Source organism: Salmo trutta, chromosome 8, assembly GCF_901001165.1.
Source record: "Salmo trutta chromosome 8, fSalTru1.1, whole genome shotgun sequence".
Taxonomy (NCBI): Eukaryota; Metazoa; Chordata; class Actinopteri; order Salmoniformes; family Salmonidae; genus Salmo; species Salmo trutta.
This window is the reverse complement of record NC_042964.1, coordinates 40,980,733-41,041,680: the sequence shown is the minus strand read 5'-3', so window position 1 is coordinate 41,041,680 and position 60,948 is coordinate 40,980,733. Positions and strand designations below refer to the sequence as shown.

The window sequence follows — 60,948 nt, the reverse complement described above, 5'->3', positions numbered from 1 at the left end:
TACCTGAGACTCCCTGTCTCTGCCAGTCTGTCCCTGCATATCTGTCCCCAACTCTGCTGTCTGTGTGCCATCTGTTGCCTGCTCTGCCTAATGACATCATTGTGAAACCTTTCCATTAGAATTTCATTTCTTTCTTATGAACATTTGATCAACTAGTCTTTGAGATGTTAGGCTACTAGGGTTCTTACTATGCATTTTGGTGTATTGAAAAATACTCTGATGTCCGTCTTTTATTTTTCTGCCATTTTTCTACCTGGCTGGCTGGCTGGCTACACACACAGTGTGTAGGTTATTTACAGTAGGAGATGGGCTTCTATCATCTTCAATCATTCTATTTGGGCTTCGATCTAAAAGGTAGCTAGCAAATGTGAAACGGATTAAAATGACAAGAGTTGACAGCTGTATGAGTTCACCATTTACACAACATATGCTGCAACCTTTTGTAATTTTAATAGTTTGTTTCATATTGGCTGGCTTCCAACAATAGCTGAATTTGCAAAGCTAGCGAGCACCAATTCAGTTTCAGTGGTGTTTGCTATAATCTTTGCTACCCGGGTTAAATAAAGGTGAAATAAAATAAATAAATAAAAGTTCCCTTGCGACAATTTAGCTTTTGTAACGAGACCATTAAATATATTTAAGACAATGGTAGAAGAGAGTGTAGTTCTGTTCAGTTTGGATTTCAGTTTATCGCTAACCTTATCACAGGGACTTTGAAGCACTAACTTACATCATCTGCATGCTGATCTTCGAATAAATTGACGATAGCAAAGATTCCATCTTTGACGACGCCACATAAATGGAATAGGTACAAGCTAGCTTAATAGTTAATATTTGCACGCTAGCGCTGCATATTCAGCTAGTGTGTGTGCGCGATTGACTGGATTAACCTCACGTCAGTTACGTGCATTGAGTGCCTTTCAGACAGTAGATACGACCTCTCTGTTACCTAGCAACCTAAGGAACTGGCAGTGGATCAAACCATTGTGAGGCAAAGGGTGGGGGGGTTGCAATCTTTTGAAACTTAAAAACGCGCTATTAAGTGTCTATAATCAGCACAATTGCTTTCATTGTGTATTATTAATATTATTTAAATTACATAGTTATATTTCAGTGATATATTGGGGGGGACAAATCATATTTTTCCCAGGATGGGGGGGGTCGTGTCCCCCCCGTCCCCCCCGGGATTTCCGCCCCTGGGTATCTGTTGTTTTTATACATGTCTTACTACTCGAAAGTCGTCTTAATTCTTGCTCCAAAAATTCTCGTGACTTATTTTTCAAATTGACATGTTTTGTTTCTACGTGTCTGTGCAGGAGTGAAGGTTTCATCGAGTTGTGAGATAGCACTTTTGCACATATAACACACTGTGGCTGAGGAAAGGCACTACTCGCAATATAAGTGAACCCCAAATCAATATAGTTCCCATCATATTTGCGCCTCTTCGATGGTCCGACGTCCTTGTCTGTTGTTCGTTGCTTTCCCGGGTAAAGGGGCAGTAGCTCTTCGGCTGCATCAGATTCACAACTGTCAGTGTCCCTGCTAGCTGGGCTAACAACAAATGTAGAATTACTGATGCTACAGTAGCATTGGATGTTCTCGTGGAGGCAGAACAACTTGTGTCGTTGACAGGTGCAGGTGTAGTACTGCTGGTAGTACTTTTTTTTAAAACCATTTATACATTTTTGAGCAAACGGAATGAGCAGCATCTACGTTCGGCTACACACGGACCGTTAGTGGAATTTCTGCGAGACAGTAATGGTTAACGTGATTGGATGTTCATTATTTGACTAGACTACCTGTATTTGACATTGTGTTGTTATTTCGCTGAACACTAGATGGTTTAATTTTATTTTTGTATGGCCCTGTATAACTGTCTGAACACAGGACCACAGTGTAAAATCTGACAGTAGTAATCTCCTGCATCTTCAGCCTGGACTCCACTGATGGTCAGAGTGAAGTCACTATGAGTTCCACTACCACTGAATCTAGATGGAGTCCCAGACTGAAGTGTTTTAGCGTAGTAAATCAGGAGTTTAGGAGCTCCTCCAGGTTTCTGTTGATACCAGGCTAGACGGGCATCAGAGTAACCTGATTGATACACATTATTGCTGGTTTGACAGTTCAGAGAGACTGCCTGTCCTGGGAGAACAGCTTTCAATGCAGGAGTCTGAGTCACAGTGACCTGTCCTCTGGATTCTGAAACATATAATAAAAACATGTATATGAATGAAATATTACATATAGTAATCAATTGTTCTGAGTAAAATATTAACATGAATATACTTTATACATTTGAGTATACGTAATAATTGTTCAACAATAAATTCTGAAATTATATCCTTGATAGCAGAAAGCAAGTGTCCAGATTGAGATGGTGATAAAAGTTATGGTTGTTGTGGGTTCTGTTGTCATGAAGGACAGCTCTCAGTCATGAAGTGTTAAACTCACAGGGATATAAACACTCCCAGATCACTGAAACATGTTCTGCCAGTGCAAAGTGTCTAATACTGTATGTAAATTTTCTTCCTGGACTGTCAGACTTTATTAGTAAATGTTGTGTGATGTAGAAACATGATACCTATGTAATTACGGATATGGTTTCTGATACAAGCGCTGAATGGGGACTGATATATTGACTATAGACATCTACAAATGGTGTATATTGTTATTACTGTGCTATTAGAACAGAAGGTATCTGCTTTCTGTCACCCTCCAGTGGTCAGGTTTAGTAACTGCAGTCTGTGTGGACCGTGATGCTGCTGACTGACTGATCTAAAAGGGGAGATCTCCAGAGCTCTGACGTCTCCAGTCTCCTGCTTCACCTGCTGCTTTCTGGAACTACCACAGTGGTGTGAGGGAGAATATATGGGTAATGTTTGGGGGCTTTATTGCATGTGTTTGAATCATGTTGATTAAATACTAGCTTTGGATCATTGCACATCATCTCTATTCAGATTGGTTGATGATTTTCTTGAGTTACTCAACAGAGTCAACATGTAGTTAATGGTCAGGAGAAACATTTAGTGATCAGTTATGATGTAAGGTCTTCTAGAAACAGCTCTAGTTTGACTCTATTGTTGTTCAGCTCTACTTCACACTGTGTCATTGTACTGGATCATCTCCTCCCCTCAGCACCTGCAGTAGGTCCCAGCTGTAGCAGTACAGTCACTGTGCAGTCTGACTGAGGGAGGTTTTTGAATGGCTCTGTATCACTGTGTGAACACATGTTTGCTATTGGGATAGTGGAAACTCTGACAGTAGTAATCTCCTGCATCTTCAGCCTGGACTCCACTGATGGTCAGAGTGAAGTCACTATGAGTTCCACTACCACTGAATCTAGATGGAGTCCCAGACTGAAGTGTTGTAGCATAGTAAATAAGGAGTTTAGGAGCTCCTCCAGGTTTCTGTTGGTACCAGGCTAGACGGGGAGAAGAGGTCCCTGCTTGATACACATCACTGCTGGTTTTACAGTTCAGAGGGACTGTCTGTCCTGTGAGAACAGCTTTCACTGCAGGAGTCTGAGTCACAGTGACCTGTCCTCTGGATTCTGAAAAGAGACATTTAAGATCTGAGATAACATTTGGTCATGTTGTCTAAATCTCTGAAGTCTCATTTTCTCAGTTTGAGACAGAATTAAGATTAAACATTTCAATAATAAACTGATTTTAGACCAACGTATTTTAAATCTTACCGTGAATTAAAGACATCAATATCCACACAAAGCTCATGATAAAAGTCATCGTTGAAGTTCAGTTGTTATGAAGGACAGCTCTCAGTTATGAAGTGTTAAACTCACAGGGCTTTAAACACTCCCAGACCACTGAAGCATTTGCTGCCAATGCAAAGTTTCCTATGTAAATATTCTTCCTGGCAAGGACCCACATTCAACTGTTAACTATGATTCAGATTATTCTGTAATGTTTTAAATAACTTCCACTGTAAATCAGTGATTCAAGATGAACATTTAATTATCTGTGTTCTTATTATAGTCATAGATATAGTCATAACCCAGGACTATCAGTCCCAATTGTATTATACTGGTACTTCATTATCAGTCCCTATTGTATTATACTATTAATTCAGTACTATCAGTTCTTATTGTATTTTATTAGTACTTCAGAATACTATCAGTGCCTATTGTATTATACTAGTACTTCAGTAATATCAGTCCCTTTTATTTTTCATTTAACTAGCCAGAACTGCGTTTTTCAGGGGCAGAACAACAGATTTTTACCTTGTCAGCTCGGGGATTCGATCTTGCAACCTTTCGATTACAAGTCCAACGCTCTAACCACGAGGCTACCTGCCGCCCCCACCTCTGTAACGGCTGTCATAGAGAGGGGACCAAAGCACAGCGTGTTGCTCATGATGAATATTTATTTTAACTCAGAACACTTAAAGAAAAATAATAAAGAGAAAACAAAAGCACACAGTTCTGTCAGGTACATAAACTAAACAGAAGACAACTACCCACAAAACACAGGTGGAAAAAACCCTACTTAAGTAGGATCTCCAATTAGAGACAACGAGGACCAGCTGCCTCTAATTGGAGATCATCCCAAAAACAACAACATAGAAATAGAAAACTAGAACCTAAACATAGATATACAAAACATAGAAAACACAAAACACCCCCTGTCACACCCTGACCTACTCTACCATAGAAAATAACATCTTACTATGGTCAGGACGTGACAACCTCCCTATTGTATATACTAGTACTTCAGTACTATCAGTCCCTATTGTATTGTACTAGTACTTCAGTACTATCAGTCCCTATTGTATTGTATTGTATTAGTACTTCAGTACTATCAGTCCCTATTATATTATTTATTTTATTTCACCTTTACTTAACCAGGTAGGCCAGTTGAGAACAAGTTCTCTTTTACAACTGCGACCTGGCCAAGATAAAGCAAAGCAATGCGACAAAAACAACACAGAGTTACACATAAACAAACGTACAGTCAATTACACAACAGAAAATCTATGTACAGTGTGTGCAAATGTAGAAGAGTAGGGAGGTAAGGCAATAAATAGGCCATAGAGGCGAAATAATTACAATTTAGCATTAACACTGGAGTGATAGAAGTGCAGATGATGATGTGCAAGTAGAGATGCTGGGGTGCAAAAGAGCAAGAGGATAAATAACAATATTGTGATGAGGTAGTTGGGTGTGCTATTTACAGATGCGGTGATCGGTAAGCTGCTCTGACAGCTGATGCTTAAAGTTAGTGAGGGAGATATAAGTCTCCAGCTTCAGTGATTTTTGCAATTCGTTCCAGTCATTGGCAGCAGAGAACTGGAAGGAAAGGCGGCCAAAGAGGAATTGGCTTTGGGGATGACCAGTGAAATATACCTGCTGGAGCGCGTGCTATGGGTGGGTGTTGCTATGGTGACCAGTGAGCTGAGATAAGGCGGGGCTTTACCTAGCAAGGACTTATAGATGACCTGGAGCCAGTGGATTTGGCGACGAACATGTAGTGAGGGCCAGCCAACGAGAGCATACAGGTCGCAGTGGTGTGTAGTATATGTGGCTTTGGTGACAAAACGGATGGCACTGTGATAGACTACATCTAGTTTGCTGAGTAGAGGGTTGGAGGCTATTTTGTAAATGACATCGCTGAAGTCAAGGATTGGTAGGATAGTCAGTTTTAAGAGGGTATGTTTGGCAGCATGAGTGAAGGAGGCTTTGTTGCAAAATAGGAAGCCGATTCTAGATTTAATTTTGGATTGGAGATGCTCATGTGAGTCTGGAAGGAGGGTTTACAGTCTAGCCAGACACCTAGGTACTTGTAGTTGTCCACATATTCTAAGTCAGAACCGTCCAGAGTAGTGATGCTAGTCGGGCGGGCGTGTGCGGGCAACAATCGGTTGAAAAGCATGCGTTTAGTTTTACTAGCATTTAAAAGCAGTTGGAGGCCACGGAAGGAGTGTTGTATGGCATTGAAGCTTGTTTGGAGGTTTGTTAACACAGTGTCCAAGAAGGGCCAGATGTATACAGAATGGTGTCGTCTGCATAGAGGTGGATCAGAGAATCACCAGCAGCAAGAGCGACATCATTGATATGTACAGAGAAAAGAGTCAGCCCGAGATTTGAACCCTGTGGCACCCCCATAGAGACTCCCAGAGGTCCAGACAACAGGCCCTCCGATTAGACATACTGAACTCTATCTGAAATGTAGTTGGTGAACCAGGCGAGGCAGTCATTTGAGAAACCAAGGCTATTGAGTCTGCCGATAAGAATGCGGTGCTTGACAGAGTCGAAAGCCTTGGCCAGGTCGATGAAGACGGCTGCACAGTACTGTCTTTTGTCGATGGCAGTTATGATGTCGTTTAGGACCTTGAGCGTGGCTGAGGTGCACCCATGACCAGCTCGGAAACCAGATTGCATAGTGGAGAAGGTACGGTGGGATTCGAAAGAGTCGGTGATCTGTTTGTTAACTTGGTTTTCGAAGATGTTAGGATGGATATAGGTCTATAACAGTTTTGGTCTAGAGTGTCTCCCCCTTTGAAGAGGGGGATGACCGCGGCAGCTTTCCAATCTATGGGGATCTCAGACGATACGAAAGAGAGGTTGAACAGGCTAGTAATAGGGGCTGCAACAATTTCGGCTGATAATTTTAGAAAGAGAGGGTCAGATTGTCTAGCCCAGCTGATTTGTAGGGATCCAGATTTTGCAGCTCTTTCAGAACATCAGCTGTCTGGATTTGGGTGAAGGATTAGTGGGGGGGGGGCTTGGGAAAGTTGCTGCCGGGGTGCAGAGCTGTTGTCCGGGGTAGGGTTAGCCAGGTGGAAAGCATTGCCAGCCGTAGAAAAATGCTTATTGAAATTATTCTATATCTGTTCTTAGTTCTACATTTTTTGAATGAGGCATGCTTATTTAAGGTGGTGAGTAAAGCACTTTTGAAGAGCAGCCAGGCATCCTCTACTGACGGGATGAGGTCAATATCCTTCCAGGGCCAGGTCAATTATAAAGGCCTGCTCGCTGAAGTGTTTTAGGGAGCGTTTGACAGTACTAGTACTTCAGTACTATCAGTCCCTATTTTACTGTTGGCCATGATTTCCTTCTGGACAGACTGGAATGGTGGGCTGACCTCTCCGGTCCAGTTCTAAATTGATTCAAGACCTACTTAACCGGTCGAGAGTACTTAGAGAACTCAGAGAAAATACATATCACATGTGACATTCCACAAGGTTCGATTTTGGGTCCGGTACTGTTCAGTTTATATAGGTTACCCCTTGGCAGCGTTATCAGAAAGCACAGCATTGATTTTTACTGCTGCACAGACAATACACAACTTTACATTTCTGTGTCACCAGAGGATTTCAGCTCCACGGATAAATTATTAGACTGTATTTAAATCCTGTATGGCTCACAACTTCCTCCATCTAAATCAAGACAAATGGTACTTATTATTGGAGACAAAGCATAGACAGAGAATCTATCCGCACATTTTAATTCACGGGCAATGAAAATAAAACACCGGGTAAAAAAACCTAGGTGTTATTTTAGATTCTGAACAAAATTTCAAATCACACATTAGGACTATGACCAAAATAGCTTTTTACCACCTGAGGAACATTGCGAAAGTGCGGCCGTTTTTCTCTCAGTCTGATACAGAGAGACTCATTCATGCTTTTATTACAAGCAGGCTTGACTACTGTAATACTTTCCTGTCTGGTCGACCGAAGAAAGCCATTTGTCAACTACAAAACATAAGGAATGCTGCAGCACAGGTACTGACCAAGACCAGATGGAGAGCACACATTACACTAGTTTTAAGGTCTCTGCACTGGCTGCCTGTGAGTTTTAGAATTAATTTTAAGATTGGTTTTTAAATCAATCCATGATTGTGCACCCTAATATGTTGGACATGCTTTTAGGTTATGTTCCCAGTAGGTCCATCAGGTTATCTGGCACTGGGCTTTTAACTATCCCAAAGCCTAGGACCAAGAGGCATGGAGAGGCAGCCTTTAGTTAATATGACCCCAGCCTCTGGAATTACCGGCCAGCCAACCTGAGGAGGGCTGAAACTGTGGACATATTTAAAAGAGATCTTAAAACACATTTTTAGCTTTGCTTTTCCTTAGTGTGCTTTTTAGTTGTTCAGTTTGTGTATGTTTGTTGTTTAGTAAATATTTCAGCTTTTGTTTGTTTTATTTTTTTTCTCCTGTAAAGCACATTGTGTTGCACACATGTCTGAAATGTGCTGTTTAAATAAAGCTTGATTTGATTATACTAGTATTTCAGTACTATCAGTCCCTTTTGAATTATACTAGTACTTCAGTACTATTAAAGTGGTACTGGAGTTCTGGGTCGGGACCGGGGGTGGAAGTGAAGCGACACTTGAGTTCCAGGAATGCTGCGTCTGCCTCAGGAGTCCAGTGGAGTGAGGTGGAGGTGGAGGTGGAGGTGAGAGTGGTGAGAGGTGCTGCCAGACGGCTGTAAAACGTCTGTAAAAATGTGCAAACCACAGGAAACGCTGTAGCTGCTTCAGGTTGGAGGGTGCAGGCCACTCTGCGACTGCCATGACCTTGGCGGGGTCCATACGTAACTGTCCCTGTGCAATAATATAACCCAGGAAAGGCACTGAGGCAGCATGGACCTCACATTTTCAGATTTAACATAAAGCTTATTCTCCAGCAGCCGTTGAAGAACTTGGCGAACGTGTTGCTGGTGAGCCTCAGGGTCCTTGGAAAAAATCAGGATGTCATCTAAATAGACAAAAAGAAAACGTCCAACCACATCCCTCAGCACATCATTGACTAGGTTCTGTAAAACAGCAGGGGCGTTAGTGAGACTAAAAGGCATGACCAAATACTCAAAGTGACCAAGTGGTGTGTTGAACGCAGTCTTCCACTCATCGCCCTCTCTGATGCGGACAAAGTGGTAGGCATTCCGGAGGTCGAGTTTGGTGAACACCGTGGCACCATGGATGGGGGCAAAAGCAGAGCTGATGAGTGGCAAGGGGTACTTGTTCTTTACTGTGATATTATTCAGCCCACAGAAGTCTATGCACGGCCTCAGTGACCCATCCTTCTTCTTCACAAAGAAAAACCCAGCACCCACCGGGGAGGAAGAAGGCTTGGTAAGTCCTGCAGCCAGAGAATCCTGGATGTACCTCTCCATAGCTTCATGCTCGGGGCGAAAGAGGTTAAACAACCGGCTACTGGGGAGAGGAGCTCCAGGCTGCAGGTCAATGGCGCAGTTGTACGGCCGATGAGGCGGCAGTGACAGGGCGTGGTGCTTGCTGAACACAGGAGCTAGATCGTGATACTCGGGAGGAACTGATGACAGGTCCGAAGGTTATGTAATGAACTGGGGCACAGACAAGGCAGGGGCAAGGGCAGAATGTAGACAATTAGAGTGGCAAAATTAACTCCAAGTGGTTACATTTCTGGCGGTCCAGTCAATCTGTGGGTTGTGGAGCTTTAACCATTTAATACTAATTTAGATGAATCAACTTCCTTTATATTTTCAGCGTTGTAGCATATAGCTACTCTCATGTTTTCAAACAGAAATAAAAGGGCATCTGATACAACAAGAACTCTGTAATCATTTCTACAACTGAATTATCCTGGTAGCACCAATACCAGTGATAATATTTAGTGATATTTGATAATAAACCTCTAAGATCTGCTCTCAGAACTCACCCTGCTAAACAGTTACTATCCATAACGTACCTAAAGTATTCAGACCCCTTCCCTTTTCCACATTGTTACATTACAGTTTTATTCCAAAACTGATTTAAAAAGAAAAATTCTTGACATGAAAAAGACTTGACATTGAGCTCAGTGCATCCTGTTTCCATTGATCATCATTCAGATGTTTCTACAACTTGATTGGAGTCCACCTGTTGTAAATTCAATTGATTGGACATGATTTGGAAAGGCACACATCTGTCTACATAAGGTCCCACAGTTGACAGTGCATGCTAGAGCAAAAACCAAGCCATAAGCTTAAAGGAAATGTCCGTAGAGCTCTGAGACAGGATTGTGTCGAGGCACAAATATGGGGAAGTGTACTAAAACATTTCTGCAGCATTGAAGATCCCCAAGAACACAGTAGCCTCCATCATCCTTAAAAGGAAGAAGTTTGGAATAACCAAGACTCTTCCTAGAGCTGGCTGCCCGGCCAAACTGAGCAATCGGGGGAGAAGGGCCTTGGTCAGGGAGGTGACCAAGAACCCGATGGTCACTCTGACAGAGCTCCTCTGTGGAGATGGGAGAACCTTACAGGAAGACTACCATCTCTGCAGCACTCCACCAATCAGGCCGTTATGGTAGAGTGGCCAGACGGAAGCCACTCCTCAGTAAAAGGCACATAACAGCCCGCTTGGAATTTGCCAAAAGTCACTTTAAGGACTCTCAGACCATGATAAACAAGATTCTCTGGCCTGATGAAACCAAGATTGAACTCTTTGGCCTGATTGCCAAACGCCACATCTGGAGGAAACCTGGCACCATCCCTACGGTGAAGCATGGTGGTGGCAGCATCATGCTGTGGGGATGTTTTTCAGTGGCAGGGACTGGGAAACTAGTCAGGATCAAGGTAAAGATGAACGGAGCAAAGTACAGAGAGATCCTTGATGAAAACCTACTCCAGAGCGCTCAGGACCTCAGACTGGGGTGAAGGGTCACCTTCCAACAGGACAATGACCCTAAGCACACAACTAAGACAATGCAGGAGTGGTATCGGGACAAGTCTCTGAATGTCCTTGAGTGGCCCAGTCAGAACCTGGACTTGAACCCGATCGAACATCTCTGGACAGACCTGAAAATAGCTGCGCAGCGACGCTCTCATCCCTCCTGACAGAGCTTGAGAGGATCTGCAGAGAAGAATGGGAGAAATTCTCCGAATACAGGTGTGCCAAGCTTGTAGCTCACACCAAAGAAGACTCGAAGCTGTAATCACTGCTAAAGGTGTTTCAACAAAGTAATTAGTAAAGGGTCTGAATACTTATTTAAATGTGATATTTCAGTTTTTTTATTTTATACACTACCGGTCAAAAGTTTTAGAACACCTACTCATTCAATGTTTTTTCTTTATTTGCACTATTTTCTACATTGTAGAATAATAGTGAAGACATCAAAACGATGAAATAACACATATGGAATCACGTAGTAACCAAAAAAGTATTTTATATTTGATATTCTTCAAATAGCCACCCTTTGCCTTGATGACAGCTTTGCACACTCTTGGCATTCTCTCAATCAGCTTCATGAGGTAGTCACTACCTTAAATGCATTTCAATTTACAGGTGTTCCTTCTTAAAAGTTAATTTGTGGAATTAATTTGTGGGAAAATGATTTAATCCATTAAGAATAAGGCTGTAACGTAACAAAATGTGGAAAAACTCAAGGGGTCTGAATACTTTCTGAATGCACTGTATTTACATGTTTAAATCCTAATATGATTTTATTATATTAGATGTTTTAGCAATGGCTTTAAATAATGTGAAGTCTACCCTTCTCCATTAAATTTCCCCTGGTCTTCTCTACCTCTAACCCCATGGGAACAAACATCTGGTGACAGTGCTGCTCTATTCTGGGACAAGCAGAACCACCCAGCCCTGTCTACGCAAATCTCAGTTTCACTCCTACAACTACCAGTCTAGCAGTTGACCATTTTTACTGCCTGAAGTACCCTGGACTGGGCCAGATGTGAGGGAGTGGACTGGTTTGAACCTCCATGGTGGATTCAGGGAGGGTACAGTAACAGATATTCCACCATGCAATCTATGACAGATAAAATGGATATTATACATAATGTAGATATATCTAATGCCTGAACCCAGCATCATGTCTTATCCACAGATATAACAGTCAGTAACCTGCTCATCAAAATAGTTAATATAATGCTAGATGATCACACCAATATCTGGTTGTGAGGTGTATATGGGGATTGTATCCTGGGGGGGGGGGGCTGATGATGATGTAACATCACTTTCTTTTTCTTTACTTCTGAACACATTATTATGCATATTGGACTGGTATTGTGGATATTTCAAAACTTCTAATAACTTTTGTAGGTGACTACAATGATGATGATGGGGAACATGAGATCTGAATGATGCTTCACTTACCAGTGGTCCATGTCACTGTCTCTTGTATGACAGAACCTCATGTTGTTTTAGTGGGTTATGATCATGTTATATCATCTCAATAAATATGTTTGAATCGTTGCTTGAAACTTACTACCTGACTTGCAGTGACTGGGATATTTATTCTGAAATAATGTGAAACATTATTTCACATAGATGGAGTCCATTCAACTTATTGTCTGAAATGTTAATTAAAGGTTGGTTTGACATAGCAAAAGGGAAGGCATATTTATGCAGTCTGGACCTATGGGTGTTGTCTGTTCAAGAATACTTGAACAGAAAGTTGGATAAGTTGACATTATTGTCAGCATCACTGATATATTTAGCTCAGTGTATTTTAGTTCAGTCAGTGTTACATGTCACTGTCTCTTCCCCCTCAGCACCTGCAGTAGGTCCCAGCTGTAGCAGTACAGTCACTGTACAGTTTGACTGAGAGAGGTTTTTGTACGGGATGTGGGAGCATGTCCGCCCTCGTCTCCTGCCTCTCAGGCAAAGCCCTGGAGTGGGCCAACGCCGATTGGAGTGAGGGAGACGCGGCGTTGGACCATTACGCAGAGTTCACCCACCGCTTTCGGGAAGTTTTCGACCACCCGCCTGAGGGTCGAGCGGCGGGTGAACGTCTGTTCCACCTGAGGCAGGGGACGAGGAGCGCGCAGGATTTCGCTTTGGACTTCCGGACCCTGGCTGCCAGTGTGGGATGGAACAACAGGGGCCTGATCGATCACTACCGGTGCAGTCTGCGCGAGGACGTCCGTCGGGAGTTGGCCTTCCGAGACACCACCCTCACGTTGGACCAGATGGTGGACCTGTCCATCCGGCTGGACAACCTGCTGGCTACCCGTGGACGTCCGGATCAGGGCCTGTCAGTTCCATCCCCCAGCAACTCCGCTCCAACGCCCATGGAGCTAGGAAGTGGTGTGATTAGGGTGACCAGAGGAGGGGCCATTCCCTGCACCATCTGTGGCCGCAGAGAGCACACTGCTGGTCGGTACTGGGGGGGTTCCTTGGGGAGTCGAGGCAGCAGGCAGGGCACTATCGTGTCACCCCAGGTGAGTCGGCACCAGGCTCACCCAGAGCCCCCTGTTGCTCACATGTATGTGTTTATTACATTTCCTGAGTTTTCCCCGCATTCCCAGCATAAGGCGCTCATAGATTCAGGCGCAGCTGGGAATTTTATTGACCGTTCATTTGCCCATAGTTTAGGGATCCCCCTTGTTCCTGTGGATATGCCCTTCCCTGTGCACACCCTAGATAGTCGACCATTAGGGTCAGGGCTGATTAGGGAGGCCACCGCTCCACTAGACATGGTTACGCAGGAGGGTCACAAGGAGAGAATCAGTCTCTTCCTTATTGATTCTGCTGCATTTCCCGTGGTGCTGGGCCTACCCTGGTTGGCCTGTCATGACCCCACTATTTCGTGGAAACAAAGGGCTCTCAAACGGTGGTCACGAAAGTGCTCAGGGAGGTGTGTAGGGGTTTACATCGGTGCGACTATGGTTGAAAGTCCAGACCAGGTCTCCACCGTGTGCATCCCCTCAGAATATGCCGATTTGGCTCTCGCCTTCTGTAAGAAGAAGGCGACTCAATTACCACCCCATCGACGGGGGGATTGTGCGATAAATCTCCTGGTAGACTTCCCACTTCCCAGGAGTCACGTGTATCCTCTGTCACAGGAGGAGACGGCGGATATGGAAACATATGTCTCCGAATCCCTGGGGCAAGGATACATTCGGCCCTCCACTCACCTGCCTCCTCGAGTTTCTTTTTTGTGAAGAAGAAGGATGGAGGTCTGCGCCCGTGTATTGACTATCGGGGTATAAATCAGATCACGGTGAGGTACAGCTACCCGCTGCCTCTCATCGCCAGTGCGATCGAGTCAATGCACAGGGCGCGCTTCTTCACAAAATTGGATCTCAGGAGCGCTTACAACCTGGTGCGTATCCGGGAGGGGGACGAGTGGATGACGGTATTTAGTACCACCTCAGGGCACTATGAGTACCTCGTCATGCTGTACGGGTTGATGAATGCTCCATCAGCCTTAGAGGCATTTGTTGACGAGATTTTCCGGGACTTGCACTGGCAGGGTGTAGTGGTGTATATTGATGACATTCTGATCTACTCCGCTACACGCGCCGAGTACGTGTCCCTGGTGTGCAAGGTGCTTGGTTGACTGTTGGAGCATGACCTGGACGTCAAGGCTGAGAAATGTCTGTTCTTCCAACAGTCCGTCTCCTTCCTAGGGTACCGCATTTCCATGTCAGGAGTGGAGATGGAGAGTGACCGCATTTCAGCATTGCGTAATTGGCCGACTCCCACCATGGTAAAGGAAGTGCAGCGGTTCTTAGGGTTTGCCAACTATTACCGGAGGTTTATCCGGGGCTTTGGTCAGGTAGCGGCTCCCATTACCTCACTGCTGAAGGGGGGACCGGTGGAACTGCAGTGGTCGGCTGACGCGGACAGGGCTTTTGGTCACCTGAGTGCTCTGTTTACCTCGGCTCCCGTGCTGGGTCATCCGGATCCCTCTTTGGCGTTCATAGTGGAGGTGGACGCGTCCAAGGCTGGTTGGACAGAGAGAAACAAGGCACATCCACGCCTATGACAGGGCTAAGGTGCAGGAGCGCACCTCGGCCTGTCGCTTCCTCGCCTGGTTCTCCATCTGGGACAGGTGTTCCAGGGGTGGTCCCGCAGCAAGAGCAGAGACCCTGTTGAAGCCGGTGTTGATGTTCCTCAGGGGCCATAGGCTCAGTCGCGCTGGAGGTCCCTGGGAGAGATCTGAACCCCCGGGATGGGCGACGACGGGCACGCAGAAGATTATCCAGGCGGATGGCCATAGCGATGAGCTGGTCCAGCGTGAGGTCCTCATCGCGACAGGCCAGCTCGGTCTGGACGTCCGCCTGTAGCCCACTGCGGGAAACCGTCAACAGGGCCTGGTCGTTTCAGCCAGTGGACACAGCCACTGTCTGGAAATCCAGAGCATTTCCGACGCTGTCCTGGACCCCTGGCATAGACGGAGGAGACGCTCACCTCCCTCTCGGCTCTCTGTAGGGTAGTCGAAGACGGCAGTGTTCCATGGCGCTGTCTCTTTCCCCTCAGCACCTGCAGTGGGTCCCAGCCGTAGCAGTACAGTCACTGTGTAGTCTGACTGAGGAAAGTTTTTGTACGGCTCTTTATAACTATGTGAACACTCCACCACTGTGGTAACTCTGATAGTAGTAATCTCCTGCATCTTCAGCCTGGACTCCACTGATGGTCAGAGATCCACTGCCACTGAATCTAGATGGAGTCCCAGACTGAAGAGTTGTACCACCATAAAGAAGGAGTTTCGGGGCAGCATTATGCAATCATAGAGATACAAATAGCTAATCCTGGCAACTAATGTTCTAGCATTAATTTACTGAGGCAAGCAGATCAGGGATGTCAAGGTGGTACCCATGCCCAGATGAAGATGGTGATAAAAAGGATGGTTGTTGTGGGATCTGTTGTCATGAAGGACAGCTCTCAGTCACGAAGTGTTAAACTCACAGGGTTATAAACACTCTTAGAGCAGCGGGGCAGATGCATTATGCTAAGTAATTTTTCAAATCGACAGTGTGTGCATACACAAGTCTAAGATTGAACCCAGCATCATGTCTCATTCACAGATGTAATAGTCAGTAACCTGCTCATCAAAATAGTTAATATAATGCTTGATGATCACATCAATATTTGGTGGTGAGGTGGATATGGGGATTTTATCAAGGGGGGCTGATGTACTGTAACATCACTTTCACATGGACTGGTATTGTGTGTGTTTCATAGCATCACATAACGTTTATAGGTGCACTTTCAGGCTGTGACAAATATAACTAGTCATAACCATGACATGATGATGGTGATGATGACAATGCAGAACATGCTTTCTAACCATTTTCAAAGTTGACCTCCTTACTGATCTGTGTTCTATGTCATTTTATATCTTGTCATTTTATATCTGATCTGTGTCATTTTATATCTTTAAAAAAATTCTACGAATAAAATATTACATATAGTAATCAGTAGTTCTGAATAGAAATATTAACGTAGATATACATTTCAATGGTGTAGATTTAATTAATTTTCAACAGTAAATTCTGAAAAGTGTAACCTGGAAAGCAGAAAGCAAGTGTCCAGATGAGGATGGTGATAAAAATAATGGTTGTTGTGGGTTCTGTTGTCATCAAGGATAGCTCTCAGTCATGAAGTGTTAAACTCACAGGGCTATGAAAGCACATAGAGCAGTGGGGCAGATGCATTACGCAAATGAGTGTTTCAAATCTATTTCAGTTTCAAAGTAGGCTAAAGTCATTATAATATATTTTGTCTGCATGAGCTTGCTTTTATAATAATACTAATTACGTGGGTGCTTATATTTGTCCTATTTCATTATATACTCCACCACTGTGGTCACGGCCAGTATCTGCCAATATTAACAATGACCCTGGAGGAATTAGGGTTAAGTGCCAAGCTAAAGGGCACATCGACAGATGTTTCACAGTGTCGGCCTGGGGATTTGAACTAGCAACCTTTTGGTTAATTGGTTGCTGGTTCAAGTCCCCGACTTGACTTGGTGAAAAATCTGTCAATGTGCCCTTGAGCAAGGCCCTTAACTCTAATTTCTCCTGTAAGTCCCTCTGGATAAGATCCTCTGCTAAGTGAAGTAAATGTAATATGTCGGATCAATTGAAAATGATCTTCACATTTCTATCGTGCAATCTGTAATGCTTCAGCGATACAAATTGAACAGAGCCCGAAGATGGTGATAAAAGTCATGGTTGTTGTGGGTTCTGTTGTCATGACGGACAGCTCTCAGTCACGACGTGTTAAACCCAAATGTTTATACACTCTAGCGGGCATATGCATATTCATGTTTTAAATCTATTTCAGTTTCCAAGTAGGCTCCCATCATTAAAACTGTATTTTATCCTGCACATGTTGGCTTTTATAACAACAAACATTATACGTTTTACTCTAATATATTGTATATGACAACTTTTCTGCCAGACAATTTCAACTTTAATATCAGATGAAGGGCTCTATTCAGTCCGTATCGCTGAAGTTCACAGCTAAAGGCTTCAGCAATACAGATTGAATACAGCCCTAACTGTCAGTTCACTCATGCTTGGACTCTTATGTAAGTTCCTCAAATCAGTTAATGAACCCTTCTCTAAACTAAAGCTGGTCGGATTCCTCTGTTAGTGGTGTCTGTTCTCTGTGACTTTACAACCGGAGATATATCTGAAATAAACAGGGAATATACACCACATGAATTAATATTACTGCTGTTACTTTTTCTCCTGTCTTTCACATGGACAAAATGGAGGAACACAAATGCTGGATTAAATGTTGAACACTGACTGTTTTGTTCCTAAGAGGATATCTGATACATAGAAGAAAGGCTAATGACAAATATCTAGATTTGAGATGCAATTTATATTTTTTATGAATTGTATAAACAGCTCATATCAAGTGTTTATTTTACCTCGAACGGTGTTAAATGGTATTTGTGTTTAATGTGATTCTGTATGAGTGATTTTCACTGTTACAGCTGAAGCATCACAACACAGAGAGGTTTTTGTACCAGCAGTAATAGTGATTGTATCACTGTGGTGGACTTTTGGTAGCGGCACCAGACTTGATGTTGGAAGTAAGTAAACAACAAAATGAACCACTTTTTTCACTTTTTGATGTCACTGTAATTTCTCTGTCAACTGTATGACTTTATGTTGAGTAATTTTTTGGTTTGTTTTACACCTTTATATTTTATAATAAAACTGTAGTGTTTTCATTTAATCAAAAAACTATTTCAAATGAAGAATATAACATTATATTTGACCAGTATTCATATAAATTCATGATTTAAACCAGAGTCTGAAATATGTAAGTATTCAGCTTTCCCAATGAGTGTTAGGTTTTTGTACGAGCAGTAATAGGGATTGTATCACTGTGGTACACTTTTGGTAGCGGCACCAGACTTGATGTTGGAAGTAAGTTTCTTGATGTTTGTCTGATTCCAGTTTTTTCTTAAAGTCTTTATTCTCTATTAAAACATTTCGATTTGAGATATTTTACTTTCCAAAAATATTGTTATATATTGAATTTGACTGAGTCTTCTTCCTACAGCTGATTTAATCAAAATGTTAAATTGCAGGCAGTTATTGCTTTATTTGTATGATTGCAGACTATATAACTCTTATTCTGTTACGATAACTATAATATTTGTTATTGTAGTCATCAGTACATTGTGTTCATGATAGTCACATTGGTAATGTGAACATAAAAGGTCTCTGTAATTTTTGTATCCAAGCTCTTGGATTCTGCAAAATACTACAAATATGAGTATTCTGATCAGATACGTTCCTAAAAAAACATCTGTATGACAAAGTAATGCTAAAGTTAAACACGTCATACTTGTATACTTTATACTTGTAATCAACTTTATATCCTTTGACTGTTTGTGTTTTCTTCACGTCATTAAGCAATCTAACTTACATATTAAGTCATTTCCAAAGTACTTTGTTTTGATATAGTTGATGTGTTGTGTTTGTTCCAGGTAACAGTGTCCCCACCCTGACCGTCCTGCCCCCCTCTAGTGAGGAGCTGTCCAGTACAACAACAGCCACACTGACGTGTCTGGCCAACAAGGGCTTCCCATCAGACTGGACCATGAGCTGGAAAGTGGACGGCAACAGCAAGAAGCAGGAGGCCAGTCCCGGGGTCCTGGAGAAGGACGGTCTGTATAGCTGGAGCAGCACCCTGACTCTCACTGGCCAGGAGTGGACCAAGGCAGGAGAGGTGACCTGTGAAGCCCAACAGATATCCCAGACTCCGGTCACCAAGACCCTGAGGAGGGCTGACTGTTCTGGGTAGAACCCCTCAGTCACACACCCCTGTGGAGAGAGGACGCTGGTTCCTCAGCTTTGACTTGCTTTCTTCTAAGATCAGTTGTTCTCTGATTTAGTGATCACTCTCGTGTAGACTAGCAGGGGGCTTGGATTGAGTTTATGTGTCAATCCATTCTGTAGACTGAGATTCTGTTGGTTTTAGATTTGATGTGATCTGCTTTTATTCACTATCATGTTCGTTTTGATTCTTCGATTATGTAATAATGGATTAAAATAAAGTTTTCTTTTTGGAATGCATATTTGTGTTGTTTCTATTAATGAACTTGATAATATATATATTTGTAATATTGTGGAAAATAAATGTAATCAGTAAAGCTGATTAATGGTGTATTTGAAAACTGTCAACCTAAACCTTATTCTCGCTTAACATCATCATTGACCAGTAATTAATACTATCACAAAAGAATATGTTATGGTCTGTGCTTTGAAGCTATAAACACTACTTCAAGATATAGAGTAGAGTGATAGTCTTCTCTACCTCCAACACCCTGGGAATAGAGTGAACATCTGGTGACAGTGCTGCTCTATTCTGGGACAAGCAGAACCACCGAGCCCTGTCTATGTAAATCTGTTTCACTCCCACAGCTACCAGTCTAGTTTCAGTTTCACTGCCTGGACTGGGCCAGATGTGAGTGGGTGGACTAGTTTTACTGCAACCTCTATGGTGGATTCAAGGAGGGGGACATTCTTACAATGAATAAACCACCATTTAATAGATTACATATAAAATGGGTTTTACTAAAGACAGACATTGACAGTTACTGACATCAAATTCTAATTCATAATTGGTTACGGACATCTGTGTATTGTCTGAGCTAAACATATTTTTCCTGAAAGCAGAGGGAAAGTGTTAAACTCACAGGGCTATAAACACTCCCAGACCACTGAAACATGTTCTGCCAATGCAAAGTGTCCTCTCTATGCAACCAGGTTTTCATGGTCCCACAGGGACTAGCAGAATCCTTTTTCTTCTTTCACGACTCTAACGAGCCCAAGGCGGAGGATATACGGCTCCCTCGGGAACAGGCCCCGGCCCCAGTGATCTGCGTGAAGGGGGGGCGGAGAAAGAGAGGCCAGAGAAAGAGTGGCCAGAGGGCGGGCTGCCTTCTGAGGAACAGGCGGCGATCGAATAAACCACACTCCCCTCAATTCTGCTCGCAAATATGCAATCTTTGGATAATAAAATGGACGAGTTATTGGGAAGATTAAACTACTAATGGGACATTCAAAACTGTAACATCTTATGCTTCACGGAGTCGTGGCTGAACAACGACAATATCAACATACAGCTAGCTGGTTATGCGATGCACCGGCAGGATAGAACAGCGGAGTCTGGTAAGACAAGGGGCGGCAGTCTATGTATTTTTTAAACAACAGCTGGTGCACGATATCTAAGGAAGTCTCGAGCCATTACTCACCTGAGGTAGAGTTTCTCATGATAAACTGCAGACCATATTACTTACCGAGAGAGTTCTCATCTATATTCTTTGTAGCTTTTTACATACCACCACAGTCAGAGGCTGGCACCAATATAGCATTGAATGAGCTGTATTCCACCATAAGCAAACAAGAAAACACTCAGCCAGGGGCAGCGTTCCTAGTAGCCGAGAAATTTAATGTAGGGAAACTTAAATCAGTTTTACCAAATTTCCATCAACATGTTAAATGTGCAACCAGAGGGAAAAGAACTCTGGACCACCTATACTCCACACACAGAGATGCATACAAACCTCTCCCTCGCCCTCCATTTGGCAAATCTGACCATAATTCTATCCTCCTGATTCCTGCTTACTAGCAAAAATTAAAGCAGGAAGCACCAGTGACTAGACCAATAAAAAAGTGGTCAGATGAAGCAGATGCTAAGCTACAGGACTGCTTTGCTAGCACAGACTGGATATGTTCCGGGATTCCTCCAATGGCATTGAGGAGTACACCACATCTGTCATTGGCTTCATCAATAAGTGCATTGATGACGTCGTCCCCACGGTGACCGTACGTACATACCCCAACCAGAAACCATGGATTACAGGTAGCATCCGCACTGAGCTAAAGGCTAGAGCTGCCGCTTTCAAGGAGCGGGACTCTAACCCGGACGCTCATAAGAAATCCCGCGATGCACACCGACGAACCATCAAACAGGCAAAGCATCAATACAGGACTAAGATCGAGTCTTACTACACCGGCTCTGATGCTCATCGGATGTGGCAGGGCTTGCAAACTCTTACAGACTACAAAGGAAAGCACAGCCGAGAGCTGCCCAGTGACACAAGCCTACCTGACGAGCTAAACTACTTCTATGCTCGCTTCGAGGCAAATAACACTGAAACATGCATGAGAGCACCAGCTGTACCGGAAGACTGTGTGACCACGCTCTCCGCAGCCGATGTGAGTAAGACCTTTAGACAGGTCAACATTCACAAGGCCGCAGGGCCAGACGGATTACCAGGACGTGTACTGTGAGCATGCGTTGACCACCTAGAAAGTGTCTTCACTGACATTTTCAACCTCTCCCTGTCCGAGTCTGTAATACCAACATGTTTTAAGCAGACCACCATAGTGCCTGTGCCCAAGAACACTAAGGTAACCTGCCTAAATGACTACCGACCCGTAGCACTCACGTCTGTATCCATGAAGTGCTTTGAAAGGCTGGTCATGGCTCACATCAACCCCATCATCCCAGAAACCCTAAACACACTCCAATTTGCATACTGCCCCAACAGATCCACAGATGCAGTCTCTATTGCACTCCACACTGCCCTTTCCCACCTGGACAGAAGGAACATCTATGTGAGAATGCCATTCATTGACTACAGCTCAGCGTTCAACAACATAGTGCCCTCAAAGCTCATCAATAAGCTAACGTGGTCCAAGCACACCATGACAGTCGTGAAGCGGGCACGACAAAACCTATTCCCCCTCAGGAGACTGAAAAGATTTGGCATGGGTCCTCAGATCCTCAAAAGGTTCTACAGCTGCACCATAGAGAGCATCCTGACTGGTTGCATCACTGCCTGGTATGGCAACTGCTTGGTCTCCGACCGCAAGGCACTACAGAGGGTAGTGCGAATGGCCCAGTACATCACTGGGGCCTAGCTTCCTGCCATCCAGGACGTCTGTAACAGGCCGTGTCAGAGGAAGGCACTGAAAATTGTCAAAATCTCCAGCCACCCTAGTCATAGACTGTTCTCTCTGCTACCGCATGGCAAGCAGTACCGGGGCACAAAGTCCAGGTCCAAGAGCCTTCTAAACAGCTTCTACCCCCAAGCCATAAGACTCCTTAACATCTAGTCAAATTGCTACCCAGACTATTCACAATGCCCCCCTCCCCTCTCCACACCACTGCCTCTCTCTGTTTTCATCTATACATAGTCACTTTAATTAACTCTATCTACATGTACATACTACCTCAACTAACCAGTGCCCCCGCACATTGACTCTGTACTGGCACCCCCCTGTATATATTGTTATTTTTTACTGCTCCTCTTCAATTACTTGTTACTTTTATCTCTTATTCTTATCCGTATTTTTTGAAACTGCACTGTCGGTTAGGGCTCGTAAGTAAGCATTTCACTGTGAGTTCTACGCCTGTTGTATTCGGAGCACGTGACTAATACAATTTGATTTGATTTGATTTGACTTATGGCTTATGTTATTGCTTCAGGAATGCTTTAATGTGACGGTGCATGAGTTGACATATTTTCATCATTACTGATATACACAGAGTGTACAAAACATGCTCTTTCCATGACATGGACTGACCAAGTGAGGTCGAAGTAATTCTCAGTAGAGGCTGCCCGGCCAAACTGAGCAATCGGCGGAGAAGGGCCTTGGTCTGGGAGGTGACCAAGAACCCGATGGTCACTCTGACAGAGCTCTAGAGTTCCTCTGTGGAGATGGGAGAACCTTGCAGAAGGACAACCATCTCTGCAGCACTCCACCAATCACGCCTTTATGGTAGAGTGACCAGACGGAAGCCACTCCTCAGTAAAAGGCACAACAGCACACTTGGAGTTTGGCAAAATGCACATAAAGAACTCTCAGACCATGAGAAACAAGATTCTCTGGTCTGATGAAGCCAAGATTGAACTCTTTGGCCTGATTGCCAAACGTCACGTCTCGAGGAAACCTTGCATCATCCCTATGGTGAAGCATGGTGGTGGCAGCATCATGCTGTGGGGATGTTTTTCAGTGGCAGGGACTGGGAGACTAGTCAGGATAAAGGGAAAGATGAACGGAGCAAGGTACAGAGAGATCCTTGATGAAAACCTGCTCCAGAGCGCTCAAGACCTCAGACTGGGGCAAAGGTTCCCCTTCCAACAGGACAACGACCCTAAGCACACAGCTAAGACAACGCATGGCTTCGGGACAAATAGGTACCCTGGACTGGACCAGATGTGAGGGAGTGGACTGGTTTGAACCTCCATGGTGGATTCAGGGAGGGTGCAATAACAGATTTTCCAACATGTAATCTATGACAGATAAAATGTATATTATACATAATGTAGATATATCTAATGCCTGAACCCAGCATCATGTCTTATCCACAGATATAACAGTCAGTAACCTGCTCATCAATATAGTTAATATAATGCTAGATGATCACATCAATATCTGGTTGTGAGGTGTATATGGGGATTGTATCCTGGGGGGGGGGGGCTGATGATGATGTAACATCACCTTCTTTTTCTTTACTTCTGAACATCTTATTATGCATATTGGACTGGTATTGTGGGAATTTCAATACTTCAAATAACTATTGTAGGTGCACAATAATGATGATGATGATGATGGGGAACATGTGATCTGAATGATGCTTTCTAAACATATTCAGAGTTGACTTCACTATACCAGTGTTCCATGTCACTGTCTCTTCTATGACAGAACCTCAGGTCGTTTTGATGGGTTATGATCATGTTACATCATCTTAATAAATATGGTTGAATCTTTGCTTGAAACTTACTACCTGACTGGGGGACCTTGCAGAGACTGGGATATTTATTCTGAAATAATGTGAGACATTATTTCACATAGATGGAGTCCATTCAACTTATTGTCTGAAATGTTAATTAAAGGTTTGTTTGACATAGCTAAAGGGAAGGACTTTTTATGCAGTCTGGACCTATGGGTGTTTTCAGTTCATGAATACTTGAACATAAAGTTGGATAAGTTGACATTATAGTCATCATCACTGATATATTTAGCTCAGTGTATTTTAGTTCAGTCTATCTTCCATGTCACTGTCTCTTTCCCCTCAGCACCTGCACTAGGTCCCAGCTGTAGCAGTACAGTCACTGTGCAGTCTGACTGAGGGAGGTTTTTGTACGACTCTGTATCACTGTGTGAACACATTTTTACTATTGATGTAGTGTAAACTTTGACAGTAGTAATCTCCTGCATCTTCAGCCTGGACTCCACTGATGGTCAGAGTGAAGTCACTCCCAGTTCCACTACCACTGAATCTAGATGGAGTCCCAGACTGAAGGGTTTTAGCCCAGTATATTAGGAGTTCAGGAGCTCCTCCAGGTTTCTGTTGATACCAGTGCAAATAGTGTCCATTGCTGTTACTGTATACAGCACTGCTGGTCTTACAGCTGAGACTGACTGAGTGACCCACTGAAACAGCTTTCACTGCAGGAGTCTGAGACACAGTGACCTGGCCTCTGGACTCTGAAACAGAGATGTCATGTAGTATTAGCATTCAATTGTTCATTCATTTGTCCATATAGCATCTTCACTAAAACAGTAATAAGGTTATATAGCCTAATACTGCAATAGTCTGGAAAATGTTCTGTAAAATATATTACCTTGGAGACAGAGGGCAAGTGTCCAGATGAAGATGGTGATAAAAGTCATGGTTGTTGTGGGTTATGTTGTCATGAAGAACAGCTCTCAGTCATGAAGGGGTAAACTCACAGGGCTTTAAACACTCCCAACCCATTGAAGCATGTGCTGCCAATGCAAAGTGTCCTCTCTATGCAAATAGCCCTCCTGGAGCAAGGCACTAGACAGGACAAGAATGGTGTGACTTCTGGATCACAACATTCCAATTGAATGCTTTTAGCCCTTACCACCCAATATTACACGAAACACACACTCTCATAATATTGATTTATATGGAACTTGTTTCAGATAACGTATGCCTCATTTGGTAACATATGGGATATGCACTGAGTGTACAAAACATTAGGAACACCTTCCTAATTTTGAGTTGCACCCACCCTTTTGCCCTCAGAACAGCCCCCCAAAGAACCGGGGCATGGACTCTACAAGTTGACGAAAGCGTTCCACAGCGATGCTGGCCCATGTTGTCTCCAATGCTTCCCACAGTTGTGTCAAATTGGCTGGTAGTGGATCTCTACTCTGAATAGATTGTTCCATCTCATCCCACAGATGGTCATTTGGATTGAGATCTGGTGACTGGGCAAGCCACTGCAGTCAGCTGAATTCACTGTCATGTTCGTACAGTTGAACCATTCCTGGACCATCCTAGCCTTGTGGCATGGGGCATTATCCTGCTGAAAAAAAAACAATTTGCAGATGGATGCACTGCTGCCATGAAGGGATGCATCTGATTGGTAATGATCCTGTGGCATTCAAATGTTGCTCCACTTTTGTCAACGGACCCAATATGTGCCATGAAAACACACCCCACACCACCACCAGCCTGTAATGTTGACACACGGTATGATGGATCCATGTGCTCGTGGTTTTCGCCGTACCCTAGTCCTCCCATCAGTGTGAAACAGCAGGAACCAGGATTCATCAGACCAGGCAATGTTTTTCCAATTCTCCAGTGTCTTCGTTCCTTAGCCCACTGCAACTGCAGTTTCTTGTTTTTTGCTGAAAAAAGTGGAACTCTGTAAGGTTGTCAGCTGCCATATCCCATTCGTGTCAAGGTAAGACGAGTTGCATATTTTTTTATGGGTCTTTGGGCACCAATGTTGTACTAGTCTGTCAGTTGACTAACTGTAGCCAGTCTGTTGCTCTGCACAATTCGTGTCTGTCACGTCCTGACCATAGTAAGTTGTTATTTTCTATAGTAGAGTGGTCAGAGTGTGACAGGGGGTGTTTTGGGTGGTTGTTCTATGTTTTCTATTTCTATGTTTAAGTTCTAGTTTTTCTATTTCTATGTTGGTATTGTTTGGGTTGATCTCTAATTGGAGGCAGCTGATCCTCATTGCCTCTGATTAGAGATCATATTTAAGTAGGGGTTTTTCTCTTCTGGTTTGGTGGGTTATTACCTTTTGAGTAGTGGAGTTTCCTCTCTGCGTCACGGTTTGTTGTTTTTGTATATTCAAGTATTTTTGTGTATAGCATTTAGTTTCAATATAATAAATATGTGGAACTACGAACACGCTGCATTTTGGTCCGACCCTTCAAACAGCCATGACAGTGTCAGCCTCCTTGGTCCTCTTTCATCAATGACCCATTTTCAACCACTTGCCTGTCATTGGCTGGATGTGCTTTGGGTGTTGAACCATTCTTGATACACACAGGAAACAGTTTAGCGTGAAAAACCCAGCAGCATTGCAGTTCTTGACACACTCAAACCAGTGTGCCTGGCCCCTATCACCATGACAATATTTTGTCTTACCCATTCTCCCTCTGAATGGGACACACACACAATCCATGTTTCCATTGTCTCAAGGCTTAAAAATCTTTCTAGAACCTGTCTCCTCCCCTTCGTTACCCTAATTGAAGTGGATTTAACAAGTGACATCAATACGGGATCATTGCTTTCACCTGGATTCACCTGGTCAGTCTGTCATGGAAGATTCCTAATGTTTTGTCCACTCAGTGTATATTATCCATTGAATGACTGTTTTCAGTTTGAGGTGTTGGTTGGTCAAATAATAAAGGGAACAAACCTATGATAGTCTCTAGACTGTAGTCCTCAACACTGTCACTGTGTCTAGTCCTCAACACTATCACTGGTCTAGTCCTCAACACTATCACTGGTGTAGTCCTCAACACTATCACTGGTGTAGTCTTCAACACTATCACTAGTCTAATCCTCAACACTATCACTGGTCTATTCCTAAACACTATCACTGGTCTATTCCTGAACACTATCACTGGTCTAGTCCTCAACACTATCACTGTGTCTTGTCTCTAACACTATCACTGGTCTAGTCCCTAACACTATCACTGGTGTAGTCCTTAACAGTATCACTGGTCTGGTCCTCAACACTATCACTGGTCTAGTCCTCAAGACTATCACTGGTCTAGTCCCTAACACTATCACTGGTTTAGTCCTCAACACTATCACTTTGTCTAGCCTCTAACACTATCACTGGTCTAGTCCTCAACACTATCACTGGTCTAGTCCTGAACAATATCACTGGTGTAGTCCTGAACACTATCACTGGTCTAGTCCCTAACACTATCACTGGTATAGTCCTCAACACTATCACTGGTCTAGTCCTCAACACTATCACTGGTCTAGTCCCTAACACTATCACTGGTTTAGTCCTCAACACTATCACTGGTTTAGTCCTCAACACTATCACTTTGTCTAGCCTCTAACACTATCACTGGTCTAGTCCTCAACACTATCACAGGCATAGTACTGAACACTATCACTGGTGTAGTCCTCAACCCTATCACTTTGTCTAGCCTCTAACACTATCACTGGTCTAGTCCTCAACACTATCACTGGTCTAGTCCTGAACACTCTCACTGGTCTAGTCCTCAACACTATCACAGGCATAGTACTGAACACTATCACTGGTGTAGTCCTCAACACTGCCACTGGTATAGTCCTCAACACTATCACTGGTGTAGTACTGAACACTATCACTGGTGTAGTACTGAATACTATCACTGGTCTAGTCCCTAACACTATCACTGGTCTAGTCCTCAAAACTATCACTGGTCTAGTCCTCAACACTATCACTGGTCTAGTCCCTAACACTATCACTGGTCTAGTCGTCAACACTATCACTGGTCTAGTCCTCAACACTATCACTGGTGTAGTCCTCAACACTATCACTGGTGTAGTCTTCAACACTATCACTAGTCTAATCCTCAACACTATCACTGGTCTATTCCTAAACACTATCACTGGTCTATTCCTGAACACTATCACTGGTCTAGTCCTCAACACTATCACTGTGTCTTGTCTCTAACACTATCACTGGTCTAGTCCCTAACACTATCACTGGTGTAGTCCTTAACAGTATCACTGGTCTGGTCCTCAACACTATCACTGGTCTAGTCCTCAAGACTATCACTGGTCTAGTCCCTAACACTATCACTGGTTTAGTCCTCAACACTATCACTTTGTCTAGCCTCTAACACTATCACTGGTCTAGTCCTCAACACTATCACTGGTCTAGTCCTGAACAATATCACTGGTGTAGTCCTGAACACTATCACTGGTCTAGTCCCTAACACTATCACTGGTATAGTCCTCAACACTATCACTGGTCTAGTCCTCAACACTATCACTGGTCTAGTCCCTAACACTATCACTGGTTTAGTCCTCAACACTATCACTGGTTTAGTCCTCAACACTATCACTTTGTCTAGCCTCTAACACTATCACTGGTCTAGTCCTCAACACTATCACAGGCATAGTACTGAACACTATCACTGGTGTAGTCCTCAACCCTATCACTTTGTCTAGCCTCTAACACTATCACTGGTCTAGTCCTCAACACTATCACTGGTCTAGTCCTGAACACTCTCACTGGTCTAGTCCTCAACACTATCACAGGCATAGTACTGAACACTATCACTGGTGTAGTCCTCAACACTGCCACTGGTATAGTCCTCAACACTATCACTGGTGTAGTACTGAACACTATCACTGGTGTAGTACTGAATACTATCACTGGTCTAGTCCCTAACACTATCACTGGTCTAGTCCTCAAAACTATCACTGGTCTAGTCCTCAACACTATCACTGGTCTAGTCCCTAACACTATCACTGGTCTAGTCGTCAACACTATCACTGGTCTAGTCCTCAACACTATCACTGGTGTAGTCCTCAACACTATCACTGGTGTAGTCTTCAACACTATCACTAGTCTAATCCTCAACACTATCACTGGTCTATTCCTAAACACTATCACTGGTCTATTCCTGAACACTATCACTGGTCTAGTCCTCAACACTATCACTGTGTCTTGTCTCTAACACTATCACTGGTCTAGTCCCTAACGCTATCACTGGTGTAGTCCTTAACAGTATCACTGGTCTGGTCCTCAACACTATCACTGGTCTAGTCCTCAAGACTATCACTGGTCTAGTCCCTAACACTATCACTGGTTTAGTCCTCAACACTATCACTTTGTCTAGCCTCTAACACTATCACTGGTCTAGTCCTCAACACTATCACTGGTCTAGTCCTGAACAATATCACTGGTGTAGTCCTGAACACTATCACTGGTCTAGTCCCTAACACTATCACTGGTATAGTCCTCAACACTATCACTGGTCTAGTCCTCAACACTATCACTGGTCTAGTCCCTAACACTATCACTGGTTTAGTCCTCAACACTATCACTGGTTTAGTCCTCAACACTATCACTTTGTCTAGCCTCTAACACTATCACTGGTCTAGTCCTCAACACTATCACAGGCATAGTACTGAACACTATCACTGGTGTAGTCCTCAACCCTATCACTTTGTCTAGCCTCTAACACTATCACTGGTCTAGTCCTCAACACTATCACTGGTCTAGTCCTGAACACTCTCACTGGTCTAGTCCTCAACACTATCACAGGCATAGTACTGAACACTATCACTGGTGTAGTCCTCAACACTGCCACTGGTATAGTCCTCAACACTATCACTGGTGTAGTACTGAACACTATCACTGGTGTAGTACTGAATACTATCACTGGTCTAGTCCCTAACACTATCACTGGTCTAGTCCTCAAAACTATCACTGGTCTAGTCCTCAACACTATCACTGGTCTAGTCCCTAACACTATCACTGGTCTAGTCGTCAACACTATCACTGGTCTAGTCCTCAACACTATCACTGGTGTAGTCCTCAACACTATCACTGGTGTAGTCTTCAACACTATCACTAGTCTAATCCTCAACACTATCACTGGTCTATTCCTAAACACTATCACTGGTCTATTCCTGAACACTATCACTGGTCTAGTCCTCAACACTATCACTGTGTCTTGTCTCTAACACTATCACTGGTCTAGTCCCTAACACTATCACTGGTGTAGTCCTTAACAGTATCACTGGTCTGGTCCTCAACACTATCACTGGTCTAGTCCTCAAGACTATCACTGGTCTAGTCCCTAACACTATCACTGGTTTAGGTCCTCAACACTATCACTTTGTCTAGCCTCTAACACTATCACTGGTCTAGTCCTCAACACTATCACTGGTCTAGTCCTGAACAATATCACTGGTGTAGTCCTGAACACTATCACTGGTCTAGTCCCTAACACTATCACTGGTATAGTCCTCAACACTATCACTGGTCTAGTCCTCAACACTATCACTGGTCTAGTCCCTAACACTATCACTGGTTTAGTCCTCAACACTATCACTGGTTTAGTCCTCAACACTATCACTTTGTCTAGCCTCTAACACTATCACTGGTCTAGTCCTCAACACTATCACAGGCATAGTACTGAACACTATCACTGGTGTAGTCCTCAACCCTATCACTTTGTCTAGCCTCTAACACTATCACTGGTCTAGTCCTCAACACTATCACTGGTCTAGTCCTGAACACTCTCACTGGTCTAGTCCTCAACACTATCACAGGCATAGTACTGAACACTATCACCGGTGTAGTCCTCAACACTGCCACTGGTATAGTCCTCAACACTATCACTGGTGTAGTACTGAACACTATCACTGGTGTAGTACTGAATACTATCACTGGTCTAGTCCCTAACACTATCACTGGTCTAGTCCTCAAAACTATCACTGGTCTAGTCCTCAACACTATCACTGGTCTAGTCCCTAACACTATCACTGGTCTAGTCGTCAACACTATCACTGGTCTAGTCTCCAACAATATCACTGGTCTAGTCCCTAACACTATCACTGGTCTAGTCCTCAACACCATCACTTGTCTAGTCCTCAACACTATCACTGGTCTAGTCCCTAACACTATCACTGGTCTATTCCTAAACACTATCACTGGTCTATTCCTGAACACTGTCACTGTGTCTAGTCCTCAACACTATCACTGGTCTAGTCTCCAACAATATCACTGGTCTAGTCCTCAACACTATCACTGGTCTAGTCTCCAACAATATCACTGGTCTAGTCCTCAACACTATCACTGGTCTAGTCTCCAACAATATCACTGGTCTATTCCTAAATACTATCACTGGTCTATTCCTAAACACTATCACTGGTCTATTCCTGAACACTATCACTGGTCTAGTCCTCAACACTATCACTGTGTCTTGTCTCTAACACTATCACTGGTCTAGTCCCTAACACTATCACTGGTGTAGTCCTCAACACTATCACTGGTGTAGTCTTCAACACTATCACTAGTCTAATCCTCAACACTATCACTGGTCTATTCCTAAATACTATCACTGGTCTATTCCTGAACACTATCACTGGTCTAGTCCTCAACACTATCACTGTGTCTTGTCTCTAACACTATCACTGGTCTAGTCCCTAACACTATCACTGGTGTAGTCCTTAACAGTATCACTGGTCTGGTCCTCAACACTATCACTGGTCTAGTCCTCAACACTATCCCTGGTTTAGTCCTCAACACTATCACTTTGTCTAGCCTCTAGCACTATCACTGGTCTAGTCCTCAACACTATCACTGGTCTAGTCCTGAACAATATCACTGGTGTAGTCCTGAACACTATCACTGGTCTAGTCCCTAACACTATCACTGGTCTAGTCCTCAACACTATCACTGGTCTAGTCCTCAACACTATCACTTTGTCTAGCCTCTAACACTATCACTGGTCTAGTCCTCAACACTATCACAGGCATAGTACTGAACACTATCACTGGTGTAGTCCTCAACACTATCACTTTGTCTAGCCTCTAACACTATCACTGGTCTAGTCCTCAACACTATCACTGGTCTAGTCCTGAACACTCTCACTGGTCTAGTCCTCAACACTATCACAGGCATAGTACTGAACACTATCACTGGTGTAGTCCTCAACACTGTCACTGGTATAGTCCTCAACACTATCACTGGTGTAGTACTGAACACTATCACTGGTGTAGTACTGAATACTATCACTGGTCTAGTCCCTAACACTATCACTGGTCTAGTCCTGAACACTATCACTGGTCTAGTCCTCAACACTATAACACTGTGTCTAGTCCTCAACACTATCACTGGTCTAGTCCTCAAAACTATCACTGGTCTAGTCCTCAACACTATCACTGGTCTAGTCCCTAACACTATCACTGGTGTAGTCCTTAACACTATCACTGGTCTAGTCCTCAACACTATCACTGGTCTAGTCCTCAACACTATCACTGTGTCTAGTCTCCAACAATATCACTGGTCTAGTCCTCAACACTATCACTGGTCTAGTCCTCAACACTATCACTGGTCTAGTCTCCAACAATATCACTGGTCTAGTCCTCAACACTATCACTGGTCTAGTCTCCAACAATATCACTGGTCTAGTCCCTAACACTATCACTGGTCTAGTCGTCAACACTATCACTGGTCTAGTCTCCAACAATATCACTGGTCTAGTCCCTAACACTATCACTGGTCTAGTCCTCAACACCATCACTTGTCTAGTCCTCAACACTATCACTGGTCTAGTCCCTAACACTATCACTGGTCTATTCCTAAACACTATCACTGGTCTATTCCTGAACACTGTCACTGTGTCTAGTCCTCAACACTATCACTGGTCTAGTCCTCAACACGATCACTGGTCTAGTCCTGAACACTTATCACTGGTCTAGTGCTGAACACTCTCACTGGTCTAGTCCTCAACACTATCACGGGCATAGTACTGAACACTACCACAGGTGTAGTCCTGAACACTATCACTGGTCTAGTACTGAACACTATCACTGGTCTAGTCCTTCCCCTCCGCTCTTGCAGCAGATTCCAGCTGTAGCAATGCAGTCACCGTACAGTCTGGCTGAGGGAGGTTTTTATACGGCTTTCTATCCCTGTGGAACGCATCTTTACCATTGGGAAGGTGTAAAGTCTCCTGTAGCTTCCGCCTGGGCTTCACTCATGGTCAGATTGAAATCATTCCTAGATCCACTACTACTGAATCTAAATGGAATTCCAGAGGTGCGAGTTCTAATAGAGTGGATGCAGAGATTCGTTTTTTTGTCCAGATTTCTGTTGATACCACAATAAACAATAATGTCCATGTGGACGCTCCGTTGTAACAATAACTCAAAGGTCCAAGGCAGCCGTTTTTATATCAATATCAAATCATTTCTGGGTAACAAGGAAGTACCTTACTGTAATAAATTCCCGTTAAAATAGGCAAAAATAGCTTTTAAGCTTAAAACTAGAATAATTTTTCTAGGACTATTTGGGAGTGGTCTTAGTGTGGAGGAGAAAACTGAAAACTAGCTGTTATTGGCAGAGAGATTTGGAACTCTCTTTGTTATTGGTTTATTAACCAATTTACCACATGGTGATGTCACCATGGAAAGCCGAAACTCCCTCCAATGCAAACCTGCTAATTAAAAGGAGTACAGTCAATCATATGTGTACAGTAGATCGTATTTTCAACCAGGAACTGTCAGGAAATGGCACTGATCAATTTTTTTACACTTTTTACAAAGTAATGCTAAAGTTAAACACGTCATACTGGTATGCTTTCTGCTTGTATACCTTATACTTGTAATCTGCTTCATATCATATTATTGTTTGTGTTTTCTTCACGTCCTTTAGCAATCTAACTTATATCAATTTTTTTGTTTTTTTATTTATTTATTTATTTAACCTTTATTTAATGAGGCAAGTCAGTTAAGAACAAAATCTTATTTACAATGATATTAATATAAAGTTTTGGAAGTCATTTCCAAAGTATTTTGTTTTGATGTAGTTGTTTTGATGTAGTGTTGTGTTTCTTCCAGGTACAGTTCCCCTAACCTGACCATCCTGCCTCCCTCTAGTGAGGAGCTGTCCCGTAAGACAACGGCCACGCTGACATGTCTGGCCAACAAGGGCTTCCCCTCAGACTGGGCCATGAGCTGGAAAGTGGACGGCAACAACAAGAAGCAAGACGGCAAGAACGGCCTGTACAGCTGGAGCAGCACCCTGACTCTCACTGCCCAGGAGTGGATCAAGGCAGTGTCAGTAACCTGTGAGGCCCACCAGAGCTCCCAGCATCCGGTCACCCAGACCCTGGGGAGGGCTGACTGTTCTGGGTAGGACCCACCAGTCACACACCTCTGTGGACAGAGGACGTTGGTTCCTCGGCTTTGACTTGCTTTCTTCTAAGATCAGTCATTCTCTGATTTAGTGATCCCTTTTGTGTAGACTAGCAGGGGGCTTGGATTGAGTTCATGTGTCAATCCATTCTGTAGACTGAAATTTTGTTAGTTTTAGATTTGATATGATCTGCGTTTATTCACTATCATGTTTGCTTTGGTGCTTTGATAATGTAATAATAGATGAAAATAAAGATTTATTTCTGGAATGCAAATTTGTGTTGTTTCTATTAATAAACTGGATCGTATATACTAAACCTCATTTTCACTTAACATCATCATTGACCAGTAATCACAATATAGCATGTTAGTCTGTGATTTGAAGCTTAATACATGTAAAAACATAAATACAAATTCTAGAAGTGCCACTATTTCAAGAAATGTAGAGTGATAGTCTTCTCTACCTCCAACACCCTGGGAATAGAGTGAACATCTGGTGACAGTGCTGCTCTATTCTGGGACAAGCAGAACCACCGAGCCCTGTCTATGTAAATCTGTTTCACTCCCACAGCTACAGGTATAGTTTCAGTTTCACTGCCTGGACTGGGCCAGATGTGAGTGGGTGGACTAGTTTTACTGCAACCTCTATGGTGGATTCAAGGAGGGGGACATTCTTACAATGAATAAACCATAATTTAATAGATGACATATAAGATGGGTATTACTAAAGACAGACATTGACAGTTACTGACATGTGTCTAATGTCTGAGTTCCACATCGTTTTCCTGAAAGCAGAGGGCAAGTGTCCAGATAAAGATGGTGGAAAAATTCATTGTTGATGTGGGTTCTGTTGTTATGAAGGACAGCTCTCAGTCATGAAGTGTTAAACTCACAGGGCTATAAACACTACCAGACCATTGAAGCATGTTCTGCCTATGCAAAGTGTCCTCTCTATGCAACCAGGTTTTCATGGTCCCACAGGGAAACTGTAGTTGAATAGATCTGTGTGAGCAGCAGAACTTTAAAAGTGTTGAGAGCTGATTGTCCAGCCAATCATGGCCTTGATTGATAAACATGCCTCTGCTGGAATCAATTAAAAACTGGGAAGGTGCTGGAAGATTTAAGCAGGTTGTAGCAAGAACAAGGTGTTGTTTTAAGGGTTTACAATCATCTTCTCAACATATGTGGTTGAATTGGTCATCAAAACCTAGGAGGACCAAGGCACTCTTTATATAGTGAAAATTCCTTTATTATGATAGCATGTTCAAGAAAACAAAATATTTTAGACTCTGATGTGTTTCGACATGGCCGTCAGGAAGTAAAATTATGTTTGAATTGTCCTCAACACTATTCAACCACCCCAGAGACTGTTTTTTCTATTCTGAAATGATGTGAGACACTTATTCCACACAGATGGAGTCCATTCAAAATATTGTGTGACATTTTGAGGCAGTGTTTGCATATGAACTAATTAAGGTTTGCCATAGCAAAGCGTAGGAAGACATGCAATCTAGAGACTTATAGTTGTTCTTGCTTCAGGAATGCTTTAACGTGATGGTGTATGAGTTGACATATTATCATCATTACTGATATACACTCAGTTTGCTCTTTCCATGACATAGACTGACCAGGTGAAAACTATGATCCCTTATTAATATAACTTGTTAAATCCACTTCAATCAGTGTAGATGAAGGGGAAGAGACAGGTTTAACAAGGATTTTTAAACCTTGAGACATGGATTGTGTGGTAACACTTCACTTGACACCTAGCATAATAATGCTATGACACGGTCATAACCATGTCATATGTCATAACAGCTGACATATCTTGTCATAACCTGTCATAACGGGGCCATAACACTGTCATCGCACATATATTTAGACCTCTTGTGACATATATATTGCTTTATTTTATGGCTGGTTATGACACCTACACAAGAGTGTCAAAACCCACAAAACCTACCACGGTAGTTATTATGTCTGCTTATGACACCTACATAAGAGTGACAAAACCCACACAACCTACCACACAAGGCAAAACATTACATTACACCCTAGCCTACTTGTCAACAGTATGTTTATGTTATATAACATTTCCTGAAATGTACCTTATTAAGTATGGTAGTATGGGTATTCGGACACGGCCACTGTCTCTTCCCACTCAGCACCTGGAGTCATACCCAACAAGCGCAGTCACTGTGAAATCTGAGGGAGGTTTTTGTATGGCTCTGTATCACTGTGTGAACACCCAGACACTGTTGAGGTAGTGTGCACTCTGACAGTAGTAATCTCCTGCATCTTCAGCCTGGACTCCACTGATGGTCAGAGTGAAGTCACTCCCAGTTCCACTACCACTGAATCTAGATGGAGTCCCAGACTGAAGGGTTTTAGCCCAGTATATTAGGAGTTCAGGAGCTCCTCCAGGTTTCTGTTGATACCAGTGCAAATAGTGTCCATTGCTGTTACTGTATACAGCACTGCTGGTCTTACAGCTGAGACTGACTGAATGACCCACTGAAACAGCTTTCACTGCAGGGGTCTGAGACACAGTGACCTGGCCTCTAGACTCTGAAAAATAAATGTAATTAACATTTAATCGTGCATTCATTTGCTCATTGCTTTACAAAATAATGACTTTACAATAACATAATGGTATTTACTTTAATAAGGTTAGGTAACTACAGTCAGGGTAATTTTCTGTCAACTATATTACCTTGAAGATGGAGGGCAAATATCCAGATGAAGATGGTGATAAAAGTCATGGTTGTTGTGGGTTCTGTTGTCATGAAGGACAGCTTTCAGTCATGAAGTGTTAAACTCACAGGGCTATAAATACTCACAGAGCACTGAAGCATGTGCTGCCAATGCAAACTATCATATGTAAATAGTCTTACTGCTAGTACCTACATTCATAACTGTTAGCTATATAACTACATACAGATTATGCAGATACAGAATATTTTATCGTGTTTTAAATAACTTATACTGTAAATCAGTGATCTAAGAGGAAAATGTAATTATCTAAGTGTGTCAGTGGATTATACTCATAACCCAGGATTATCAGTCCCTATTGCATTATTCCAGTACTTCAGTACTATCAGCCCCTATTGTATTATAATAGTACTTCAGTACTATCAGTCCCTATTGTATTATAATAGTACTTCAGTACTATCAGTCCCTATTGCATTATTCCAGTACTTCAGTACTATCAGTCCCTATTGTATTATAATAGTACTTCAGTACTATCAGTCCCTATTGCATTATTCCAGTACTTCAGTACTATCAGTCCCTATTGTATTATAATAGTACTTCAGTACTATCAGTCCCTATTGTATTATAATAGTACTTCAGTACTATCAGTCCCTATTGCATTATTCCAGTACTTCAGTACTATCAGTCCCTATTGTATTATAATAGTACTTCAGTACTATCAGTCCCTATTGTATTATAATAGTACTTCAGTACTATCAGTCCCTATTGCATTATTCCAGTACTTCAGTACTATCGGCCCCTATTGTATTATACTCGTACTTCAGTACTATCAGTCCCTATTGCGTTATTCCAGTACTTCAGTACTATCAGTCCCTATTGTATTATAATAGTACTTCAGTACTATCAGTCCCTATTGCGTTATTCCAGTACTTCAGTACTATCAGTCCCTATTGTATTATAATAGTACTTCAGTACTATCAGTCCCTATTGCGTTATTCCAGTACTTCAGTACTATCAGTCCCTATTGAGTTGTACTAGTACTTCAGTACTATCAGTCCCTATTGTATTATATTAGTAGTTCAGTACTATCTGTCCCTATTGTATTATATTTGTACTTCAGTACTATCAGTCCCTATTGTATTATATTAGTAGTTCAGTACTATCTGTCCCTATTGTATTATATTTGTACTTCAGTACTATCAGTCCCTATTGTATTATATTAGTAGTTCAGTAGTGTCTGTCTCTATTGTATTATACTCGTACTTCAGTACTATCAGTCCCTATTGTATTACATTAGTAGTTCAGTAGTGTCTGTCTCTATTGTATTATACTCGTACTTCAGTACTATCAGTCCCTATTGTATTATATTAGTAGTTCAGTACTATCAGTCCCTATTGTATTATACTCGTACTTCAGTACTATCAGTCCCTATTGTATTACATTAGTAGTTCAGTAGTGTCTGTCTCTATTGTATTATACTCGTACTTCAGTACTATCAGTCCCTATTGTATTATATTAGTAGTTCAGTAGTGTCTGTCTCTATTGTATTATACTCGTACTTCAGTACTATCAGTCCCTATTGTATTACATTAGTAGTTCAGTAGTGTCTGTCTCTATTGTATTATACTCGTACTTCAGTACTATCAGTCCCTATTGTATTATACTCGTACTTCAGTACTATCAGTCCCTATTGTATTATACTCATACTTCAGTACTATCAGTCCCTATTGTATTATATTAGTAGTTCAGTAGTGTCTGTCTCTATTGTATTATATTAGTACTTCAGTACTATCAGTCCCTATTGTAGTATACTCGTACTTCAGTACTATCAGTCCCTATTCTGCCCTGCAAAGGCAAAACTCAGTAACAACGAAGCTGGTCATAAATCTTTGATCTGTTGTAATGGCCAAGTATATTACCTGATTAATGTGGTATTGAGTTTCCTGACACAATAACAAGACAGTTGACAGTTGGTTATCAGAAATTGCTGTCTGTCTATACAGAAAAAGACTTTTAAGTCAGATTTTGAAGATTTGCCATTGTTGGGCATTATTGTATTATACTAGCACTTCAGTATTCAGGGTGGGACTGAGAGTGCTCTGTGTGTCAAGGCGCCTGCCCATTCATGTGTGATGGAGGTTTTTGTACGGCGACTTAACCATTATGAATCGTTGTGGTGGACTTTTGGAAGCGGCACAAAACTAGTGCTGAAAAGTAAGTACATTTTTGTCTTCTCTCATTAAAACAAAATGTAATCATACTATGAACAAAGTTATGAGATGTTATCATCTTCTCCAGAATAAATACTTCAAGGCTATATCTTTTTAGAGATTTCTGGGGACAGATAGGGAGATTGGTAAATGGCAGAGTCACCAAAGTTAGAGAATTGTTCACGTACCACCAAGTTTATACTCTAAGATGTGATTTAAAAACAGGACATTTTGATACACAGTAGTGCATGTCAGCTCATTGTTGTGTCAATATGTTGCAACTACTTTCTCTATAATATAAGCAACACTTTGTATTGTATTCATCGTAGATGTTAACACTGACATGGTTTAAAGGGGAACCTCATCTATAGTTTTAAATAGTACTTTGAGGTCATTTTGGCTTGTGTCTCAGAGTAGATTTGACAACATTTACATGGAGATTTACAATTTTAATAGTATATATGATTATTAAATCTGAATATGTGATATCTGTTTACTGCATGTCTTTGTAGACTATGGGACGGTTTGCCAGACACATTAAGCTTAGTCCTGGACTAAAAAGCAAGCTTAATGGATAATCTTCATTGAAAGTGATTTTTAGTCTAGGACAAGGCTTCATCTGTGTCCAGGAAACCCCCCCTAGTATTTTGTTGCTCTTGGTGGGCTAAACTGTAGAGCATGAATGTAACATACATGTATCTGATGGATTGCTTTGTCTAAAAATATTTTCAGAGTTTATTTTTGCCTTTATCTTTATAGATTAAGTGTTTTGTTATCCTTGGTACTGTAGCTAGTTGAATATCCTGTGTGTCTTGCCTCTCCTCTCCTCTCCTCTCCTCTCCTCTCCTCTCCTCTCCTCTCCTCTCCTCTCCTCTCCTCTCCTAATATATTCCATGATACAGTAGTAGCAGTAGTATCTGACCCTCCTCTCTCCTCTCTCTTCTCTCCTCCAGCTGGTCCCTCTGTCAGGCCCACAGTGTCTCTGCTTCCCCCGTCCTCTGAGCAGCTCTTCGGGGGCTCGGCCACACTGGCCTGCCTGCTGAGTGGCTACTCCCCCCAGGGGGCGATGGTGAGCTGGGAGGTGGATGGGGAGGAGGTGAAGGAGGGGGTCCTGACCACCACAGAAGAAGAGAAGGGCGGCCACTACAGCCGCAGCAGCACCCTGACCCTGAGCAAGGCACGCTGGGAAGAGGGAGAGGTGTACACTTGCAGGGTCGCCCATGACGACACCAATGATTCGGCCGCCTTCCGGAAAAGTCACTGTAGTGTCTAGTGACCGGAGAAGCCATTGTAGGGGGCTAGAGAGTCCCCACATGGTGCTGGTGAAGGAAACAGTGTTTTAGAGCTGAATGTTAAAGTATAGTAGTGAATAATATCAGGAGTGCTGTGTGCTAAATGAAGTATTTTGTGATTAACTTGTAAATGTCATCTTGCTTCTGAGTTCAAATAAAGCTTGTTTTGATTGAAATATAACCACAAGAGTTACTTTAATGATCACTGTCTCATGAATAGGAAGCACATTTCATGCTAATTTATATAAAAGGGCATCTGATTCAACAAATACTCTGCAATCATTTCTACAACTGAATGACCCTGTTATAGTGTAGCTCCAATACCAGTGAGAATAATTAGTGATATTTGATAATAAACCTCTAAAATCTGCTCTCAGAACTGTCACGAACTGGCTCAGAGCCCGTAACAAAAAGGGAGAAAACGTAGAGTTAAGGAATAACAAAAATATATTTATTAACTAAAGTAAACAATTTACAATTATCAATGGTGTGTGCAGTCAGTAATCAGTAGTGTAAGTGAGTGGTTACGTGCATAGATGGTGATAATGAGGGGTGTTGAAAGGTGCCAAAGCAAACAAACGAACAAAACGTCCACAAAAATGCCACAACCAAATCGAATAGTGTGTCTGCATGGAGAGAGTCTCCTCAATGAATGGGGAAAAGGTGTATTTATCCCGGGACACACCCGGGCCCAGGTGTGTCCCATTTTGCTGACGACCCTCCCGGCTCCACCCACCGACATCCTATTAAGGAAAACAAGAGCAAAGAATCCGACAGACAGAGTGGGAGGGTCGTCATAGAACTCACACTGCTGAACAGTTACGTTCCATAACATATATACAGCGCATTCGGAAAGTATTCAGACCGCTTTCCTTTTTTCACATTTTGTTACGTTAGAGACAGGATTGTGTCGAGGCACAGATCTGGGGAAGGGTACCAAAACATTTCTGCAGCATTGAAGGTCCCCAAGAACACAGTGGCCTCCATCATTCTTAAATGGAAGAAGTTTGGAACCACCAAGACTCTTCCTAGAGCTCGCTGCCCAGCCGAACTGAGCAATTGGGGGAGAAGGGCCTTGGTCAGGGAGGTGTGGAGATGGGCGAACCTTACAGAAGGGCAACCATCTCTGCAGCACTCCACCAATCAGGCCTTTATCGTAGAGTGACCAGATGGAAGCCACTAGTCAGTAAAAGGCACAACAGCACACTTGGAGTTTGCCAAAAGGCACCTAAAGGACTCTCAGACTATGAGCAACAAAATTCTCTGGTCTGATGATGCCAAGATTGAACTCTTTGGCCTGATTGCCACACGTCATGTCTGGAGGAAACCTGGCTGTAACGAGTGTCGTACGGAGTAGACCAAGGCGCAGCGGGTTGAGTGCTCATATTCACTTTTATTTGAGACACGTAACAAAAAACAAGAAACCGAACGACAAACAGTCTTGCAGGCTACACACAGCAATGTAAAAACAACTTCCCACAAGGGACAGGTGAAAACAGGGCTACCTAAGTATGACTCTCAATCAGCAACAACGATGTACAGCTGTTCCTGATTGAGAGCCATACCAGGCCAACACAGAGAAATACACAACATAGATAGAGCATAGAAATACACAACATAGAACATAACCAAAACCCCGGAATACTCTAAACAAACACCCCTCTACATAAACAACAAACCACATAAAACAATCACCCCCCTGCCACGTCCTGACCAAACTACAATAACAAATAACCCCTTTACTGGTCAGGACGTGACACTGGCAACATCCCTACGGTGAAGCATGGCAGCATCATGATGTGGGGATGTTTTTCAGAGGCAGGGACTGGGAAACTAGTCAGGATCAAGGGAAAGATGAACGGAGCAAAGATCCAGAAAGATCCTGTTGAAAACATTTGCCAGAGCATACAGGACCTCAGACTGGGGCGAAGTTTCACCTTTCAACAGGACAACAACCCTAAGACAACGCAGGAGTGGCTTCGGGACAAGTCTCTGAATGTCCTTGAGTGGCCCAGCCAGAGCTTGAACCCGATCGAACATCTCTGGAGAGACCTGAAAATAGCTGTGCAGCGACGCTCCCCATCCCACCTGACAGAGCTTGAGTGGATCTGCAGAGAACAATGGGAGAAATTCTCCAAATACAGGTGTGCCAAGCTTGTAGCGTCATACCTAAGAAGACTCGGAGCTGTAATCACTGCCAAAGGCGCTTCAACAAAGTACAGAGTAAAGGGTCTGCATACTTTCCGAATGCAATGTATCTATAATGTTTAATTCCTAATGTGATTTTATTATATTAGATGTTTTAGCAATTGTTTTCAATAATGTGTAGTCTACACTTTTCCATTATTTTCCCCCGGGTCTTCTCTACCTCCAACACCCTGGGAATACAGTGAACATCTGGTGACAGTGCTGCTCTATTCTGGGACAAGCAGAACCACCCAGCCCTGTCTATGTAAATCTCAGTTTCACTCCTACAGCTTCCAGTCTAGCAGTTGACCAGTTTCACTGCCTGAAGTACCCTGGACTGGGCCAGATGTGAGGGAGTGGACTGGTTTGAACCTTCATGGTGGATTCAGGGAGAGTACAATAACAGATATTCCAACATATAATTTATTACAGATAAAATGTATATGATACATAATGTAGATATGTCTAATGCCTGAACCCAGCATCATGTCTTATCCACAGATATAACAGTCAGTAACCTGCTCATCAAAATAGTTAATATAATGCTAGATGATCACATCAATATCTGGTTGTGAGGTGTATATGGAGATTGTATCTAGGGGGGCTGATGCTGATGTAACATCACTTTCTTTTTCTTTACTTCTGAACACCACTCAGGCTCCTGTTCATAACTGACTTGCCTAGTTAAATACAAATATTTTTTTGCATATTGGACTGATGTTTGTGGGTATTTTAAAACTTTAAATAACTTTTATAGGTGCACTATAATGATGATGATGGGAATGATGATGATGATGATGATGGGGAACATGTGATCTGAATGATGCTTTCTAAACATATTCAAAGTTGACTTCACTATACCAGTGTTCCATGTCACTGTCTCTTCTATGACAGAACCTCAGGTCGTTTTGATGGGTTATGATCATGTTATATCATTTCAATAAATATGGTTGAATCTTTTCTAGAAACTCACGACCTGACTGGGGGACCTTGCAGAGACTGGGATATTTATTCTGAAATAATGTGAGACATTATTTCACATAAATGGAGTCCATTCAACTTATTGTCTGAAATGTTAATTAAAGGTTTGTTTGCTATAGCAAAAGGGAAGGAATCTGTATGTAGTCTGGACCTATGGGTGTTTTCAGTTCAGAAATACTTATAAGTTCTGTGTCATTGTACTGGATCATCTCCTCCCCTCAGCACCTGCAGTAGGTCCCAGCTGTAGCAGGACAGTCACTGTGCAGTCTGACTGAGGGAGATTTTTGAATGGCTCTGTATCACTGTGTGAACTCTCCACCACTGTGGTATCTCTGACAGTAGTAATCTCCTGCATCTTCAGCCTGGACTCCACTGATGGTCAGAGTGAAGTCACTCCCAGTTCCACTACCACTGAATCTAGATGGAGTCCCAGACTGAAGGGTTGATGCATACCAAATAAGGAGTTTAGGAGCTCCTCCAGATTTCTGTTGGTACCAGGCTAGATTGTTATACACATTACTGCTGGTTTTACAGTTCAGAGAGACTGTCTGTCCTGGGAGAACAGTTTTCACTGCAGGAATCTGGTGTCCCAGCGACCTGTCCTCTGGATTCTGAAACAGAAATATTTAAGATCTCAGAGAACATTTGGTCATGTTGCCTAAATCTGTCCAAGTCTCATTTTCTCAATTTGAAACTAAATTAAGATGAAACATTTAAATAATAAACTGACTTTAGACCAACAGAATGTAAATCATACCTTGAATTAAAGACATCAATATCCACACAACGCTCACAATAACAGTCATTGTTGAAGTTCTGTTGTTATGTCGGACAGCTCTCAGTTATGTGTTAAACTCACAGGGCTTTAAACACTCCCAGAGCATTGAAGCATTTGCTGCCAATGCAAAGTTTCCTATGTAAATATTATTCCTGGTAAGGACCCACATCCAACTGTTAACTATGATTCAGATTATTTGATCATATTTTAAATAACTACTACTGTAAATCAGTGATTCAGACGAACATTTAATTATCTGCATTCTTCAGTGGACTATATTCATAACCCAGAACTATCAGTCCCTATTGTATTATACTAGTACTTCAGTACTATGAGTCCCTATTGTATTATACTAGTACTTCAGTACTATCAGTCCCTATTGTATTATACTAGTACTTCAGGATTATCAGTCCCTATTGTATTATACTAGTACTTCAGTACTATGAGTCCCTATTGTATTATACTAGTACTTCAGTACTATCAGTCCCTATTGTATTATACTAGTACTTCAGTACTATCAGTCTCTATTGTATTATACTAGTACTTCAGTACTATCAGTCTCTATTGTATTATACTAGTACTTCAGGATTATCAGTCCCTATTCTGCCCTACAAAGGCGAATTTTGTAAAAAATCTTTGATCTGGTCAGGTATATTATCTTATTAATGTGATATGTAGTTTCTTGACACAAAATCAAGCCAGGTGATCAGAATATATCATGGGTTATCAGAAATTGATGTCTGTCTATACAGAATAATACTTTGAAGTCAGATTTTGCAGTAAAAAAAATTACATAGTTAATGCGTTTTGCCTTTATTGGGCAGTATTGTGTTATACTAGTAGTTCAGTACTATCAGTCCCTATTGTATTATACTAGTACTTCAGTACTATCAGTCCCTATTGTAGTGTACTAGTATTTCAGTACTATTAAGGTGGTACTGAGAGTGGTCTGTGTGTGAATGTGCTCACTCTTATGTGAAGGACTTCACCAGCATGAATCACTGCGGTGGACTTTTGGAAGCGGCACAAAACTGGTGCTATAAAGTAAATCCATTTTTGTATTCTCTCATTAAAACAAAATGTAACCATGCAATTGAACAACGTTATGAGATGTTATCTTCTCCAGAGGAAAGACTTTCAGGCTGTTTCTTTTTAATAATGTCTGTGGACACATTGGTAGAGGGCAGAGTCACCGAAGTGAGAGAATTGTCCACGTACCACCAACCTTATGTAACAATAATAAAAAATAAACCTCTAAGATCTGCTCTCAGAACTCACACTGCTAAACAGTTACTTTCCATAACATATACAGTTGAAATCGGAAGTGTACATACACTTATGTTGGCGTGATTAACACTAGTTTTTCAACCACTCCACACATTTCTTGTTAACAAACTATAGTTTTGGCAAGTTGGTTAGGACATCTACTTTGTGCATGACACAAGTAATTTTTCCGACAATTGTTAACAGACAGATTATTTCACTTATAACTCACTGTATCACAATTCCAGTGGGTCAGAAGTTTACATACACTAAGTTGATTGTGCCTTTAAACAGCTTGGAAAATTCCAGAAAATGATGTCATGGCTTTAGAAGCTTCTGATAGGCTAATTGACATAATTTGAGTCAATTGGAGGTGTACCTGTGGATGTATTTCAAGGGCTACCTTCAAACTCAGTGCCTCTTTGCTTGACATCATGGGAAAATCAAAAGAAATCAGCCAAGACCTCAGAAAAAAATTGTAAACCTCCACAAGTCTGGTTCATCCTTGGGAGCAATTTCCAAATGCCTGAAGGTACCACGTTCATCTGTACAAACAATAATACGCAAGTATAAACACCATGGGACCACGCAGCCATCATACCGCTCAGAAAGGAGACGCATTCTGTCTCCTAGAGATAACGATAGACATAACCTGAAAGGCCGCTCAGCAAGGAAGAAGCCACTGCTTCAAAACCGCCATAAAAAAGCCAGACTATGATTTGCAACTGCACATGGGGACAAAGATCGTACTTTTGGAGAAATCTCCTCTGGTCTGATGAAACAAAAATAGAACTGTTTGGCCATAATGACCATCATTATGTTTGGAGGAAAAAGGGGGAGGCTTGCAAGCCGAAGAACACCATCCCAACCGTGAATCACGGGGGTGGCAGCATTATGTTCTGGGGGTGCTTTGCTGCAGGAGGGACTGGTGCACTTCACAAAATAGATGGCATCATGAAGGAGAAAAATGATGTGGATATATTCAAGCAACATCTCGACACAGTCAGGAAGTTAAAGCTTGGTCGCAAACGGGTTTTCCAAATGGACCATGACCTCAAGCATACTTCCAAAGTTGTGTCAAAATGACTTAAGGACAACAAAGTCAAGGTATTGGAGTGGCCATCACAAAGCCCTGACCTCAATCCTATAGAACATTTGTGGACAGAACTGAAATAGTGTGTGCGAGCAGGAGGCCTACAAACCTGACTCGGTTACACCAGCTCTGTTAGGAGGAATGTGCCAAAATTCACCCAACTTATTGTGGGAAGCTTGTGGAAGACTACCCAAAACGTTTGACGCAAGTTAAACAATTTAAAGGCGATGCTACTGTTGTGGTTCGTTTCCTTGTTCCTTATCAATCATTGGCTCATTGGTGAAATTAGCATTATGACAATATCTTTAATTAAATCATTCAAAAACCTTTATTAATGCAATTGCAAACAGAAGTTGACAACAAGAACATAACGCATGTTTCCGAGTAAGTTCTGCATCAAAGAAAAGGTCCCAAGTTATTTTATTAAACCCGAAGTCCAGCCCGAGTAATGTCACTGCCTACGTCATTATCTTTTACTCATGAGACCAAAACCATGCCTACTCAACACTAAAACTCTTGTTTATATAGCTATCTAAAAGCTTAGCAGTAAATGTCCAAGTTGATGTATAGTGGAATGTCTAACTAATCTCTTATCTCACACTCCCCTGCAGAGTTCTGTCTTCACAGTCACACATTTCTCAGAGGGGTCTCTTTATAAGAGGCAAAGAGACCAGAAAACAGCAGTGGAACAATTCTAAACCTCTATAATGAATATATATTGTTCATCTGTAGTCTAGGACCCTATAAATGTAAGGAGGGCGGGGTCTTATAACCCCTCCCCTTCTATTAATACAACATAAGCATAATCAATTATTATAATACATCAAACATTTGGTACAGCCCCTATCATGACCCCTAGGTGAACCCCCTTCATTTCCCCCTTTGAGACTAATTAGTCTCACAGCTTCAATCATAATATTCTCCTCTGAAATCAAATAGATTAGGCAAATCCCCCGGATCCATTTGATCCCAGGGATGGCCTTCTAAAGGGAGGAACAACTCCTTAAGTTCCTGGAATGCTGGTGGGGGTGGGGTGAGTCTGTCTATACTCCCATTCCTTCCAAGTCTTGGGAAGAACCACACGAGTTGAATAAACAATGGGATTAAGAGAAACCAGAATTAGACCCAGTATCCCCTTCAGCACGATTTGTATCAGCTTCCACCAACACCATCATTCCAGCATGTTCAAGAGCATTTACAGTCATTTTCTTACAAATATAAACAGTAACCAAAATCACCAAACCTCCTACAAGTATAGGAGTAAACAATGAAAACAAAGTCAACATAACGTTTCCCATCACATTTCCACATTGAGCATTAAACCAGTCACCAATTTTGTCAAAAACAGATTTTTCAGATTTTGAGAGAGTTTTACTAAGATCAGCAATCTTGTCAATTATTGCAGTCATATTCTCAGAGGAGTCAGGGAGGAGAATAACACAATTTTCAGGATCAATATTACCTAGTACGTTACAGTGTCCTCCTTCCTTCGCCAAAATATAATCTAAAGCAAACTCATGACGGCTGACGACTGCTTTCAGATTTTGGACATCTAATGAGAGTTGGCTAAATCCTCGGATTGTTAAATTCATATGGGCCTGTAAAGAATAGGTTACATTGTTTACCCACTTTCCTAGGACAGCCACACCCCAGGAGGGTATGATTGACATACCAAAACTCTCACCCGGGTGTAGGACATGACCATAGGCTTCCTGATTGTCTGGGATGAGTCGTTTGGCACGCTGCAGTACCCCAGAGTTGGTTTTACCTGTCTCATTGAAAAGATCGGTGACCGGAATTCTTAACATGTACGTTTCTGTTCTCCCCAAACAACAACACCCCCCCCCCCATCCAGGAGGTTAAGTGAGATACCCCTTATCACTGCATACCCACATCCATCAAAAAGGTGCTCCCATGCCTTCCTCTATCCTGGAAATGTTGACACCTGTCACCTGTTACTGTAAGTCTAACACACTAATATCCCCTTTAGCATAGTTTCTCCTATCACTATACTCTTCTCTCAGTTGACCCATATATTCATGACAAGCTCTAGTATCTCCCATATCTTCCCTCTACCACATTAGGTAAATTTGCTCCCTTCTTGTGACCACCCCAACATACGTGTCCCATAATCCCCAAATGTTCAACAGTCTTTCTAGCCAAGCACTTTATTATACATAAAGCAACAGCAAAACACAGTAGTCCTACCAGAAATGGAACAATCATGGCAGACATGAACATCATTACCTTACCCATCACATTTCCAAATACACCATTAAACCAGTGTCCAATTTGGTCAAAGATGGTGTTGTCAGCTTTTCACAGAGTACCTCCTAATTTAGCCAGGTCATTAATAATAGCTGTCATGTTGTCAGAGGAGTCAGGAAGCAACATGACACAGTAATCCAAGCGATTTTCTTGTTTCACAACCATAGTGTGTGTGTATGATGGTTTCCTCGACATCTGATGACTCTTCAGGTTCTGTGGCTGAACCCTCTGTTGGTTCTTCTGACCTTTGGTCTCGGCCTTCTGCTCCTGTCCTTTGGCTTGAACCTTCTTCCTCCTTCAGATGTGCTCAGGGCCCTGCTCTCCCTCCTTCCAGTCAGTCATCCATGGCTTCCTCTCTGGGAGATGCTTGTAGTGGGAGAGATGATGATGCTAGCCGGACCTCTCCTCTACCCGCAGGGCTTTTGGTGTTACCATGGTTACCTGGAACAGACCCATCCATCGTGGTTGGTTCCATTTTCGCTTGTGGACCCTGAGTTTCATCCATTCTCCAGCGTTTATGGGTAGCTCGTCAGGGTCTTCACCTGGGATTGGTTCTGTTGCTTTCCTAGTGTGAGAGTGGAGAAAACTTACAACAGAAGTTAGTTCCTTCATGTACTCAAGAGGGTCACACTATATCTCAGTTATGTCTATCTGTCTGTCAGTCATAGGTCTCACTCCTGGGGTGTTCATTGGTTGTCTTGTTAACATTTCATAAAGGTGTACACCCAGTACCTTTGTTAAGGCTGCTGAACATTTTCATACGGACAAGAAGCAATCCCTCTACACATGTCATTCCTGTGGAATGGCAGAGTTTGACAAGGGAGCCTTTCAGGGTCCAGATTAGCCCTCAGTAACTCTCGTTACTCCGCGGTTGATAGATGGACACAAACCTCTGGTCAACACCTATCATTTTGGCCATTTGGGTAACCACATCTCCTGTGAGATGGGCCCCATTGTCTGCAGACAAACCTCAGGCACTCCGAACCTGAGTATAAACTCCCTAACTAGCAATTTTGCAACTGTTCGCGCATCACAGTTGGTGGTGGGATGGTTCCAACCACCTGGTGAACCTGTCAATTATCAACAGGCAGTATCTCTTTCTTTCTTTTCGCTCTACCATGTCTATGAAATCCATAGCTAGGTAGACAAAAAATACTTTTGGAGTGGGGAACTTCCCTGGTTGCAGTGGAGTTCCCTTGTCTATATTATATAACAAACATGTCGCACAACCATAAATTAACTGTTTTACGTGCTAATTTCATTTTGGGTCAAATTTTCAAACATTCTCCTCCTCCATTCTCCTCTCATATCCCCCTTTGACGAATGGCTCACTTCATGAGCCAATCAGCAAATATTAAAGATCATTGGCTGATGGTAAACCGGGCATGCCAGATAAAAGATGTAGCCATAAGCCAGGCCTAGGACAGAGAGCACACCCTCTCTCCCTCCACACCTGGTGATTGAGAATACCAGCCTGCTGCTGTTTCTCAAGATCAGTAGTTTCAAATGACACAAACAACTAAAAAAATAAAATGCATATACGTGACAATGGGAAACAGCCAATTTGGCCTCATCAATTCTAGCATTATCACACCAATCTGTGTATGCCTCAACCTTAACAATAGCCAATGTGTTAGGTTTTCACATAGCTTCAATCAACTGTTCAACATAAGGCCTGTTTTTAATAGGTGTGCCTGTGGTATTAGTAAACTCTCTTGCTTTCCAAACCCTACTAGCATATGCTGAGTCTGAGTAGAAAGTAAGGGCCTTCCCTTCCCCCAATTCACAAGCTGTGTTCAGAGCTAATAAATCTGTCTGTTACGCTGATAAATGGTCTGGTAGGGGCCGTATAACCTCAATATCACCTTCCACATCTACTACAGCTAATCATACATGTTTCTTCCCTGTGCTTTGATCTATATAAGCAAAACTATCAATGAACAGCACCGTGTCAGAGTCAAGCAGAGGTTCATCAAACAAGTCTTTGTTCAGTACACATTCCTGGGCTGTCCAGATGTCCCTGTTGTTGTTACTGATGATTTTCTCAGGGATGCTCCAACAACTTGTCCAGGTTTGCATGCCACATCTTCCCACAGGTCCAGCATTGAGTGTTTGTCCAGTAACGAGGGGCTCTGGTGGTCCCATATCCTCTTCCAGTCCATGGTTGTGGGTCTGTGGTTGTGGTGAGCCTGTAGAAACAACTTGAGCAGATGTCTTGCATCTTCCAGTCTGTTCCTTTTTGTAGAGTGAGTTGGGGTGGCGAGGAAAAACTCCCTCCAGGAACTGTGCCTCCTTTTTCTTCCAGCACCATCATTCCCATCACAGTTTCTGATACAAGGGCACTCGTCATCCCCTTCCTTTTGTCAATTTTTCTCATCTGAATTATCTCCTTGACTAACTCCAACCTTGTCTTGTTGAATGATCCAGCCATTCGATATCTATTTTCTCCTGCCATCTCTGTCCAGACATGCCATTTCTCAAAAGTGAATGTAAATTCCACAGCAGGATACTTCTCTTGCATATATTCAACAGGCGTGACAGGCTTCATTGCTCCTATCTCCTCATTCTGGTTTGACTGTTCCATGGTTCTCCGGCTTTTTTAAATTTAGATAGTCTGCGTGTAATGTGTTTTCCAATTTCTATAGGGTTATTATAAAGTGTGTAAGAATATGCCTATATAAATTGCTCTCAATCTCCTTTCAGTGTGTGTTAAATAACAGTGGGTGATACTGTAATCCTAATGCTACTCTCACTTAATGCAGGCTATAGTGAATGTTTCTACTTATACTCAAATATATTTCACACATGGGCCTCACAGAGACAACCACATGGCAGACTTTAATTCCTGATGTTATATCTTAAGGGTGTGGAGTAACAGTAATTTGTTATACACCAGTGGCCCCTGGTGGTGATAAAATCACAAAATAACTTTTTATGAAAATGTCTCCAATACTAGGAAAGTGTCACTAACAAATACATTCAACCTTTAATTCAAATAATTTCTGTCCTACTCCTAACTTTTTATTCCACCATTGGGCCATTACCCAATAAACCCCGCCATAATCCACAGACAAACAAACAATGAAACATACAACGCACTATTCATAACAACTCAATTCATTCACTTGGTAAATTTCACACAAAATTACCACTATTCATAACCAACTCAACTCCTTCACTGGATACCTCTTCAAAATAATAAAAATAACTAGTATCTTGGTAATTACCTTTTAACAAATAAAATTAGGTGATTAATGCTGAATCACCTCTGCAAAACTAACTAGTATTTAACTGATAACCGGCCACCCCTCCGGAGATAGGGCATGCCTCAGATAGCCTCGTCAAACCACCTCTGCAAAATAACAATCCAATAATACCGGTCACCCATCCGTAGATAGGGCATGCCTCAGATAGCCTCGTCAAACAACCTCTGCACAATAAAATAACTAGTAAACGGGTACTTCTAACAAATAAAATTAAAACCGGGCAATTGTCGCTCTGAACTGCCTCTAACAAATAAAATTAAAACCATCAAGCTTTCATTTCATTCATCCTATATTGACATCATGCATTTCACAAATAGTTCGTTATGTAATTTCTCCAAACTAAAATCTGACTATGTCATATTCAAAGTGTATGCCTATATTTTAGATTGTGTGAGGTGCCACTTACTTGTTAGAGGAAAACCACACCAGTGAATGCCAATTAATTACAGACTTAGATTAAACGGGTGTCTGCTTACCTTTTTTAATTTAAAACTCTGGCACCATGGTGTGGAATCTCCGCCAACCGGGATAACACTCACTCCTGGAAAGCTCGCCAAATGTTGGGGTTCGTTTCCTTGTTCCTTGTCAATCATTGGCTCATTGGTGAAATTAGCATTATGACAATATCTTTAATTAAATCATTCAAAAACCTTTATTAATGCAATTGCAAACAGAAGTTGACAACAAGAACATAACGCATGTTTCCGAGTCAGTTCTGCATCAAAGAAAAGGTCCCAAGTTATTTTATTAAACCCGAAGTCCAGCCCGAGTGATGTCACTGCCTACATTATTATCTTTTACTCATGAGACCAAAGCCATGCCTACTCAACACTAAAACTCTTGTTTATATAGCTATCTAAAAGCTTAGCAGTAAATGTCCAAGTTGATGTATAGTGGAATATCTAACTAATCTCTTATCTCACACTCCCCTGCAGAGTTCTGTCTTCACAGTCACACATTTCTCAGAGGGGTCCCTTTATAAGAGGCAAAGAGACCAGAAAACAGCTGTGGAACAATTCTAAACCTCTATAATGAATATATATTGTTAATCTGTAGTCTAGGACCCTATAAATGTAAGGAGGGTGGGGTCTTATAACCCCTCCCCTTCTATTAATACAACATAAGCATAATCAATTATTATAATACATCAAACATTTGGTACAGCCCCTATCATGACCCCTAGGTGAACCCCCTTCACTACCAAATACTAATGGGGTGTATGTAAACTTCTGACCCACTGGGAATGGGATGAAAGAAATAAAAGCTGAAATAAATCATTCTCTCTACTATTATTCTGACATTTGACATTCTTAAAATAAAATGTTGATCCTAACTGACCCAAGACAGGGAATTTTTACTAGGATTAAATGTCAGGAATTGTGAAAAACTGTATTTAAATGTATTTGGCTAAGGTGTATGTAAACTTCCGATGTCAACTGTATATTTGTAATGTTTAATTCCTAATATGATTTTATTAAATTATATATTTTTTCAATGGTTTTCAACAATGTGTGGTCTACACTTTTCCATTATATTTTCCCTGGTCTTCTCTGCCTCTAACCCCCTGGGGACAGAGTGAACATTTGGTGACAGTGCTGCTCTATTCTGGGACAAGCAGAACTATGTAAATCTGTTTCACTCCCACAGCTACCAGTCTAGCAGTTGAACAGTTTTACTGCCTGAAATACCCTGGACTGGGCCAGATGTGAGGGAGTGGGCTGGTTTAACCTCTGGTGGATTCAGGGAGGGAGACAATACAGATATGGCACCATGTAATTAACGACAGATAACATGGATATCATACTTTATGAAAATAGTGAATGTCTCTACATAAATGTGTCATGTTTGAGTCCAGCATCATGTCTCATTCACAGATCTAACAGCTCATGAAAAGGGTTAATACATGCTAGGTGATTACATCAATAACTGGTTGTAAACTTCATCTAGGGAATTGGTTTGAGGGGCTGATACTTTTCTTTTTACTTCTGCAGATCTTACTCTGCATATGGACTGGTATTGTCTTCCAAAACTACAAATAACTTTTATATACAAACTTTAAGTTCATTACCAATATAACAAGTTACAACCATGATGATGATAATGAGGACGATGACATTGGAGAATGTGTGATTTCTATGATACTTCAAAACCATTTTCAAAGTTGACCTCCTCTACTGATCAGTATTCCATGTCACGGTCTCTTCCCCCTCAGCACCTGCAGCAGGTCCCAGCTGTAGCAGGACAGTCACTGTGCAGTCTGACTGAGGGAGGTTTTTGTACGGCTCTGTATCACTGTGTGAACACTGGACCACTGTGTGCACTCTGACAGTAGTAATCTCCTGCATCTTCAGCCTGGACTCCACTGATGGTCAGAGTGAAGTCACTCCCAGATCCACTACCACTGAATCTAGATGGAGTCCCAGACTGAAGGGTTTTAGCCCAGTATATTAGGAGTTCAGGAGCTCCTCCAGGTTTCTGTTGATACCAGGCCAACCTCTGTCCATGTGTATCACTGTATACAGCACTGCTGGTCTTACAGCTGAGACTGACTGAGTGACCCACTGAAACAGCTTTCACTGCAGGGGTCTGAGACACAGTGACCTGGCCTCTGGACTCTGAAACAGAGATGCTATGTATATTTAGAATGTAATTTTTCATTCATTTGTCCAGTACTGTATAAAATAATGACTTTTTATTGTTAGGGTAATTTTCTGTAAATTATATTACCTTGAAAGCAGAAGGAAGTGTCCAGATGAAGATGGTGATAGAAGTCATGGTTGTTGTGGGTTCTGTTGTCATGAAGGACAGCTCTCAGTCATGAAGTGTTAAACTCACAGGGCTATAAACACTACCAGAGCACTGAAGCATGTTCTGCCTATGCAAAGTCTCCTCTCTATGCAAATGATCTTCCGAGGAAAAGCTAACACCATCAATGAATGCTGAGAACAGAATTTGGTTCAAAGGCTATCTCACCGTGGTATCTAAAAATAACATATGAGTAAACAAAACGTAGGTGCCTGTGCTTCTAGAATTCAAGTGGATTCTTACTGTGGGGCTCTGCTACAGACAATCTGTTGAGGATAAAATAGGATTTGGTCTCAATCTCTCCCCAGTGGTTAGAGCTGGTAACAACAGAAAAATATAGCACAGCAACAGAAATTATACAGTAGCCAAACCCCACCCAAAGGAATTTAATCTAAATTGGTTCACTTGAAAAAAGGCCTAAAAGCCCGCTAAAACACACATTTACATAAAATACAAATACATAGCCTTTTGTTTGGCAAATAATAGTGAAAAAAATGTAGATGTTCAGAATGTCGTTAGAGGATTCACTCAATCCAATTCCTTTAAAATATCTTGCTTTGTTAAGTTCAGTGAATAGGTCCTTATGTCACAACACATGTGCACTTAAAGTAAAATACATGACAAAAAACATTGATAGTCCATTACACTTAGATTTAAGCACCGATACAAAAGGTTAAATACGTGTCTGTTTTCCGACAGTAAAAGTGGGATGGATGTTGAATCTCTTCAGCAATATCCAACATAGCAACACTGCCTCTTTGATAGAATACAGTACTTCTCCGAAAACAAGGCAGGAGACACAGGTCATTGTAATTGTTTATACACCTCTTTTCCAGAAGTCATTGTTGAGTCATTGCATCTCTCCTGTGGCTCTACAAAACTGTCTTCAGACAACCCTAATGCTTCCTCGTCGTCAGATTGGAATAATACTCAGGTTCAGTTGCGTCGCCCTTGTCTGGCACTGCTCTGCTGTTTTCATGAAGCCCTGGTCAGCCATCATTTGAGCGATCTCTGTATAAATGTGTTCCATTTCAGTGTTTCCCCTCAGGTCCTCTTGGATTCTGTCACTGCCCCATATGTCAAGGAGGGCTTCAGTCTCCTCAATGCTCCAGGGGAGATCTAGTTCCCATAGTGATGGACAGCTGCCTGATTCTGGAGAGACTGAAAAAACAAAAAAAAAAAAAACGAAGGCCCAACGTTGATAGAATAACATAAAAACAGTATTTACTGCACAGAGATTTGGAGATTGTTTCCCTTACCTGTTCCTTGGACTTGGCCACCTGGGACCTCTCCCATGTCTGTGGCGCCATTCGATTCCTCAGCCAGAGAGTCACAGGATAGATACTTGTTCCCGAATATTTGCACAAACTGATCGTAGAATTTGCACTCCACTCTTTCCCCTCCAATCCTGGGAAAATAGAACATAACATTTGGTTGTTGACGCAATGCTTATTCCTCATATCTGGTTAGTTAATGAGCTTTGCTTATCTAACATGAGCATGGCAAACCTCTGACCATGAATACACAACTGTTCCATCAGTATGGAGACTTCATAATCAATTCACATTTATAAATAGTGGTTATCAACTTCATATCCATATCTTATCCCCCATGGCTTACTGTTTGCTCTCACAGAACTGGCGGAAGTTGGCCTTTAGCCGCTTCACTCTAGACTGGCACTGTTCGGCTGTCCTCAGGTAGCCCTCGTTGGCCATGGCCTGAGAGATCTCAGTGAAAATGTGTCTGTTTTTGGTGCAGCCCTTCAGATCCTCCTGGACCTCGTCACTCCCCCAAATACTGAGGAGGACCTGGGTCTCACTGTCGCTCCAGGGGAACTTGGAGCCGTCAGTTAAAGGACGGCTAGCTGAAGACAAAGACACCCAATGAACACATTGTTTACAATGGGAAGGGGGTTAGTTGAAATAAGACAACTCATTGAACATTTAAAGGTATGGTATGGCTTTGCTTTACCTTTCCTTTGGTCAACTTCAAGTGTAGACTCCCAGACAGCAGCTTCCTCATTGTCTAACGAATCTTCGGCCAAACTGTCAACGTTGAGCTCCCTCGAGAAAATCTCCTCCATCTGGTCGTAGAACTTACATTCCCTTCTGAGGAAAGGGAAGATTAGACTATTTAATTTCAGTTCAATCATCATATCCTCTGACCACATGTACTACGTAACAATAACAGTGATAAAAACAAGACTGCAATTACATTGTTGACTAATGTGATGAAATTAAGTAAAGCATTGATTTGTTGACTTAAAGATATTGCATCAATTTATATCCGATGATGTGGTGTAATTTATAAAGTAAATAACTAGACATGAAATGGTAGTTCTAAATCCTTTGCATTCACTTGTCATGGTGGAAGCTGGCCTTGAGTCGCTTGATGCGGGTGTGGCACTGCTCAGCCGTCCTGATGAACCCCTGGGCCGTCATCCTCCGTGAGATGTATTCAAACACATGTCTGTTCTTCAAGCAGCCGCGGAGGGAGAGCTGCACATGGTCCTCACCCCAGACCTCCAGCAGAGCCTGGGTCTCCCGATCGGACCAGGGCATCTTTCTGCTGGACTCCGCCACAGCGTAACTGACTGAGCCCTGGCCTTCAAAAAAAATATGTTTTTGGGAGGCTTTAGGTGGCTACTAAGTACATTTTTGAAGATTGATTATGACTAGGGTCCTGATTTGACCTGACCAAGACAAATAACTGTTGGCACTGACACAGGAAAAACACAGGGCCCTAATTACATTAGACTTCGAAGGTAAGGATAATGAGGAGGCACCATACCCATTTCCTGATCTGCTTCCTCAGTGGGATCTGGATTGAAGTCATCGCACAAATCAACAATCTCTGCATCGAGGGAGAGCGTGTCGTTGCCTAGCACCGGCTCCAGGAACCTGTAGTATCTGAAGAGTAAGGGCTCCCCTCCGTTTCTATAGGTACGACCAGAGGTAGAGGGAGGTGGAGAACAGTGGGAGGTGAAGGGTTCATTTGTAACAAGTCCCAATTTAGGCACCATGACTCGCCTTACCCACAAATAATCTGTGCTTTGCACTTACGTCCTGCTGTGGAGACAACGTCGGTAGGTTTTCCTCAGCCGCTTAACCCTCGAGTGGCACTGCTCAGCCGTTTTGAAGTGCCCAATGGTGGCCAGCTTCTCTGCTATGTCGGCGAAAATGTGCCCGTTGCGGACGCAACCTCGGAGGCTCGCCTGGACCTCCTCGTTCCCCCACAGCTCAATGAGGGCCAGCGTCTCTGGCTCTGACCATGGGGTGTATCTCATCCTATCAGCACCTGCTCCGGGAGACATATACATTGGAAACAACCAGTGTCTTCAGTGTAAACAGATAACTGTCTGTATTACCACCGTACCTGTGTCCTGGTCTACTGTTTGATCGTCTCTTTCATCATACTCATCAATGGAGGCCGCTTCATGGCCAAGTATTCGCTCCAACTGATTGTAGAACTTGTATTCCACACCCTTTCTTCCACATCTGAGAACAGCAGACAGAAAAGGAAGCCATTTAAAAAAATGAGATGCAGAATTGTGGCTATGGGTTAGAGTACACTTATTTGTATGTTTCTGCAAATGAAACTCAACATAAAGGGTCCAATTTAAACCTGTTTTGTACACACATACTTTTTCCTGTCGTAGCACTGACGGAAGTTGTTCCTCATGGACTTGACTTTCCAACGACACTGCTCTGGGGTCTTGGAGTACCCTTGGTCATGCATCTTTTCTGATATGTCCATGTAGACAGGGCCGTTGTGGACAAAGTCTCTCAGCACCCTCTGAACCTCGTCCTCCCCCCAGATGTCAATGAGGGCCAGGGACTCAGGATCCGACCATGAGCCTGGTGTGATCCTCTCAGAAGTGGTGTAGTTGTCCACTTCTGTACACTCTAAATACAAAACAGCCCAATAACATGAAAGTGTCCCTGTTTAGACTTGGCAAAGGAACTTGTGATGAGGGGACGGCACCTACAGTAGAACCAGTAGTTAAATACATAACAAACAGGGTTCAATCTGACATAGCCATGCAGGGTGTAATTAGAAAGTTTGCATAGTTCGAAATGAGCTGAACTCTTACCTTGAAGTGAGTCACTGTTTGATTCCTCTGATATGTCATTGGTCAAGTCTGTCACCACTGTGCTGGTAGAGGGAGGCTGCCTCTCAAGTATTTGATCTAAAATATTGTAGAACTTAAAATCAACCTGCTCAGATCCAGATGAACTAGGAAGAGCACAGGTAGAGAGAGATTGCAAAATTAAAATCAAAATCTGTAATCCAATTCACATTAGCAACATGACAAATGTATCAATAATAGAAGCTGAAATGCAATGGCTACCTGATGGTTTCCTGGCACTGTCGATAGCTGGCTTTCAATCGCTTTATCCTGGTGTGGCACTGCTCTGCAGTTCTGTGATAACCACGGATGTTGAGCTTTTCCGAAATCTCTGAGTATATGTGACCGTTGTGCGGACAGCGTTTCAGGTTCTGCTGCACAGTGTCGTCTCCCCAGAGCTCCAGGAGGATCACCGTCTCACCGTCCACCCAGGGGATCTTCTTCCTGTCCTCTGGCACGCCCACTACAGCCTCTGGATGGATCGGAGTCAAAGGGAAAGAGTGTGTGAGAAAGATTGGCCCAATCCCAAACCATCCACTCACCCTTATCCCTAAAACCTTGCTGACTTCGTCTCACAGATATCAAAGAATGAGTCAGATATACTATGTTGAGTTTCTTCCCAGTCCTTCAAGTTGATCTTATTATAGTTTACTAGTGAAAGAGGAACTGGTTAACCAGTAGAGAGAATGTGACCATACCCCTCTCCTGGGAAGAGTAAACAGAGCACTCGTTGTCTGCTGACCATGCTTCTCTAGACTCCATGTCAAGACAGTTTTCTGACACCTCCACGTATGAGGGAAGCTCATTCCCCAATATTCTCTCCAGTAGGTCATAGAATTTGCATTCTACTTGCTCTCTGCCTTTCATGCTGCGTTTGGGGAAAGAAAACAAAGCACATTTTCAAAACAAATCATTTTTCTGGCTCAAATAGACAAAATGTAAGCCATCACAGGATATCAAACAAGAATGTAAAGGCCCGAGCATAGATCCCTATGGGACTCCCAATGCACAAAGAAAATGATTGTTAAACTATAACTGACATACTTGTTCTCGTAGCACTGTCGGAAACTCCGTTTCAGTCTTTTAACCCTCGTCTGGCACTGCTCTGCAGTCCGGATAAAGCCCTGGGCAGACATCTTTTGGGATATCACAGCAAAAAGGTGCCCATTTCTATGCATACCCCTCAATTCCCTCTGCATTTTGTCATCTCCCCATATGTTGATTAGGGTGAGGGTCTCCAAGTCTGTCCAGGGAACACTTCTGGTTCCTTCAGTGGAAATCAACACAAACACAAGAGCATTGATCACTGATTATTAATCATTTGATTGATTTAGATGAATCACATTGCACATTCCAAATGTAAAATCAGCTGTATTAACATTCAAGCAGTTTGACCTCTTTATAAAGTGGTGGGCAACATGCTGCATGCCAACACACATTAGTCCCTTTCCCAAGAGCCAATATTATGTGATTTACCAAGAAAGGCACAATCGGACCATACCCATCTCTTCTAGACCAGAGTGGCCAGGGAACTCCCAATCATCAGTGTCTTCTAGCTGGTCATCTGTCACCTCTTCAACATCATAGGTGACCTCAGGAACCG

General features: G+C 42.5%; 1 protein-coding gene and 4 gene segments (V, D, J or C); 3 read left to right on the top strand and 2 right to left on the bottom strand.

Annotated features, from left to right (window-relative positions):
- Positions 1–2,878: 2,878 nt before the first annotated feature.
- On the bottom strand, positions 2,879–3,783 carry LOC115198969 (Ig kappa chain V region K29-213-like). The segment is given in 2 exon segments: positions 2,879–3,550; positions 3,695–3,783. Coding segments are annotated over 2 exon segments (387 nt in total).
- Positions 3,784–17,240: 13,457 nt separating this feature from the next.
- On the top strand, positions 17,241–19,264 carry LOC115197973 (Ig kappa-b4 chain C region-like). The segment is given in 3 exon segments: positions 17,241–17,256; positions 17,653–17,769; positions 18,676–19,264. Coding segments are annotated over 3 exon segments (450 nt in total).
- Positions 19,265–25,163: 5,899 nt separating this feature from the next.
- On the top strand, positions 25,164–34,636 carry LOC115197971 (Ig kappa-b4 chain C region-like). The segment is given in 3 exon segments: positions 25,164–25,175; positions 25,838–25,923; positions 34,065–34,636. Coding segments are annotated over 3 exon segments (396 nt in total).
- Positions 34,637–39,143: 4,507 nt separating this feature from the next.
- Positions 39,144–40,756, top strand: LOC115198967 (Ig kappa chain C region, B allele-like). The segment is given in 2 exon segments: positions 39,144–39,287; positions 40,237–40,756. Coding segments are annotated over 2 exon segments (402 nt in total).
- Positions 40,757–55,575: 14,819 nt separating this feature from the next.
- Positions 55,576–60,948, bottom strand: part of LOC115198966 (uncharacterized) — an 8,939-nt gene continuing 3,566 nt past the window's right edge. Inside the window, exons 10-23 of the mRNA XM_029761412.1 lie at positions 60,847–60,948; positions 60,390–60,612; positions 60,044–60,213; positions 59,568–59,817; positions 59,310–59,452; positions 58,860–59,121; positions 58,592–58,713; positions 58,279–58,513; positions 58,007–58,152; positions 57,575–57,821; positions 57,188–57,324; positions 56,837–57,080; positions 56,476–56,624; positions 55,576–56,377 (exon numbers count right to left, since the gene is read on the bottom strand). The exon at positions 60,847–60,948 is cut by the window's right edge and continues 59 nt beyond it. Of these exons, the coding sequence (XP_029617272.1) occupies positions 56,130–56,377; positions 56,476–56,624; positions 56,837–57,080; positions 57,188–57,324; positions 57,575–57,821; positions 58,007–58,152; positions 58,279–58,513; positions 58,592–58,713; positions 58,860–59,121; positions 59,310–59,452; positions 59,568–59,817; positions 60,044–60,213; positions 60,390–60,612; positions 60,847–60,948 (2,678 nt within the window). The 3' untranslated portion in view covers positions 55,576–56,129. The remainder of the gene's footprint in view (positions 56,378–56,475; positions 56,625–56,836; positions 57,081–57,187; positions 57,325–57,574; positions 57,822–58,006; positions 58,153–58,278; positions 58,514–58,591; positions 58,714–58,859; positions 59,122–59,309; positions 59,453–59,567; positions 59,818–60,043; positions 60,214–60,389; positions 60,613–60,846) is intronic.